The sequence below is a fragment of the Melanostigma gelatinosum genome (genome assembly GCF_949748355.1).
Source record: "Melanostigma gelatinosum genome assembly, chromosome: 8".
NCBI lineage: Eukaryota > Metazoa > Chordata > Actinopteri > Perciformes > Zoarcidae > Melanostigma > Melanostigma gelatinosum.
This window is the reverse complement of record NC_136641.1, coordinates 24544694-24614315: the sequence shown is the minus strand read 5'-3', so window position 1 is coordinate 24614315 and position 69622 is coordinate 24544694. Positions and strand designations below refer to the sequence as shown.

The 69622-nt window shown below is 44.4% G+C and overlaps 7 protein-coding genes across 10 annotated transcripts in view; 4 read left to right on the top strand and 3 right to left on the bottom strand.

Moving 5' to 3' along the window:
* Positions 1 to 14241: 14241 nt before the first annotated feature.
* On the top strand, positions 14242 to 24145 carry LOC306781264 (prickle-like protein 2; the record flags this gene model as incomplete). The annotated part of the gene is made up of 8 exons (XM_079274024.1): positions 14242 to 14373; positions 18238 to 18351; positions 18466 to 18603; positions 19507 to 19710; positions 20884 to 21070; positions 21710 to 21864; positions 21990 to 22803; positions 23184 to 24145. 8 exons carry the CDS (start codon positions 14242 to 14244, stop codon positions 24143 to 24145), a joined length of 2706 nt encoding a protein of 901 aa, XP_079130150.1.
* A 2041-nt stretch (positions 24146 to 26186) lies between these two features.
* LOC306781280 (uncharacterized protein) lies at positions 26187 to 37143 on the bottom strand. 3 transcript variants are annotated; one of them, XM_079274058.1, is made up of 8 exons: positions 36839 to 37143; positions 35682 to 35759; positions 35493 to 35596; positions 35163 to 35374; positions 33249 to 33307; positions 30593 to 30742; positions 29173 to 29394; positions 26187 to 29096 (listed from the first exon to the last, which is right to left on the bottom strand). In XM_079274058.1, exons 1-7 carry the CDS (start codon positions 36875 to 36877, stop codon positions 29212 to 29214), a joined length of 825 nt encoding a protein of 274 aa, XP_079130184.1. In that variant the 5' UTR covers positions 36878 to 37143; the 3' UTR covers positions 26187 to 29096; positions 29173 to 29211. The 3 variants fall into 3 exon arrangements, with proteins under 3 accessions (XP_079130184.1, XP_079130185.1, XP_079130183.1); XM_079274059.1 differs by having other exon boundaries at positions 26187 to 29062; XM_079274057.1 differs by having other exon boundaries at positions 26187 to 29394.
* Positions 37144 to 38727: 1584 nt separating this feature from the next.
* On the top strand, positions 38728 to 43925 carry LOC306781275 (receptor-type tyrosine-protein phosphatase V-like; the record flags this gene model as incomplete). The annotated part of the gene is made up of 11 exons (XM_079274040.1): positions 38728 to 38807; positions 39278 to 39328; positions 40230 to 40329; positions 40406 to 40496; positions 40583 to 40659; positions 40733 to 40867; positions 41540 to 41659; positions 41803 to 41963; positions 42062 to 42197; positions 43519 to 43580; positions 43712 to 43925. Exons 2-11 carry the CDS (start codon positions 39324 to 39326, stop codon positions 43923 to 43925), a joined length of 1101 nt encoding a protein of 366 aa, XP_079130166.1. The 5' UTR covers positions 38728 to 38807; positions 39278 to 39323.
* Positions 43926 to 45324: 1399 nt separating this feature from the next.
* On the bottom strand, positions 45325 to 51493 carry LOC306781267 (transcriptional regulator QRICH1-like). The gene is made up of 12 exons (XM_079274027.1): positions 51317 to 51493; positions 50386 to 50655; positions 50208 to 50291; positions 49976 to 50116; positions 49110 to 49889; positions 48827 to 49010; positions 48559 to 48713; positions 48332 to 48446; positions 47275 to 47383; positions 46283 to 46431; positions 46089 to 46179; positions 45325 to 45519 (listed from the first exon to the last, which is right to left on the bottom strand). The coding sequence occupies exons 2-12, from the start codon at positions 50632 to 50634 to the stop codon at positions 45333 to 45335; spliced, it is 2244 nt and encodes a 747-aa protein (XP_079130153.1). The 5' UTR covers positions 50635 to 50655; positions 51317 to 51493; the 3' UTR covers positions 45325 to 45332.
* Positions 51494 to 52496: 1003 nt separating this feature from the next.
* Positions 52497 to 60777, bottom strand: qars1 (glutaminyl-tRNA synthetase 1). Its single transcript, XM_079274026.1, has 23 exons — positions 60615 to 60777; positions 60062 to 60212; positions 59536 to 59645; positions 59381 to 59456; positions 58550 to 58614; positions 58406 to 58459; positions 57926 to 57989; positions 57764 to 57838; positions 57557 to 57642; positions 57388 to 57474; positions 56820 to 56919; positions 56654 to 56732; positions 56336 to 56575; positions 56149 to 56241; positions 55915 to 56052; positions 55087 to 55174; positions 54858 to 55004; positions 54658 to 54759; positions 54471 to 54563; positions 53423 to 53550; positions 53276 to 53342; positions 53067 to 53192; positions 52497 to 52944 (listed from the first exon to the last, which is right to left on the bottom strand). The coding sequence occupies exons 1-23, from the start codon at positions 60723 to 60725 to the stop codon at positions 52882 to 52884; spliced, it is 2343 nt and encodes a 780-aa protein (XP_079130152.1). The 5' UTR covers positions 60726 to 60777; the 3' UTR covers positions 52497 to 52881.
* Positions 60778 to 61242: 465 nt separating this feature from the next.
* ogg1 (8-oxoguanine DNA glycosylase) lies at positions 61243 to 65577 on the top strand. Of its 2 annotated transcripts, XM_079274037.1 has the most exons (8): positions 61243 to 61479; positions 61566 to 61936; positions 62017 to 62196; positions 63066 to 63244; positions 63319 to 63466; positions 63562 to 63611; positions 63704 to 63895; positions 64224 to 65577. In XM_079274037.1, exons 1-7 carry the CDS (start codon positions 61370 to 61372, stop codon positions 63872 to 63874), a joined length of 1209 nt encoding a protein of 402 aa, XP_079130163.1. In that variant the 5' UTR covers positions 61243 to 61369; the 3' UTR covers positions 63875 to 63895; positions 64224 to 65577. The 2 variants fall into 2 exon arrangements, with proteins under 2 accessions (XP_079130163.1, XP_079130162.1); XM_079274036.1 differs by having other exon boundaries at positions 63704 to 65577.
* A 3413-nt stretch (positions 65578 to 68990) lies between these two features.
* The window catches only part of LOC306781263 (uncharacterized protein), a 16020-nt gene continuing 15388 nt past the window's right edge, over positions 68991 to 69622 (top strand). The window contains exon 1 of the mRNA XM_079274023.1: positions 68991 to 69036. The gene's annotated coding sequence lies outside the window, so the exon portion shown is untranslated. The remainder of the gene's footprint in view (positions 69037 to 69622) is intronic.

Below are 69622 nucleotides of genomic sequence, written 5' to 3'. Positions count from 1 at the left end.
TTTGGCGCTTTGAGTGCCATTATAGATACATTATATTCAAGTGAAGCCAGAGTAGGCATAGTACATATTTGTTTCTAAAATAGGACAAGTCGGGTGTGCGAACGGGCGGCGCAGGCGGATTGACATCTCAAATTTGAAACCTTCAAGCGACTTCAAGGCTGATTTGTCTCCATTTTAGTTCAGTCATGAACCGACACTCCTCCCCGCGGAGGCCCTCGTCTTCTCAACCTCCATTGTTATCCTTTTTAATGCTGCTCCGCATAATCTCCATCTCAATGTCTGTCTTTCCTTTCACCAAATCTTACTCAGGTATCTACCCTCTATTAGGCTATATTTATTTCTCTTTACAGCTTGGAAGCGTCTCTTATCACAAAATGAGTGGGTATTATAATTGTTCCTCTAATCCCACCTCGGCTCAGCCCACTGCTCTCTCTCTCACACACACACACACACACACACACACGGAGTCCCCATTGCAGTGCCGTAACCCATTTAGGTGCGACATCTTGTCGTTGCCCTTCAGCTGCACCAGCTAATGGCTACCAGCTTTTTCTCATTCGTTAATTATGTTTTGTGATAAAATCTGCAGCTTTGAGCTGTGAGCTGAATGGCTTTTAGGCTAATGGTAACTGATCACCTCTGTACACAGACAAAAATTGGCCTTTTTAAAAAGAAAAAAAAGTTCCTTCATTCAGCCACACAGACCTGCTGGTGTTGGTGCTGGAGATCCTTCAGCAGTGTGACTGAGGTCAGAGGCCAGTGGAGGGGAAAAAAGACTCCATTAGAGATAATGGTGGCGCACACTGGTCTATATGTAATCACACTCTTGCCGGTAGGTGCCCAGTATCATTTTCCTCTCCACCTGTAATTCCAGTTTTCCGGTCACGGAGGTGTAAGTGATTCACAGATTCAGCGGCTTCAGACCGACACATACATCCGCAGATGTGTTCCTCTCCGAGTCCTTGTCTTGTCTTGACTTGATCCACTGATTTGTCACATCTCATTGTCTGCTCCTTTTGTTGTACCGTCACAGTCAATTTATACTTCTTTTGTTCGCTTTTGGAACGACTCCGGCGTGAGTCATTACATGTCCATTGTTGATTGCGTCGCTGCACAAAAAACACCGGTTTTCAAAATAAAGGGGCTACAACAATGATGGAGGATGTCAAATGAATGACGCCTTCTTTGGCTACTCTCTTCACTCTTCTGAATTTGGGTTGGTACCCAACTCTACATGGTCGGTATTGGATTCCCTTTTTCTTTGTTAAACCCAAGGCTTCTGTGCCAAACAGATGTTGTTACTGGTGGATTTTCCGCGAGAGAACTCTTGATTCCCATCCAAATGCTCCATTCTCCGGCGCACCGCTCGCATTTCATCACACCAGCTCGTCACGGCGCCACCGACAGAGCGGTCCAAGAGCAGGGAGACGGAGACAACTCATCTCCAGACTGAACACCAAAAGACGTCTCCTTGCGTATGCACAGCGCTTTACACACGCATGGAGAGCAGTTAATGCTTCCCATATGGCAGCATCCACACATTTGTCAGCCCTTCTGTGTTGGGCTAAAAAAGAAGAAGAAAAAACATTTGCGGCTAGTTTGCTGCCAGTAAAAGGAAGATTATGGAAATATATTGATATTTGGAACATTATTTCTGGAGAGAGTGCTGCTATTGTGAGATCCACACAGTGCTGTCACACCGGAGATGAGCTGTCGTCAGTCACAGACGTCAGAGAAGAAAAATACTTTCTCTACTTAGCCCTAAATAAATGAAGTTCATAATTTAGCAAATTACGAATTATGTGAATTATCAGTGTGCCATCGTCAGCACTGGACCCGTTCAGCTTGTTATAGGTTGCATAATGACTCATTATACTGACATAATACAAGTACTTTTCTTTTTTACAAATTAACTTTTGTTACCGTACATCAGCTTATTACACCAAGTTCCTCTCACGACCATGCGGTAGTTGTGCTGCAGTGTTATCGCATCGCAAAACAGAAAAGCTTTTTGGAAATGGCAAAATTGTATGAAATTTCCTCAATTGTGAAAAAGCTTTTTACACTTTGCTTTCAACTCACATGACCGATCAGCTGTTTCGGCATTCTTTCGGTTATTTCCATAATGAACGACTGCTTGTCTTCGGGCCAACGTGAAACATGACTAATACTAGCTGACATGAAAGAACCATTAAAACTTACCAATTAAGACCAATGATGTATTTAGTTGTTTAATTTGGGATACAAGTATCGAAGCATGAAAGCTAGAAGCATGAAAGCTAGAGAAGTGAAATGATGTTGTCGTCTCTTTGTGGAAACCCCCACACGCCACTTTATTTCCAGCAAGTGGGAGAACGGAGGATATCGTTTCAGTCAAATAGACACCTAGCTTTTTTAAACCATTACGTAACTTAAAAGTTACACAACAACGCATGTAGCATGACTCTTCACCACGGGTCGGACTGCGAGATAATGCTTTCCACTCAACCATAAAACACGGCACATCCTCTGGAAGCCACCGGGAGTAATGGAGCAATCTGGTGAACCGACAAGCAATCTAAAAGGGGGGTTCAAGCCCTTTTTCCACGCGGCACCAAGGCGTCTCGGTGACGTGCCCGACCTCTAACGCTACGCCGCGCCTTTCAGGGCTTTTACTGCTTAAAGTGTTGTTGCATCACAGGAAGAAAAAGGGCTCATCGGTCCGTGTTCTCCTCTCTGCCCGTGATGTTTCATGCGAAGAGAACCAGTGGGAGGACGTGTAAAAATGCATAGCAACAGACTCTCCTGCTCTCACACGGGGCACATTAACACACGCTCACGTGCACGGGCAAATAAACACACGCCTGTACGGATATAGCACACATGTTACCCACCCACCCCACTCAAACACAGGGCTCTGAGGAATAATAATGGCCCCACATTAAAGATTACACCCTCAGGCAAGTGATGTAAATGGCACCGCACAACAGGAATTAGCCTCAGTTTGTGAATCACCAGCAGCCCCGCTCTCCCTCCAGCTCGCACAGGTCATGGACTCTGGAAGCTGATCCCCTGTGTGTGTGTGTGTGTGTGTGCGTGCGTGCGTGCGTGCGTGTGTGTGTGTGTGTGTGTGTGTGTGTGTGTGTGTGTGTGTGTGTGTGTGTGTGTGTGTGTGTGTGTGTGTGTGTTAGGGATGGGTATTGTTAGGATTTTATCGAAACTACTCTCATTGATTCTGCTCATCGGTTTGGTTCGTTATCGGTTATTTTTGATTGTAGCTACTGTGAGGAAAAAAAAGAAAATGAATTCAGAAAAGAATCGACATTGATTTATTGTTCTTGTATGTAAACAAGTAGTCTTTCTTGAGCAGCAATACATTCTCAGATTAACAGTTAGGTAAGTGATTAGCTTTCATTTATTAGCCTGTTCTTATGATCAAACTCCGTCCGGCATCGCTAACGTTAGCTGCAGTGGACGAGGACGCGGCTGCTCGCCAAACGGTTGGAAACGGGGGATTTCTACAGATTTCTGTTCTGCTTGTTGGCTAGATGTTTTGATAAATTGCCGCCGTTACCTCCCTTACCCGTGAGGGTTTTATTGCATCTGTGACAACCAGAGTTCTCAGCACACAGCCCCACTTTTACCGTTAACTCCGGACCTTATCCGGGCTTTTACTTGAACCGGTTGCCGTTTAGAGCCGGGTTCGGGGGGGGGGGGGGGGGCCTAGTGTATGTTAGCACCTGAACACGCCCGTCTGTCACATCATTTGGTAACATTCCCACAAAGATAGGGGGGGGAGTGAACAGCGTCTCTTCTCCCTCGCTGAGACGCAGGCTGGTGCAGCGGCGCAAAATCCGCCTGTTGAAACCCTGCAATTCTATTTCAGGCCATCCCACACACAGTGGGAGAGGAGCAGAAATGTGTCACCCTTTAATTACAGCCTTTCAGGTCCTTGTGCAATTTTGTACATCTGTAGGTAAGAGAGTCCTACTTTGGATTTCAGGAACACACCTCCAGCAATTAGCGCAGGGACGTGAACCGTGTGTGAACCGTGTGTTTGATTCAAACATTTTGCTCTTATTTGTACCTTTGGGATCCACAGCTTCGAGCACATGATAAGTTCGTCTTTCCTCCGTCTATTGATGACAACGCCGCGTGAGTAATGCAGAGCTGGACAATCGGAGTGTGTGTTATGTTCCCAGTTATATCACCAGTGTTGTCACCCAATCAGAGCTCTGCTGCTCTGCCAGCCGAACCGCGCAGCTTTTCATTCCTATAGGGTCAACCCCCTTTTCAATTAATTTCTTGTTAGTCGTGATCCAAATAAGCTGCGGTAAGAATTTAATCCTCATAACTGGATTATGAGCTGATTGGCGCTGCCAGAGAGCTGGTTTTTTTCTCTTCTTGTTGAATTGCGGGGTGAAGTAATTCTGGGTTTGATGGCGCATTGACAGCCAATCAGAGCCGATCGCTTAACGAGTAGCTGCGTCGCTAAAATCGGAATCTTGTCTTCGCACAGAAGAGGATGATTTCTGGCTCCTATCAGGAGATCTAACAGCGTGTGTTGGCTGTTTTCACAGTGCCCTTGATAATGATTTTGTACTCAGACCTCAGAGAGTCATTTAACACACGTACACACACACACACACACACACACACACACACACACACACACACCACCCCGTCTGTGCGACATAAGAAACAAGATGGAGGAATGAAGGACACTGATCTTGCTTGAAAGATTGCATTTTAAAATGTTTCCACTCTGACGGAGACGTCTCTTATGCTCATTCGTCTCCAGACATGAACTACATCTCCATCTGTATTCCTGCGTTTAGAGAAAAGGGGAAAACATACCGAGCCTCTTGCATAAGCTGTTATTTCCTCTGTCATTACGTATCCGAGTTGAGCGAAGGCTCCTGTGTTTCCTCAACGAGCCCGACGGCATGGCGACCGACTCCTGTGTCATTAGCCTGCATATAAGACACTCGTTCCCTTTGCTTCGTGAGATAACTCTCGGAGGACGGGATCGAAAAAAGGCTGGAAGTTTGAGGACTGGAAGGTGTGGTTTTTTGTGTGTCTGTAGCACTGTATTATTAATCGGGGAGCGCTGCGAGTTCAGCAGGGGAGGACGGGGGAAAAGGCCAAGGGTTGACATTTGGGAGGCTGTTGTATGTCCAGCAGGGAGGTTCACACACACCTGGTGTTAGCGGAGCAGTAGGCTACTGGTTCAGTGCTGCCCACGGGGCTTTGTTGTGTCACTTTGAATCTGTGAAAAGGACACACTTTTTTTTTTTTTTGTGTGTGTTGTGTGTTATTGAACACACTCGGCCCAGAACGTCGATCCAAACTGTATCCCCCCGCTGAGCCATTTGAAAGCCATTTGCATCAGGACTCTGGCTGAGGTGGTGAAGAGGATGATACCAGATGCTGTCCATCTGCTGCCCTGCAGAATCGATTACATCAGTCGATTATGTAAGCGAGGAACGAGATGAGCCGACCAATTGGTTTCGTGGCGTCGCACTGGGAGCCAGCGCCGAGGATCCCACTATCAGTGGATGAAAGCAATATTAATAAACGGATATCAAAGCGTATCAGGTTAATCAACCCTTTTTTGTTTGTTTTGTAAAAGCAAAAACTACGATCTGATGAATATACAAATCCTCTTGTTCCACTTAAAAACTCCTCTGGGGGGTGGATGACGTGAGAGGCACTCGGGCAGAGAATTACCATGACAAGTGCTCCAAGAATGACTCTGCGGTCTTTGAAAGTTTCCTTCTTCGTGTGTGTTGAAAGAGTAGAAAGATGGACGCCGAAACCGGGAACAAAACTAAACACGTGTTGCAGAATATAAGCGGCCTTTACAGTATCTGTTGGATGAATGGGTACATAAATGGGGCCTAGAGATACATGTGGGACAAAACATCAAAAACATCCACTGTCTCAGCATGATTATGCCCCCCCCCCCCCCCCCAACAAATTAGCAATTCAAATATTTGAATGGCTGACCTTTATGTACTCTGTATTCATCGTACTCATATCATGTATTTTTCCTTCCACAATTCTCCCAGAGGCAGATTGTTGAAGTGTTTGATGTTTTACAGTTTTTGCTCCGGGGGACAAACTAAACCACTACCACTCCTTCAACATTCGGAGCATGTGTTTAACCACTACACACACACACACACACACACACACACACACACACACACACACACACACACACACACACACACACACACAGAAGCAGAGTGAGTGAGCAGAAAATGTACCCAGTAAAAATCCTCAAACCTCCCACTGTACTGTGCTTTAATATTTCATCGGATGTGCCGAGTCTTTGAGAATGCGATGCTGTTGAAAGCAGTGAAGTGCTGCCGTGACAAAGAGAGAGACAAGAGGAACATTTTGACTCGTTTCTATGTGACTTCCGTTGTTTCGTGCACATAGTAAATAGCTCGACAGCATTTCATGAATCCCCAACCGTTGTCTTTGCGACATCACTACCACAACAGGCAGAGGATGATTAATTACCATGTGCTGGAATAATAATTCCACACTGTGTTTTGTTTACAGTGAAATAATTGCCGACACACAGCAGTGAGATGAGCTGACAACCAAGAACCTGTTGAGACGATTAGCGTCCTCCTTTTGTTCGCTTTTTGCGTGATACACGGGGACGCCGGAGGGAAAACATTCAATTCGTCAGTTTATTTTTCAGATTGTTAACGTTTGATTGATTCATGTTGATTAGAAATATTCATAGCAATAAACAGTGTTTTAAAGGGGAAATTGTGAAAACATAGGAAACTAGGGAATTACCAACCAAAGGAATTTCTCAACACGTTCTGATTCCAACTTGTCACATGTGACACTTTGTTGGGACCTTTAGAGTCACTTCCTAACTCACCGGGTAGCCCAGTGCGTCAAACCATGACGCCACAATACGGTCGCAGTAAGCACGTGGTTAGTTAGGTTTAGGAAAAACGTCACGGTGGGCTTAAAATAAGTACATGAACAAAATAAACATAAACAACGTAACATAAGTAATAATTTAAAAATATCCCAACAACGATTTGGGACACAAACACCGGCCTCCTTGTTTTAAGTTTATGTTTGATCCATCCAACTCTCGTCCCTCCCACCCAGACGAGTGATGACAAAGCTGAAGTTCCTTAAACCTGCATTCTCTCTAATGTCCAGCAGGGGGCGACTCCTCTGTTTGTATAGAAGTCTATGAGAAAATGACTCTACTTCTCTCTTGATTTATTCCCTCAGTAAACATTGTAACCATGAGTTTATGTCTCAATCTCTAGTTTCAAGTCTTCTTCAATACAGCATGATGTTCATTTAGTACATTATGGTCCATTTAGAGTCAAACAGACCATAAAGCAGGGGATGCTTTAGGGGCGGGGCTACACAGTGATTGACAGGTTACTATCAGAGTCGTATACGGCGTCTCTACGTCACTCCTCCACAGTCCAAATATGGTCACTTCCTTTAATTGGTTGCAAAAAACCCAAGATGGTCAAAAAAGCCGAACACGAGGCTTCAAAGCTGCAGTCTTTCAACCAGTGAGTGACCTCACCACGAGAACATTCACGTCATCACACTCCTGGAGGACGTTCTCTGGGCGTCTGATAACGATCAGATGGGTTCGCTTTGTAGTTGCTTGAGAGCTCGATGCGTCTCATACAGATGCTAAAGACCTCCTTGTGCTTCCGTATCAGACGCCGAGCGGCGTGATGAAAAGCGTCGGTGTTTGAGATCGGGCTGAAACCCTAATGACTGCTAACATGCTGTGATGTGGGGACAAATAAGGAGATTAAAAGTCAGCTTTGCGTGATTCTCGCTGTCGTGAAGAGCCTATGCTTGATTTCGATGCGTTGCTCTCACTGCGAAGAGTTAATAGAGCCACGGTCAGGCTCTGTGCTTCAGCCGAGCACCTCCTCTCATGTCAGCTTTTACATAAATAAGAGCTTTTTCTCTCCATCACTCCCTCTCCTTCTCTTTCTCTCATGCACACCCACACAGAGCCTGTCAGAGGCACATGAGGATGGGAGGAGGAAGGAGGGAGGTGGGTGAAGCATGACACGTGAAAAAGGAGAAGCGTTGCTCTCAACGCTGCATCTACAGCCCTCTATCCATTGTTTCTCCCTGTTTGTTTCTAGCTCTGCCTCTGTTTCCAGTTACCGGACGAATCCAACACTATTTTCTCTCGCTGACATCGGAGCTGTTGTGAGTTTATACGCAGAGCCTCGTCTCTTTGTTCTGAAAATTACCCAATTATACCCGAAGATCTTCTCTCCTCTGGCACCGAGATGCTGATTAATCTCAGTTCATTTATGTGTAAATTAAGACACAGCTAATTGGATCCAACTGAAGGAGAGGCAAATTATGAAGAAGAAAAATAATATTGAATTCAGAGTCAGTCATGACTTATGATCTGTAAAGCATGCTTTGCCAACAGCAAATACATTATGCGTTATGTAACGCTGGTGTGACAAGAAAAGGGAGATTTAAAGACTCGTGCTTCCCAACAAAGACGGTGGTCGAATGAAAAAGGTCTCTCTCTCTCTCTCTCTGCTAGTATTTATATTGTTAAATAAATATAAATCATACATTTCTTCAGACTCCAGTAAATGGGTGTCGTTCGAGACTTTGCACACCAATCGGTTGCCACGGCAACTTGCAGCGTTTTTTTTTACTTCCAACCTGGCTGACTGCCGCCTCGCGGAGGATCGGTCCTCTACACGGTGCATGGTCCACTGCACCCGGCTAAAGATAGAAATCATCACTGATTAGTTACAATAAAACAAAGTCCATACTCCCAAGCTGAGCCCGTCGCTTCATTGTGATTATTTCAGAGGTGTCAAGTACAGCTTAATGAATTAAACTGACCTAAAAGCGAGGTATTCGTCACAAAAACGGTGACTAACAATCCATGTAGTGGCTATTTAAAGCTTAAGAAGTTGTCATCACGGTTAATATTAGTCTTCTCTCAAATGAATCACATTTTTGAGGCTTACGATGCTCAAAAAGTTGTGAAATGAGCCAAACGGCTCGAGAGCGCCCCCTGTACAGTCGCAGAAACTGGAGCCCCCTCATTGAGGTTTCATCCTCGTGTTTGAAATTTGGTCGGCAGATGTGGAGACGTACGAAAAAAGCATCTCAACAGGAAGTCCGACGTTTTTGAATTTGAATCTCCGATTTTTTAGCCCTGGACGTTAACGAACTCATCCAACAGATTTCATCAGATCGACTTTAAATTTGGTCAGGACCATGAATAGACCTTAATGATGAAGAGTTATCAAACATTTGTGTTTTCATGCAACATTGTTGCCGTTATGCAGCAGCAAAAAACCCATAAAACAGGAAGTTGTTGTAACTTTAGGGTGCTTTGTGAAATCTGCTTCCTATGTAGATCAGCTCGTTCTACGTTAACGAATACCGAACGATTCTCGGTTTCACGTGATTATACGCTGCTATATGCTGAGAGCGGGTCATCCTCAAATAACTGAGTGACCACGCAACGAGGAGACGAGTGACATCAATTCAGAGGACGAGCTCCAACGGCTCAGACTGCATTCAACCCCAAAACCAGGTGCCAGTCACTCTGTGGGAGAGGGACAAAGAGAAAGACACTCACTTTGACAAGAAAGGCCACATGGAGTCTTTATGAGACAATAAAACATCAGCGGTTATTATTATATAATGCGTAATACAAAAGCTGTGGCAGGAGGCATTATGTTTCTGAGCTGTCCGTCCTATTCTCGTGAACGTGATATCTCAGAAACACCTGGAGGGAATTTATTCAAATTTGGCACAAGTGTCCACTTGGACTGAACGGAGTAGAATGTGGTGCTCCAGGTCACCATATCCTCACTAAACACATTTTTGGCCAAAGGGTTTTATCCCAGCTGAAGACTCTGATAATTGACACTCTGAGATTTTTTTTTAATGAAAAGTGCTCTATAAATAAAATGCATTATTATTATTATTATTAAGACAGCAGGCTCTTTTCTGAAAGCACCCAGCTCGGAGCTCTTGAGAGCATTTTGGAGGCGCGGCGGGTATTTTTAGCTGAGACTTTTTGGTTGCGTCTGGTTTCTATGCTACGGGATGTATGAGGAGGTAAAAACAAGGTCGAGTACTCGCTCTGGATGAAGCACAAGGGAGAGAGGAGGGACCTCCTGGCCCATGTGGCTAATGAGATTTTGTGGGCGAGGAAAACTTTAGATCAACTTTATTGTCCAACACGGGTAACCCCAGAACGTAAACCGCAAGCCACGAAAATAATTATAGTTTTAAATATACAATAAAGAGAGAATATCAGTAAATCATGCTTAAAAAAACAAGATTTAGAGGAACGCCAAACATTTATTTTAGCTATTTAGTCTCAAAATGGCCAGACAATGGCTCTAATGTCATTGTGGTTTAAGGTGAAACATTGAAAACAATGGGGGGAAAGTTATGAGGGATTATTGTAATGATTGTAAACCACAAGTTCAGCAGAGGGCCATTTCCTCCCCCAGGCGATTTCTCTGATCAGTTCCTCCGATCTGGTTGAAAGTGTATTGATTGGTTGGAAATAGAAAACGAGGAAATCTCTTCAAAGGCCCATGTTTACTCATTTCTGCTGTAGACCTTTACTCAATGTTAATTACAAGAACCCGATCCTTTCAACTAAATCCCTCACTGAATTTACCTCACATTCTGCCTAAGAAATATATTTAATTCAGGGTATTAAATAAAATAACTCGGCATTCTTGGCAGTCTTCTCCATTGATGAATTGAATTATAGTGTGTATATATATATATATACATATACATATATAGATACACATATAACCATTTTAGGAATAGGAATATTTTAGAAATGTACTAAATAGAGATCACTGAAATATTTATTTTCTCCCCAAATATATTACCACTTCTCCTTTCTGAGGCATGGATTGCCCAAAAGTGTGCCGCCTCCAGGAAACAGAAGTTCACAACTTGTCTCTCCGCTCCGCCTGTGTTGCTGGGGAAGAACAGAGGAGTGTGTTATGACTAAGTGGTCGGCCTGGCGAGTGTGTATTACGTCAAAAAGTCACACACTCATCAGCAGCCTTCTGTACCAGCTGAATGTGCATTCGGTCAAAAGTTAGGGTGTAAAAGACGACTCATTGCATCGAAACTGTTTGACACTAAAGCTGTGTCTTTATTTAACGATGCACAGTAGAGTACATCTTAATAAGTGGGTGTGAAGGGACCATTAATCGAAGCACTGGTGCAAACAGTGATGCTGTCACTCCCCTCCATCTAATAATGTGAGTGCAAAATGAATTTCTTCGCACTGGTTTTACTAATAGAGACACAGAGGGGTAGCCTGCTTTACAACCAATTGGCTCCTTTATTGTTAGTATGATGTAATCCTCACATTTCATGTTTAAACTTGCTAGAAAAGTAGGTCGTGGACTTTGTTGACTTTTCTTCCAGGCAGACATTTTTATCATCAAAAACGTAGACAGTACAGTATATAACAAGTGGACGTGACATCACCTGTTGCTTTGTGGACTGTTTTGAAGCCTTGAGTTCAGCATGTTGGCCATCGACGTCTTGGTTTCTGGGCGTCACAGTTTTGTTTTTTTGCAGTCGCCATTTGCATTTCCATGCGTCGCAATCTTGGTTTTTTTTGGCTGTTGCCATCTTGGTTTTTGGCGGTCCCCATTTATGGTTTTCATCTATCGCCATCTAGGTTTTCGGCAGTCGCCATCTTAGTTTTTGGCCATTGCCATTTTGGTTTTCAACCGTCACCATCTTTTTTTTGCAACCTGAAGTGACTCAAGGGTGACACTAAGTATAACCGAAATGCTGAATTTGACATTTGTAGGCTATTTGACTCTAAATGGACCATAATTTATATGAACATCATGCTGTATTGAAGAAGTCTTGAAACTAGCATTTGAGACCATAAACTCATGTTTACAATGTTTACTGAGGTAGTAAATCAAGAGAGAAGTGAACTTCAGAACTGAAGGTTCCCACCTGAATAATACTCAGGTATAACTCATAAGATTAATTATGGCTCCATTCCTTTTTCATTTTCCCAGTAATCCATGTCACAGAGTCAGCATGCACAAGACCACGGCACCAGCTTTCATTGTTATCTGTTACACCTGTGGTTTTCCTGCTGACATGTCAAAATGTCTGCGTGAAAAAGGCTTATTTGAAAGGTTTTGGCCTTAAACCTTTATATGGCAAACTGCAATAATTTAAAGGAATAGTGTGACATTATGGGAAATACACTCTTTCTTACCTGTAGGTAGCGAATGACATCATCTCTTTGGTCAGAAGCAGCTCTGTGATGTGTTAAGCCTAGCTTAGCACAAACACTGGATGCAAACAACTCGCTTAACTCCATTAAAAGTGCCTTCCAAAGCTGTCATACAGTCTTTTGTGTATAAAAATAGAAAACAAGACATTGTTGGTTAACGAGCGGTTTGCTCATACAGGTCAGACCCATTTCTTAAAGATTCAATGTGCCATTGACAAGCAACTTGTAATTCTCGAACATATTTACCAAAATATTTGAATATTCGAATTTTAGCCCCTTAAAAGTTAAACAATTACAACAAATGCTACAGCTTCACTGTGACCAAGTTGTTGGGAAAGTAAAATATATTAACAAAATATAATAATATAATAAAACTTATTCTAAAATGTAGTTAAAACCTGAATTTCTTCATGTTGCAAACAAAAGTCAGATGTCTAACAGGCTGCAGGCTCCCCAGCAAGCTCACTCTCCCTCAGCCTCCGTGCACTAATGAATTACAGGCTCATGGTTACCTGTGATCACTCCCCACGAAGAAATCAGCAGCCCCCATCTTAGAGAGACAAACAGCACTCTGCTCTGCTCGGATGGAGGCTGACTCAGTCTGCGGTCCTTCTTGTGATTTCTAGTCGGTGGGAAATGCTGTCGCTCGTCTGAAACTGCGCGAAAAAGACCCGTCTTTGTGAAATCATGTTCACACGTTGTTTTTGTCAGGGAACAGCTCTCACCTTGACACATGGCCTGCAGGTAGAAAAGAAACATCTCCTCTGACGTCTCAGTTTTCTGTGCTGGCATGTCCACATTGCTCACCCTCTAATTATATTACAATAAACTATAAAACTGGGGTTATCAAATCTACATTAGGTTCTAACAACACCGTGTGTTCCCTTCCACTTTACACTAATTGACTTTAATATCTCCGTTCATCAGCTTTCAGAATAACGAGCCATGAGATGTAAACAGAACCCGTTGTTGCTCTCGTTGCTGGCTCACCGAGTTTGCTGGTTGCCTTTGAAAACGAGTTGCGTTTCATTTTCATTATTTTGGCGTTGGAGGCGATACCCTCTCCCGTTAATTATTCATGTGTCAATGTGTGCAGCTGTTCTCCAGTCAGACAGAAAGAAGAAGAAGGAGGAGAAGACTTGAGTTCATCTCTTATGTATTCATTCAAGTAAAGCAGTGAATGCAGATAGAGCCGCGTCTGCTGACATCAGTCTTGGAACTGCATTGTTCGTATAGATCTTTATTCTTTTCTTTTTAAATATAAAATGCTATGTTTTTACGTTCTGGACGAGTCATTTCTTCGTGGCTCCAGGAATCTGTCTGATATTGGATGGATTGTCATGAGATGTTCCCAGAGGATGAACCTCAATGACTTTGGTGATCTCCTCACTTTCCATCCACTACCATCATCAGGCCAGCATTAAAAAGTGTCCAATACTTCTTATGACTGAATACCTGCAAAACAAATGTTATTCCCACAAACCTCAGCTGGTGTTCAGTGCTAGTCAGCATGCTAGCACGTTAAATTAACATACATGTATGCTGACGTTAGCATTCAGCTCAAAACATCAAGTAAAACATCACAGAACCACTCGACACTTTGATATACCTTGAATGCATTTTACATGAAGATCTGGATCATTGATGTCTTTTTCCAGTGAATATGCAAGACAGAGAAGTATGATTCTTCTGTTTTTTCTAGCCCAGGTGCACCTGGTGTTTACCGTCGGTGCATCTAAATCTGCAGCTTCCACATATAGCCTGGAATACCAATAAGAAGAATAATAAGACTTCACTTTCTTTTCCGCCTCCCTTTGCTCACTCCGCGTACTCTCCCTTTTTTTAATTCGCATTTTCCTCTCTGACTCACTCTCTTGTCCGTTTCCTCAACAGGAAAAGCTGTGTCCACTGAAGCGGTTTGTGTAGAGGAGCATGTTGTGACAGCCATGTCTCTGGAGATGGAGAAGACCATCACCAAGCTGATGTACGACTTCCAGAGGAACTCCACCTCTGATGATGACTCTGGATGTGCACTGGAGGAGTACGCCTGGGTTCCCCCCGGCCTTAGTGCTGAGCAGGTACACGAGCCCCACCATCGTACCGCACCAGAGGTGGAGAGAGTAACAGAATATTGCACACGAGCTCACATGCACTCTCACATGTACTACAACATTCACTAAAAGGCAGCTGCACGGCTGCGTCAACAAAGCACAGAGAAGCTTACAACACACACACACACACACACACACACACACACACACACACACACACACACACACACACACACACACACACACACACACACACACACACACACACACACACACACACACACACACACACACACACACACACACACACACACACACAGCCGGGGAGAAGAATATCTTACAGAGAATACATGAAAGGAGTCTGTGCATACAACTGATTATCAATAATGAATATATATTATTTCTCAGTGTCTCCTTCACAAGAATCAACCAGAAAAGAGACAAAACTCAGACGGTTAAACAGAAATGATTGACAGTAAAACAAGCTCTGGACAGCACTGCTCATGAAACGTCTTTTAGAATCAACAGCAGAATAAATCATCACCATAATAGACAACTCCAGAGCGTTTGCAGCCAAACATACACACACACACACATATATTACAGCAAAGTAAAGACTGCGCAGTTCCTCGCACACGCCACTATGTCGCTAGGCAACAGAGATTGGTATTGCGTTGTTCGAGGCTACTCACCTGTCTGATGTGGTCTGAGCGGCACTCTGTGGAGCACCGCGGAGTCCTCCACAATCCGCTTCTTTGTCGTCTCCACAGGCTCATTCTCAAAGCACGGTGTAACCAGTCCACGTGGCCTCTCTGTCCCAGTTAAAACCGGTCCAGTCGGTCCCACTGCGCTCTTCCAAATTCACCCTTAATTCACCCTCTGAAGTGACCCCGGCTCGTGAACTCGGCGGCCCCTGAACCCAATTTCTTCACAGCGCATCGTTTCCAGAGTGTCACCTGTCTGAACGTGGAGCTCCGCCCTCGTGCGTCCGCAGAAACACCTGCAAGTTTATTTCTCACACAGTTTATGAAGGCTTTTTTTTATGTGACTGGAAATGTAATGAATACGCCTGCTATAGACTATTTGTGAAAAAGCTAAATTACTTTTGAAAATATTAAAACACACTCCACAAAACTTTGTTGCAGTCATGCATTTGGTTACCTCTACCTCTGGTTGACACACCCTTCCCTTCGCTCTTAAGTGCTTCATTAGCTCATGCTTATTGTCCTTATCTGGCATAGCCAGACCGAATCAAATTGAACCGAATCGGTCAGAAGAATTCAATTATTTGGACGATTAAGTATCCGTGGCATTCGCCTATAATCCTGAGATGGGAAATCCACTGATCTGAAAACAAGACAATGTATCATTATTGTTTTTTAAAGTCCCCTTCATGGTGTTTTAGTCTATCGGAGTTGACGGGAGCGGGAGGAGGGAAGGGCAGGGGTTGGCATACAAATCACTGAGACTGTCAGGCGTTTCTTGGAAGAATAACTGTAAGGACATTTTTCAGCTGTCAGTGTTAAAGCTGACAGTGTGTAGGAAGCAAGTTCACAGTCAGACAGAATGACAACCGTAGCCAGCATCATGAAAAGGAACCACAGACAGATCTGATCTGACAGGCTGATCTGGAGAACAGATTGAATCAAATGTTGTCTCAGATTCTCTGTTATCAAAATATGCAATTACGTATTAATAAACCTTTTACTCATTCAAACATGTATGTGGACTCCCATTTCACATAAAGCAATACGCAATCTCCCCGATCACCATCAAGCAGACGAATACAACATTTCTCTGTAAATATGAGAGAAAAATGTCACTTTTATAACTGTTAGCGTACCGTTATTTTTTCGTTTAATGAATTTGGTGCGCTGAGCCTCAAATTAGTCCTGGTCGTCTATCCTGGCAAATTCAAACCCAGAGGAATGGAAGTAATTTGAGTCGGTGAATGTTTGGATGAATCTAATTGGAAATGTGTGGCAATGTGTTTATGCATCCAGGTTTCACAATTCCCTGTCAGGACTCATTTGCAGTTTAAATGCCTTTTAATTGCGTGCGTGACCAAGCTAGTGTAATCAGTTTGTGCACATCCAGAGGAAGATATTTGAAGTTTTTGTCCGTTGTTTTTGTCAGTTCTGCACACAGCTCTGTGCAGCTGTATTGTGTTGGAACACTCCTGTCTTTATTTAGTAAGGGCCGCACTCCGAGGGCTCTGTTAACAGATGATGGGCTGAGCTGATAACAGTCATTTTCTCCAGTCAGCCATCTTGACAGGATGCTGAAAGAGGCTGCATTCTCTCTCATCCTACCATAGTGCAGGCAATATGTAGCTGCCCGTTGCTTTTTCCTTCTTTAATGCACTTTAATGTGATGGTCTTTAAGCCTGTCACTTCAGGTTTCTCTCTGCACAATGGCATTAATGTGACCCGCATTTAAAAAAAGAAAAAACATTTCGGTAGAGTTCATGGAGCTGTCACAACTCAAACTACATTCTACAGTTCACTGCTGACCATCTCGGAAACAATTTCTAACTGTATGAAAAAAAAGTATGTATATCATATTGTATTCTTCATTTAAAAAAAAAAACTGGATTAAGTTATTTTAAGAGCTTGAGAATACAGTATTTGGAGAAATAGAGCTTCTCATAATCTGCAACTGAACTCAATTAATCAACTCGTCAATCAACATTAAATTAAACGGCAACAATTTTCCATTATCAATTCATCTTTTTTTAATTCTTTCTCTCAAAAAAAAATAGCAAGAAATGAACTGCACATTAAGTTGGAAAAAAAATCATCATTATGAAGATGCCAACTTGAACTTTGGGAAATTGCAATGGGCATTTTTCACCGGACAAAAACAATCAATGAATTAATCGATAAAGAAAACAATCATGAGTTCCAGGTACATGGAGTTTCTGTTCTTCCCGTCTGTATTCAAGAGCCTGTTCTTTGAATTTGAGCGCATTACTATTGATTTCACTTCCCTCAAACTCCTCCTCAGAAATCTCCTGCTTGCACTTAGATTTGCAGCGTCTCTGCTCAAACCGAATGCTTGCACTCAGATATATTACTGCTTGCACAGATTTAGCCCGCTTCAGCCCTTTTTCCTCAAACTCGGGCTTCTTCTTTGTGCTCGTGGGAAAAAAAAAGAAATCTGCTCTCGGTTTTCTGCTCTGCCACGATAACGATGCATTTACATTTTTGAGCTCAAAACACAGGAAGTCAAAGTGTTTTTCTGCAGCCTGCTCGACAGCAAAGGAGAATGCGGCATGATAGTGAATATTCAGTGATATATTTGGACTTGTCCTTTAATGTTTACCTGCTCCTTTCATTCTAAGCTCTCCTCTCTTGAAGAGGCAGATTCTGGAGAAAATCCCAGCGACCCCGAGTTGCACACCTGGCATAAGGCTCGGTGTCACCCTCCACAGCGTAGAACAAGTGTGTGGGTTATAATGAATCTAAGGGGCAGCGCGCACAGACGCACTTCCTTTACACCCCACTGGTTATGTAAATTGGATCACAACAACCTCAGCAAAATAGATCTTTACACTGCACTGAACAGCAGACCACTTTGTGTCAATTGCTGTTTTGCAGAAAATCACAGACAAGTGACGAGATTGCTTTTCCCTTCTTTGAGTGTTTACTTCTCAAACACCAATCAAGGTTTTCTCTGTTTCACCCGCTTGCATGCAAATACAAAAAGAGGTTGATGGTTGGAAGGGCTGGGATGATGGAGGGCAAAGCAAAAACAAGTTTTATTGACACGAAAACCATGATGAACTCATCTGAAAGTCATTTCAGATCCAATTAGTTGGGTTAGTTAGCATACATTTATGAAATGATGGAGATTATGTAAACTAGCCCATGCTGATGCTTTGTGTTTCAGGTGCATCAGTATTATAACTCCTTACCAGAAGAGAAGGTCCCTTATATAAACAGCCCTGGAGAGAAACACCGCATCAAACAACTCCTTCACCAGCTGCCACCGCATGACAATGAGGTAAAAACAGCACGGACAACTTCTCATTTTCACACGTTTCTCTCTTTGTGACGACTTTCAGAAGCATTGTGTGTTTGTTTACGACGACGCCTGATGATGAGCCGTGTTGTTCAGGTGCGTTATTGTAACGGGTTGGATGAGGAGGAGAAACGAGAGCTCAAGCTCTTCAGCAACCAGCGGAAGAAGGACAACTTGGGCAGAGGCAACATCCGTCCTTTCCCCCTCACCGTGAACGGAGCCATCTGTGACAAGGTACACATCAACAACCGGCCTTCGTTCCGCTCTACCTCCATTTCACCCATTGAAGATATGAATGGACAACAAAACAGCATTTACGGGTTCTCTCTGTCTGAAGATATTGCATCTTCTATTCTATCTGTAAAATTCAGCCCATTTGTCATATTGCACTCTCGGTTATTGTTTGCCGAGGCTTCCGTTTGAAGTCTCCTCAGATAGATGGAAAAGATATAAAGTAGAACACATTCAAATCGTGAAGCGATCATGTTATTTCAAACACCATCTCCTCACCCTCCCTCTCCACATCTTAGTTTGTGTTCTACTTTTTCTCTGCCTCTTCTGCCAACCCTACTTTATCACCTTCCTTTCTTTACTTCTGTCTCACCTTTCCTTTCCTATTGTTTCCCCTCATCTGCTTTCTTTTTTCCATCTCTTTTCCTCTTTTCTCTTCTCCTCTAATGTTCTTTCATTCCCTCGTCTTCTCTCCTCTCCTTCCTTTACCTCTTTTCTGTCTGTCCTTTCCTTCCCATTTCTTTCTTCTCATCTCCTTTCCTCTCCTCTTATCGTTTCCCTGTCATCTCCTTTCCTTTTCCTCTCTTCTAATTCCCTCTCTTTCCCTCTCATTTCCTTTCTTTTTCTATTCTTCTCTTTTCCTCTAATCTCCTTTCCTGTCATTACTTCACGTCTTATCTCCTTCTTTACCTTTCCTCTCATCTCTCCTTTCATTTCCTCTCCTCTTATTGTTTCCACTGCTCTAATCTCCTTTCCCTCTTATCCTCTCATCTAATTTCCTTTCATTCCCTCTTGTCTTATCTCTTCTCCTTCCCATCCTTTTCCTATCATTTACTTTCCTCTCACCTAATATCCTTTCCTTCCCTCTCTCCTCTCCTTCCGTTCTTTGCCTCTCCTCTCCTACAGTGCGGTGGTCAAATAAACGGAGGCGACATTGTGGTTTTTGCGGCGAGGGCGGGACATGGAAAATGCTGGCACCCTCATTGCTTTGTCTGCAGCATGTGTGAGGAGCTGTTGGTGGATCTCATCTACTTCTACCAGGATGGCAAGATCCTCTGTGGCCGGCACCATGCCGAGAGGCAGAAGCCCCGCTGCTGTGCCTGTGATGAGGTGCGCCTGTCTGGGCCTCGAGCCCTTCAGGGTTGGAAGTGGCTGAATGGTTCATAGCTCAGAGACTTGGATGTGGTTGAAACTGGTCTGGAGAGAAAAGATGTCTCTGTATTCTTGCCATGTCTCAGACAGTCTGCTTGTTTTCGAACCGTGATGTGAGGCAAGCTGGCCTGAGATGATAGTAAACAATAATAATAATAACTCTGGCCACAGTGCTCTGCACTAATTCCAGTCTGCCAAGGTTTGTTTACTTAAATTATAAGGTGTGTGTGTGTGTGGGGGGGGGGGGGGGGGGGTGTATTTGCCACAAATCATTAGATTTCCCTGCCAGCTGTTGATATTGGTGAGAATTGTTTAACAATAATTTTGGATTCATTTGAAGCTTCAAAATTAGCAGTTCTGATGGCATGGAGATCCTCAGTGTTATTAGATTAATAGGAAACCCAATGTTATTTTTGGGGATTTCTCATATTATTATCGAATCTCTAAAACGATCTGAATAAAACAATCTGAGAGGAGACAAATGATTTGGTGGAATAGCAGACGAGCCACCGACATACGTATCATGTGACCAGACAGCCCGCTTTCATTCCCAGGGCGTGAAAAAGAACAAGGCTTTGTCACGGCCCATCGGTGTCCGATACCGACGCACAAAGCACCTCTAGCTATATGAGTTACACCGTAGCTTTCAAGTAACTACAATGTAAAGCCATCTGCGTCAATATTAGACACTCAAAGAAAATGTTCTGGCAGTTTGATGACATAATATAAAGACTGAAAAAGGTGGGAGGGTCAAACAAACACAATAGCTTCAACCGGGAGACTGGTGTTCGGGTCCCAAAGTGTTGAGTTATTTTGAAGTTATGTAGTTTCTATGTTGTGTTGTTTACATTTTAAAGGATCATAGTTTGACTCGCTCGGTGACCAAGAAGGTTAGAAAAGTGACACCAATGGTCCTGGTTAGGAAACACTTTTGTTGTACAGGGGAAACACATAAGATATTATGAAAATAATAACGGGCCAAGCATGGAGCCCTGAGGTACCCCAAACACCATCCCCGCCCAATGTGATTTTGCTTCTTCAGCAGCATTAAAGCTGATATTCGTAATAAGTCTACAGCTAATCTCTGTGTTGAATATCCTCGCTGATGAATGTAATGTCTTGGTCATGCAGATAATCTTTGCTGACGAATGCACTGAGGCAGAGGGCAGACACTGGCACATGAAGCACTTCTGCTGCTACGAGTGCCAGACCACCCTCGGTGGCCAGCGCTACATCATGAAGGACGGACAGCCTCACTGCTGCAACTGCTTCGAGTCCCTTTATGCAGAGTACTGCGACGCGTGTGGAGAACACATAGGTACTGCACTTCTTTAATTACATGTATGAACTGTTACCAAAACACATGGATATATTTTTCTTCCACTAACGCCATAGAAAACCTCTATCAGCCATTTATTGCCATTTATCAGTTCTGTGAGCCACAGCTGTGGAGAGGCGGAGCCAGTGCAGTGAGATGTGGATGGTTATTATCATCCCAAGCTCCAGTAACAGTGAAAGTGTTACAGAGGATGCTCCCATGTTGAATCCAGATGGGAGCTGTGAAAGATGATTGCTTCCCCTAGCTGGGGAGCAGAGCTGGTGAAATGTATTCGGTCTATCTTAGCGATCGTGTATGGGCAAAGAAGCACAAATGGTTGCTTTGGGCACAAAAAAGCTCCGTGAATGGATTTTTGCTTTTACTCTATTACAGCACAAAATGATATGTCTGAGCTTAACCTACTGGCTAATGGCTGAAATCAGACTGTGGACTGTGTTCATTAGCTGCACAGACTTTGTAGAGTAACATTTTTACAGTAGTATTAGAGATAACGGCCATCACATTACCATCTTTAAGCAGTTAATGCTAGACTGCTGCTTGTGCATTTGCTGATAAACTCGCTTCTGGTATTGCAATGGTGTAAAATAATGGTTGTTTTCCCGCCCCATCTCACAAAAGGCATTGACCAAGGACAGATGACGTATGATGGGCAGCACTGGCACGCAACCGAGGAGTGTTTCTGCTGTGCCCGGTGCAAGCGCTCTCTGTTGGGCCGCCCCTTCCTGCCAAAACAGGGGCAGATCTTCTGCTCACGGTCCTGCAGTGCTGGACAGGTGTGTAACCCAAAATATCATTATGATATTGAACCGTCATATATTTTAAAAAGGGTTTTCATACATACTTCACACTGTATTCTTTACATGTTAGCAGTTTAATAATTGTACTTATCTCTTTTCAGGATCCAGACGAGTCGGACTCCTCAGACTCGGCCTTCCAAAGCGCCCGTTCCCGTGAGTCCCGCCACAGCACAAAGATTGGCAAGAAGGAGCACAGGAACGTCGAGCAGGAGCGGCGGAGTGCCGAGGCCCGCCAGTCGGCTCCTCCACCCATGCCCGACCGTCTGTCGGTTGAAGTTGATCCCCTCTCTGTTCAGATGGACCGCTTGAGCCTCTCGTCTAGCCAGACCCCGAGCAGGACGCCGAACCGCACGCCCAGCCGCACTCCGAGCCGCACTCCGAACCGTGCCCCGAGCCTTAACCAGGTGTGGATGAGCCGGGACGACCCCTACGTCCCCGCTGCCTATGAGGGCCCCCAGCGGGAACCCTCTCCCACACCAGCACCCGTACATCTGCTGGCTCAGTGTAACCCCAGGCAGGGCTACAATCCCAACGCAAACGCTCATCCTCCAGCTCAGACTGCTGCCAACCCGGGGAAGAGGCCCGACTCCTGGGGCAAGGAACAGGGCAACGCCAAGAGGACCCCCATGGCTGCTGTGAGGGGCCACTCCTTTAATGAGAACTGGACCCACCACAGCCAGGATGAGTTCAGGCCCAACAAGCTGCGCACCCAGATGAGCTTCAATGAGATGTCCAGCCAGAACCAGGGCTTCTCTGACAAGAGGAGCATCAGCCTGCATGGATTCCAGAGAGACGGCAGACCCCCGCTGACCAGGAGGAACCCCATCAATGCCATGAGCTTCAACGAGCCCCTCGCCCCTCTAGAACAGACTCCTCGTGGATCCACGGATTCCATCACTATGTCCAATGCTACAGGTACGGTGATGTAAATGACAGTATGGTACAGGGCCGTCCTCGACCAATGAAAATTGACTGACACACATGAGATTTTGTCGGCTAATTGATTCGTTTTTTAATCACCATATCTGTAAAACTGAGTTCCTACTCAAAGAATCACTCAAAAGCATCACTTCAAATCTTGTGTCTACCATATATGTGCACATACGTTTCTTGTATATAAGTAATTTAGCATGAAAATACATTAAAAAAGGACGAATCAACTAAAGAAATCTTAGTCGACTACGACAAAAACGACCAATATGTTGAAATCGACTAAGAGGGGGCAGCCCGGGTACGGTGCAATAAGATATAATGCCACATGGTATGAAAATGTGACATGTGATTTCTGATTCTAGCGGGCAACTCTCTGGACGGGGTCAGCAAGCGTCAGGAGCATCTGTCTCGGTTCTCCATGCCCGACCTGAGTAAAGACTCCGGTGTGAATGTGTCTGAAAAGAGCAACATGGGCACCTTCAGCTCCTCGGTCCATTTCCACAGCACAGAGTCGCTGTCCTCCTCTCGCCCCTACAACAACAACAACACGTACGCTCCGCTGGGAGTCGGCTACCCGCTGCAGTACTGGGACGGCCCGCAGCCGCTGGGCTTCGACGGCAAAGGTCGCGTCGGGGTGATGGGCAGCAGTGGAAACCTGCGCATGGCTCCCATGAGCGACAGGATGCCCCGCCGGCGCATCAACGGGCAGGAACCCGCGGCGTCGCAGCAACCGCAGCCGCAACCGAGACGCCGCAAACACCACCGTGGAAACCACGGCAATGGGCAGCACCGCAGCGGCCGCCACCACAAACGCTCTCGCCGCTCTCGCTCCGACAACGCCTTGCACCTGGTGGCGGACCGGCCCGCTCAGATGGTAGAGCCGCCCTACCGCCGCGTCCAGGAGGATTACGACCGCTTCCCCTCCGGCAACGCAGCTCGGGAGTTGTTTGGTCTCGACCCAGGCGGGTACAGGCAGCAGCCCCAACGACCCTGCCCCCGCACCACTTCTGATCTCACCCTGCACAACGCTGGCTGGCAACCTGTGGGGCTGGGTGGGCAATGCTGGGGCGACGGACACACGGAGGCCGCTGACCCCTGGTGCTCCAGCTGCTCCTCGTCCTCCGAGTCAGAGGCGGATGAGGGTTATTTCCTGGGTGAGCCAATCCCGCGGCCTGTGCAGCTTTGCTACATCAACAACGAGGAGCTGCGCCATCGCTACAGCCCCTCTGGGATAGCTGCCCACCACGGACCTCAGCCCGGACCGATTCATGGCCAGCTGCACAACCGCCAAAGGAGGAAGAGCAAAAACTGCATCATTTCTTAGATATAGAGCAAAAGGAAAGGGTGAGGGATGAGCAGGAGAGTGAAAGAGATGAGAGAGAGGCAAGGAGACGGTTAAAGCAACAAAGAGGTGGAACAGAGGGAGTGGGAAGGTGAGAGTGAGACAGTTGACAGCGAGAGGGAATAGTGTGTGTGTGTGTGTGTGTGTGGAAGAGAGAAAAGTCCTATCTTTTGTGTGCTTGTGAGCCTACACAACTCTACACCGGGTAGTGTTTGCGTACACCTACACAGAATGATCTAATCCTAAGAGGAAGCTCAGCTGGCTTACACAACAGAAATGTTTACAATGAAAGAGATCAACTCCTCTGATGGTACCAGGGCGCGCTGACGAATGTGACAACTGAATATACCGTGGTCAAGGTAAATTGACACCGTGTGTGTGTGTCTGTGTGTGCGTGAGTCCATGTTACGAGAGAACAACTCCTTTACAGTTTTGAAAAAAAAAAAAAAAAAAAGGGAGTAAAACCGGTCAAACTGCAACGATCTGACTGTTCACGCCGCGGCTCAGTGATCAAGCCCCCCCCCCCTTGCGGTGAAACATATTCTATGTGGACAAACCAGAAATTGTGTCGGGGTCGTGAAAGTTACGTGCTAGATTCCAAGCTGTGTCATTGTTTACCTCAGTGGAATCCAAATGCTGCTGGAATATAGTGTGGGCTCGCCGGCCCTGTTGTCGCCGTGTACAGATCGTCTGTTCGTGCTCTACATAGCCAGCTCGCCACGCTCCGCCGAGGGCAGAGCGCCGGACGGCCTCTGCTCCTCCACCATTCAGGCACAGTAACGTCAGGTACGGTCCCGTTTTCTCTTCTGCAACATGCTTTGTTTTTTCAGAGTTACCCTTAGATGATTAAGAATTATAATAATAATAATGCTAACAATAATAACAATGCAAATAATAATAATATTAAAGAATAATACCTGTTAAAATGTATATATGGTAATAAACTTATTAAAGTAATGGATGTAGTAATGTAAATGTTCTGTACATATGGTCTTAAATATTTATATATTTTGTAACTAAAGAAGCATTATTTGTATAACATGATGTAGAGATAGGGAGACTTGCATGTTGATTTGTTGTTGTCGTCTCATACAGAAAATAAAGTGTACTTCAATGAACAACCAGCAAGTTCAGACGTTGTTCTGATTGGTCGGCTCGAGTGACACTTGCCGTGTCCCAGATCCGTATACTGCATCCACACATCTGCTGTAAGCTGCAGACAGTCGGACCGGCCATGGCAGGAAAAGCACAGCAGGAACATTTCAGCGACACGACGGCTCAGTTCAGGATTTCATTTAAATAGCCGTTAACGTGTCAGAGTTCTGGCCGGATAGAACAACTACCAGACATGTTTTAAATAGACATTTAATAGCCAACATTTAAACAGCAGTAAAACACAAACAGACAAACAGTATGATCCAAGTTCCTGCAACAACAACAACAACAACATGAACTCTTAAGACATTCAAAACATTCTGCACAGTTGTTTCTTTGCATGTGTGCTCATTGTGTTTCCACATGGTTGCAGATAAAGATCAGGACTCAGTAATGTTACTAGGACAATAGTATTTGTGGATTTAGATTACAGTGGTGGCTGTGTACGATTGTCTCAGACTCGTGTGATCCAAACACGTCCAATGACTTCAGCGCGTTGGAAGAGATGGATGGAACCATTTCTAAAATTCACATGTTTTTTTTGTCTAACGAAACATTCCGCTTTAATCCATATTTGTTGGCGTTTAGTCTTTCGTAAACAACCGTTTGCTCTCCAGTCTGCCGCACACAAAGGCAGGCACCTAGCTGGTGAATTGTGCTGGCAATCTTTCCCAACTTTGCTCTGTCGGGATCAATTTCCCAAACATTCCCAAATGACTCTTTTACATGCCGTGATGAATTTTAACCCGCCATGCCCATGCTGTCGACACTGAATCTTGGCGAGCATCCAGTTTGTCTATTTTATATGCCATTAATTAAATCATTTATACATTTGGCATATTTCCCAACAGACACTTTGGTCATTGATAATTTAATGTGCCGGACAGCTACACATAATACGGCAAAAAGCCGGCTAACATGCCGGGTAACATAAGCAGCGTCTCAGTTCCAGCAAATGCTCCAGTGAGCCAGCATTCACAAAACCAGGCGCCTGAAACCGGCTCACCTAAATGAATGCAGTCAGAGCTGCTCCAGATGCAAACAAAGCACGAACCACAAAGTACAGATGAGTCTGATGGGAATGTCATTATTTATTTTAACATAGATTGGACAAATTAACATTTGGACCTTATGACAAAGCTAGAGGAACACGAACCAACGAGAGCAGGATTCGTCCTCTATGGATATCTGTACTACATGCATGGCAATCCAGCCAACAGTTGTTGTTTCAGTCTGGACTAAAGTGGGGGACCGACCGTGCCACTTTAGATTAGATTAGAAAACTTTATTAATCCCCAGTGGGGAAACTCATTTGTCACCCAAAACCTCATACAGACGACACAGTCCACAGTACACAACAGACAAAAACACATTAGAAAGGATAAATAACACCAGACAATGCCATATGAAACATGGTTGACATCAGAGAGCTAAAAACCTCTAAAAGGTGTTCATTAAAGATTCGGACTGCTGCTGGAACGAAGGACCTTCTTATTGGTTCAGTAGAACACTGAGGCATCCCGAGTCTCTCACTCAATGAGCTTCGGAGTCCATTGAAGACAAACAAGACAATTGTTTTTAACTTGGCCCTTGTTCGCTTTTCAACAGTGATTTCTAGTGAGTCTGGGGTTCGGCCAATCACTGAGCCAGACTTCCTGATCATCTTATTGATCCTGTTTTTATCATCCGCAGTGATGCCCCCCCCCAGCAGAGCACAGCATAAAAAAAGAACACAAGCCAAGATCCCCTGATATAAAACATGAAGAAGCTTCCTGCTGATGTCAAAGGATCTAAGCTTCCTCAGGAAGAAGAGTCTTGACTGAGCCTTTTTAAAAACAGCATCAGTGTTCTTCCAGTTTAATTTACTGTCCAGATAGACCCCGAGATATTTATACGACTGGACAATTTCTTTAGTGTGGCAACATAAATCCGTATTCAATCTTTGAAAATCAATATAATTGTCGGTGGCTTTTGACAGAAGCAATTCTATTTACGTACATCAGCAGCAGAAAGAAAATCTGTTAACACATCCTCCAGTATTTCTTTCGTAAGATAAACACATTTTTATCAGGATACCTAACAGTGTTAAAGTTGTTGTGTCCTACAATTCCTACAATGCACCTGGACAGCATCTTTCATTAGACCCGCCATGCTCGATGAACACGCGTCTTTCTCTCCACACCTCCAGTTTGTAATGCAGGCTTTCTGCAGCCCCCAAGCCTGAGCCGAAATAACCATGATGACATCACTGTGACATCATCAGGGTTGTATTTTCAGGCTTGACAAAACTCCTCCAGAGCCACAGAAGAAATCATGCGGCGGTTTTCAGGGCGAATATGACAGAGTAGAATATTTCATGACATATATACAAAGCACCTTTCGTTGCCTGTTTCACACTCACACACACACACACACACACACCTTTCTGTGCTGCAATTTCCTGTCATCGGCTGACATTTACGCGGATATCGATATTTCTATAATAAGCAAACATCGGCCACGCTGCTGTATCTGTCGGGCTTTAGGTCAAACATCAAAAGAACTTCTTCCTCATTCTGCAAACACTTAAACCGACAGGGCCGACTCACTGACTTATTCATGTATTCACGCTATGACTTGATTTTGTCTTGCCCATACAGCCATGAATAAATCACTGAAACTATTTTAACCACATGTTTAATATGCTGTAAACAAAATGAAATCATTGAAATACAAAATGATAAAAAAAAATAAGCATGTCAACATTCATTTGACTTTGTCATAAGCATTATTTAAGCAAAACAACCAGTGTATAATTTGATCAGAATCATCAAATCTCAAAATCACAGTCAAAGTTTACTTAAACATTTTTTTCACGAGTGACGCTCACCGTGAGGCCGAGCACAGAGGAGGAACTTTGCCCGGGCGGCAGAAAACAATGTACAAACGTATTACTTCTACAGGAAAAGACAAAGAACTATCTAGAAAGGTGCATTCAGTAGAGTGTTGATCTGTGTCTGCACCAACCAATGTCATGCTTGATTGAATGAATACAACCTACAATTGTCAGCTGTGTCGTTAGCGACAAAGATCGCCAGAATCCGAATCCGTGTGTGCGCATACTCATCCACCGGCCACCAATCCAAATGAATTATTTCCTCCGATTAAGAACGCCCCGCATGGACATTTCCCTGTAGGCCGTGTTGCTTTTTAAATGATGTAATGTGGGCTATTGGCGTAGGCCTACGAGTGTTTTCTTCAGCAATATACTAAAATGATTAGAGGCTGCTGTCAGTAATTGTAATAACGTGGGACATTTAAGTAGCTAAACTAAAGACTGTCGGCACAGCGTCTCTCTGCTGCCGAGTAGCAGCGGTCAGCGGCTCTATGTTCATATTTTGGAGAATGTAAGTAATAATTTCCTCATAAATGATTGTATTATTTTACCCACCTGCTATTAATCAGAATGTTAATTTTTATGACCCAACCTGGCCGATCCGCCGGCGGCGATGCACTCGGCTGTTTTATCACTTGCAGCTCCTTGTGGCCAGCAGTTGTTTAAGAGTAGCGCGTCAGGAGTCAGCAGTCACTCAACGGCTGTCAAACAGACGACGAAAGGCGCTTTGAGAAAGGCGCGAGTCACCGCAACCACGAGGGGTCCTTTGAGCATGCAGGCAAAAAAAAAAAACACCCCCCAAAAAATATGAGTTTGCTGCAGCAGAATGTGAGATGAGCCGCGGACAGACAGAGATGCACACTCAGTCACTGTTGCACAAACGAGAGCGATCACATGATTCCCCTGGCGGAGAGAACAAAAGCAGCGTTCAATCACGTGAAATAGTGTTAAAAAAATAATTTACCTTATAAAATATTACCAGTAGGATGAAAGCTAGGAAGACCGCGTGTGTGTCGGACTAGTGCGACGGCTCCGTGGAGTCATATTCCTCTATAAATTTCTCCATGCCCTCCACGCAGCGCTTGCCGATGTCCCTGAGGTTCTCCTGCAGCGCGGACTGGATGGGCCGCTCCAGGGTGGGATCCTTTGCTATCAGCATCTTTGCCACAAGGCCAAACATTTCACATTCCTGATAGTACACCTGCAAGACACACGTACATCGGGGATTTGAGGACAAATGGGACAAACAGAAGAGGAAGTGTTGGAGGGAGAGGGAGGGAGCAGAGTGAGAAGTCTTGTCATGCGTTTCCAATTACCACTGAATGGATTAACGTCGCTCACATGCAGACTGTTCACGAGTATCCAGAGTGCCTGCATTCTGAGTTCTGTGGAGATTTTTGCATTGGCTGCCTGCTGCCAGACTCTATTTTCTCACAATAGGATGAGATAAGATGTCCTTTTAATGTCCCCTTAGGAATAAAGATCTATTGTGGACTCCGTCCTGCAGATCCACAGTCGATGAAAAACACACAACGCAAAGCTTTCATGAAAAGGTTTCCACAGTCCGCTGACAATGGCGACATATTGCACAGCCCCCATGGTCTTCTACATCCTTGAGAATCTTCATGATCAGAGGCAGGAATGGATGTAAGGGTTCAGCTCTGGGGGACCCTGAATCTGAAGAGCTGGAACTCTGGGTAGGCATTGTGCGTTTGATGATGAGACTGCTCATATATTGTTTGGAAGGACGAGTACTTTTTTTGAACCCCTTATAATTGTGTTCAATTGTCACCACATCAGGCTGTTATCCCATATCTTATAATACTCTCTAAGAGTGCATGCATGGTAAAGTAATAACTTCTGCTCAACTCCATAAACCCAAAGTCTGTGTCAAAAATACATCTGCTGTTGCAATGCCTCTATAATCCTGCAACCATGGAGATATGTAAAGCAAGACGCCATCTTTTTCAGTCAAGTTGGAGGAAACACACACACACACACACACACACACACACACACACAGCTGAGCATCATGTGACGTCTGCAACACTGAGGACAGCATTGCAGCACGTGTGGGAGCCTCTTGTGAGACAGGTGAGCCGAGATAATCAACTTAATTTTGCTTTTTTTTTTACGTTGTTCAATCAATCACGTCAAACGTTGACTAAGACCGTCTTCGTCGGGGTTCGTAAAGTGAAGACAGTAATGACACTCGTGTTGCCTCAGGCTCAGCATTTCAAAATGTACGATTGGACTACAGAAAACAAATCTAGTCTCATGTCTCCCGGCACTTTCCAAGATCTTTTCCTCTGTCACTCTCTCTCTAATCCCAGCTTGTCTTATCTCTCCTCTTCCTCTTCTTAACTAACCCTTCTCCCAAGGTGTGTGTGTTGACGTACCTCATCTATCTCTTTCCTCTTCTGTTGGATGGCTCTGTCTCGCGTTGCCATCTGGCTCGCCGTTGAAGGAAGCTCCCGGTCTCTGCTTCGTTCTCTTTCTTTGCCGTTAGTCCCCGAGTGATCTCTCTCCCTGCTTTGGTTCCTGTCGTTCTGAAACAAAACAAAAAATGAAACCACAGCTGGAACTTAGCAGAGTTTGCCAAAACCGCCGATGAGTGACCTGCTTGAACAGAAGATGAGTAAAGAGAAGCTCCACATGTCGACTTGAAACACTGCTGCGAGTTATGAATTCAGAATGTGTCCTGACTGCATGCGTGTTCAATGGTAAAACATGTCAAATAAAAAGGGGTGTTAATAAATGAAAACCGGTACCACTTCCTAATACGTCATAGTTTACAATGATTGTATAAATGGCGACAATTGACCCTTTGCTAAGCCCCGCCCCCCGCCGCTACTCCGTCAAGCTGTCAGAGCTACCATGGAGCCCACACTGTCACTAACTACGCTCCCTACGGAAATATCTGTTTATATTACAGAACAATAAAGTGTTTTCAGAGAGAAGCAGCCTGAAGGGTCCATACTATGTGTTTAAGGTAAATATCCAGGATGTCAAACTGATTGAGCAGTGAAAACAGGTTATAAAGATAGAAGCTAAAGCTACGGATTACAGTGTAACAGTGAACCAACATCATCTGGAGATCCAGACAGAAGGCAATGAAATTAAGGAAAACACTGTTCCTCTTTATTCACCGTTACAATCAATAAAAAGCAAAAGCTGCATGTGTAAACATGCAGTATACCTTCAGTACCGGTAGCTAGCGTAGCATTGAAGTGCTAACGCTGGTTAATGAAGCGCTAACGCTGGTTAATGAAGTGCTAACGTACTCTCCAAATGTTAGCTCCACAGGTTTTTTAATTGAAACCTCTCCTTCAGACCTCTCCGGGTAACAAGCGTCACTGTTACACAGCATTTAACCACGACGAGCTCCAACTCCACTGGACCAGCCTGACGATGAACGAAATGTGGAACCATTAATGAGAGTCTATGGAGGAGAGCCAGACAGTTGTCGGAGCTGGCCGACGCTACGCTATGATTGGCCAGTCTGCATTCCAGGGAGGAGGCTTAGCAAAGGGTCAATTGCCTTTATTAACGCTTTTTAAATCCCTTGTTCATAATTTAGAGGCCTGGGTATGAAAAACTGAACTGCTTAGGTTCCCTCTCGCCAATTTAATCAGTTTCATTTCCAAATGCAACTGCTGCTCTCAACCAGCTGCTGGTCATAGTGGAGCATTTAGCAGCCAACGTGCCAGATTTCTCCCTCTGGAGTTGGTGGAGACCAAAATCAGGCGGGCATAAATACGACTCTAAATGAATGCTAATGTTGCTCTGTGTCTGCCGCATGTGTAAATAGGAAACCGTTAGCTAACACGATAACAATCTCAGCTTAAACGTGGAATCGCGTGTCGTTTCTGCCAATTGAATGACACATTTCGCATCTTACCTTCCAACAAGCATCAAGTCTGCCGTTATTAAATCATTGATAAAAAGGGTAAATGTACTAACTGCCTGACTAGCCATCAAAGGGAACACAAGTTCTAAGTACCAATAATCTAAAAAGCATACATAGAGTTTATTAGAAAGTAGCACCATAAAAGAGAAATGCTGCAAATGAAAAGATGAAAACAAGTCTGTATCATCGTAATTGTGGCAGTACTTTGACAGAGACAACAAATCACACGAGACTATATTGCAGTGGCGTTAACAGACATTAGTGACGTGCAGCATCCGGAAACATGAATGACGAATGCTTTGCTCTGTCGTTAGTCATCCTGTCAAAAGACATAACAACACCACGTCATCGTACCTCAGATTTATTAACACCGATGAAAATAATGAAACTCAGAGACGAGCTAATCGTTCTTGGATTCCTCTCCTCACTTTAACTTCACTGCAGCAGTGGCCGGCGGTGATTCATCATGTGCTGCTCTGCTCCTCGCCGTGATGAGGTGAGCCAAGAAATGTACGCGATCATTCTGATCTCAGCCCTGTTCCTGCAGCACCTGGGCTGTTTGCATAACAGTCAAGTCATTCTCTGCTGTGAGCTCACGTCTAATCAACAAAGAGAAGCACACATCTACCTTACCGTGTAATATATACACAATATAACATTACTAGAACAATTAGGGGATGAATCAATGAGCCAATAAATAATAATCTGCTACTATCTTGATGATTGATTCGTTGATTTTTCAAACAATAACTCTCTGGTTTCAGAACGTGCGTTCTGCTTTTCTTGGTTTCTTGTCATTGAATCTTTGTGTCGGTTGAACGAAACAAGACATGTGACGATGTCAGCACTTCTCCTAAGGAAGGCTAGCCTTGAATAAATTGGCAGAAAATAATCCTTAATTACAGCCCTTTTTTTAAACCATGTTTTATCGGGCCGGAAAATTGCATTTTCGTCCAAATCGCTTTCAAATGTTTTTATTTGGTTTTAACTGTCAGTCCCTTGAAATCGCATCACAATAAGAACATTCAGACTTCACATGGACATTTAGGAAGAGACGACAGCATATACGGTCAAGGATCGGTGGACCACTTTTAACAAAATGGAAAAGCAGAAGCAGGAAGCAGTCTTTCTGCTTGTAAACTTACGATGAACTGCATGTCCTTGTCTCTGCTGGAAGAGGATCTGGGTACGAAAGGTCTGGTAGCTGGAAAACAGAAACACACACACACAGTCAACCCAAGAGAAAGAAGAGATGGCCTTGTGTTTCTATATACACACACCATGCCTGTAAGTACATACAGCACCTAGAGGTGCATCTTTAGACCACCATTGATGGTTAAAGCCCTCTTATCACTCGCTTCCTTTATCTTCAGTCGCTCTCTCTCTCTCTCTCTCTCTCATACACACAAACCGGCGATGAGTCACCATCATCGCACCATCACTCAGGCACACAAAAAAAACCTGTTCCACACTCACACGTACACAAACACACACCTCCACAGTGCTGCAGTGTGCGCACAGATACAGTGCCATGGTGCAAGAGAGAGAAGATAAAAACACACAGTACCAACAGCTCAGTCTGTTCAGAACAACACATCAGACCACTTCATCCCGGGAAAATATCAACAAAAACAGTCACAGTTTGTGTTAAAACAAAGGACACGCGACGGCAACAACGAAGCCTTCCTGTTTACGTCCAGACTCCCACTGACGAATGATGAGGTAATGCTCACGTAATGAGTCTGAGGTTGGGCACATAATGTACAGTGCTTGTACTGTACTGCATCACATCATGATCCATCTGTTGAGTCCAGGATAGGCTTCTGAGAGGTCGGCATTACGTAACGCTGGTTTTGTTGCATCCAGAGTGCGACTACCTACCAACCACCAGATACCGCGGCCAGCGAATGCCCCCCAAATATCCCCAATGCAAAGTGTGCACGCGTGTGCCTCTGCTTGCCTACACTGCCACCCGATGGTCATGTGATGAAGTGCACGATGACGCCGTGGAGCTTGTAGAGTGCAATATTTATTATTATGAAGTATGTATGCACAGGAGGTGGCAACAACAACAATAACATGAACATTGATTATGTTTTATGTTGGGAGTGTGTCAGGGGGTTGTATGTTTATGTGAATCAATGATAATTGTTCTGTTTGTGTTTTATTTAACTGTACCATATATTCATGCGTGTGCTTTTATTATTGAGTATAGCCACTGCACACGTGTGTGTGTGTGTGTGTGTGTGTGTGTGTGTGTGTGTGTGTGTGTGTGTAAGTACATTCAGGATGTATTCAGTGCTTTGTATGGTAAAGCTGAAAATAAACTCCTTGCCACTCATAGATTCATACACCATGTGGACAAAAGCATGTTTACACCACAGAAATAAAACACAAGAACATGGGCACTAAAGGAATAGTTTGACATTTACTCTCTTGATGAGAAGATTGATACCACTCTCTTATGCTACTGTCAATATGAATGTTAGCTTAGCTTAAAGACTGGCCTGGTTTTGTCAAAAGAAAGAGAAAAATCTGCCGACCAGCATCTTTATAGCTCAATCATTAACACGCTATGGCTCGTTTTCATGGCCGTATGAAGGGGCCGGACTATTTCTTGGCCCGGGTCTAATCACTTCCTGGAGTCTCTGGTGGTTTTATGGCTCCTCCACTCTTCTGGGAAGGCTTTCCACAAGAGATCTGGAGGCTGGCTGCAGGGATTTGCTCCCATCCCGCCACAAGAGCAGCGGTGGAACAATAGGGAGACCTTATGGCCGCCGGTAAAGTCTGCTTAACGAACAGTTGCACCAAAGCAACTCTTATCTATCATTGCTTCCAAGCTGCGTGTGTTGATATGCTGTATGTAGGTGGTAAACTATTTTAACAGTGGGAAATGCATCACTTTGATCGTCATGAACCAAAGTTTTGGTGAAATAAAATGAATATTTTTCCAGCAATAAGTCTTTTCCACAGACACATTTATGAATAACATTAATGGAATTCAGCCATCATTAACTTCATTATTGTTGCTTTCACTTTTGCAGCGGACTTGAACTCACTGTTGTTCTGCTTTGAAGGTGAACCTCCGTCGGCGCTCTCTCTCTGCTCGTACCGCTCCTTGCTCACCCGTTCCCTCTCGCCCTGCGCGATGTGGTGAAGTTTGGGCTGGAAATGATCTCCTCTCCGGTGGAAGTATCCCCGATGGTTGAAGTGGTGGTACCTCTGGTTGGTGAAGCCGGGTTTGTAGAACGAGTGGTCCTCCCGTGGAAATCTGCAGCATTGGAGAGGGGAGAGGAAAAAAAAAAAGCTTTCAGGATCACCTGGTCATCAATATTTTGCAGGTACCGGTTGAGAGGAAGTGCTGCCGGTTCGCGAGCCGTCGGTCTTACTGAGGTCTGTGGAACCGCCCTCCAAACTTGGGCTTGTAAGAATTGGACAGCCAGGCCCTCGGTCTGGATGGACTCCGCACTCTTCTGATCAGCCTCTTCGAGTCCTGTATCGACACGGGGAAACGGTTCTCACAACAGTCGCACCGTCCGACTAAAGAAGTTAATTTTGAGAACAGGAAGTGCACCTACAGTGGGAGGCGTCGAGCTGTCGGTGGGCCGCTTGTCGGCAGGCTCGTCACCGTGTTCCCTGTGCCGCAACATGGAGCCCTGAGGGAATAAAGCACCTCGTTAATCACAGTTATTAAGGTGCTGCAGTACAGGGAGTGTGTGATTGTAGAGAGGGCTGAAGCAGGGGATTAGAAAACTGCTTGGCAGCTATTTAGATCGATAATTCGTCCGTTAATCGTTAATGTGATTATTTGTGTTTTGTAAAGATATAGAGAAGTTTGTTTAGAACAAGACTGGACTTTCTATAACAATTACTTTAAAGACATTATCAATACATTTGGATGTAATGTGTATGTTCATTTTTTCATTTCATTTAATGCATTTACTTTTTAGGTTTCAGTTGAATCGTGTAAAATTTGGGACTTTTTGTTGACACTTTAATTTTAAAAAAAATAACAAAAATATGATGAAGTGAGATTTAACTGTTAGCCAGAAGAAAGTCGTCGCCGTGGACTCAGACTGTGATTTCATAGACAAGTTACAAAAATAACAGCGCGATGAACTCCATAAGGAAAGAAAGCGCTTGTTGCGATCAACACAAATATTGTAACATTGAATAAAATGTAGCGCAACCAGAGATCTGCAGGACAAAGTTGACCAAAATATTCTGGACACAGCAAATAAACATGTTGCAACTTTATGAAGTTTGGTGGAGCAACACAAACAAAAACCAAACTAATGCAGAGACGTCGTTGTTGCAGATGTTTTAGTGTTTGTTTCTAAAGTGCAAAGGATCTTTTTAAACTGTATATTGGAGCCTCAGTCGGATATGTAAAACCCGGGAACTCTAATTTGCATAGTTGCTGTAACTTCTGAGTATCAGGAGCTTCATTTATTCTCAGAGAGGAGAGTCATGCATGTCCCCCCCAAAAACATAGCCAACCTCACATTACTGTCATGATGGAGTGTCTTCTGGGTGAAATCTTAATAAAATAAAAAGTATTGTTGTTACTATTACTCAGTGGTGCCCTCGTGCGTCTCTGATGCCACTTTATAATCTCCGGTGGTGCTTTAAAAGTATCTATGTGGTCAAAGTGCAACATGACGCCCTCCAGACGTAAACGGTCAGTTTTGCGTCGCTGTTCACTCGAAATGTTTGTTTTTCTTTTTTCTTTTACCTTGCTTTGCTGCGTGTCCTGCGGTCGCGTGTGATCCATCTCAGTCAGTTTGAGCAGTGTTTTTATGTCACGCGGACTTTACTTTCTCTCTGCAGATCGAACGAGGCCAGAAACCAGGAAGCGCGTGAGACTCTCACGTTAAACGTCTTCGTTACAACCGGGGAGTGAAATATTCACATGTCCTGTGCCGCCTCGAGGTTGATTGTCTCACCTTTAAAAGGAATATCTCACGTTGTCGACACAACGAGCTGCTCTTTCTCTGGTTTCCTGCCGGAAGATAAGCAACATGTTGTTGCTTTCGTTTACTTCCCTTTTCTGCAGCCACCCAATCAGGACTGCGGCCATAAAGGCTTATCAAACCGAAAACAGAAGCGAGCTCTTTTCTTGTTCCGCTGACGACACGCAAGCGCAGTCCGCCTTATTTGTTTCCGTCACACCTGTTTACACCTGTCTACACACACAGGCTGCGCGTGACAGGCAGCTGTAGCCTACGTAAAGGTGGTTTTACATGCAGTTTACTTTCAGTTGAGAGTATATTCCTCTTTTTTCAGTTTAAACTGTTTACTGGAAACAAAAAAATAAGCGTTTCACCCCTCACCAATGATTGTTACCCCACAAATAAATATATATATATATATATATGTATATATATATATATATAAATTACTTTAATAATGCCTTCTCCTGTGAGTGAAACTAAATAAAAGTAAATATTGTTTCTGAGTTTCTTCAAGGATATCCTGAATGACTTAAGATGGCCCCCAGACCACAGAACCCAATATAATATGACAAATTGCCCATAAATGATCACCTAATGAGCAATAACACCAGCCAGTTCTCATTACCTGGGAACCAAACGCCTCTGTGTTTTATACCCACACACAAGGCTCCCTTTAGAGATTAAACAATAAACTCCTGAAACATGCTGACATTTTCAGCTTTGTGCCATTTTAACATATTTTTGTATAGGACAACAAACTGATGCAACACGTCAGCAGTATGTTTCAAAGACATAACTTAGATATGTCATATGTGTTAAAATAGGGCCGGGCAATATGGCCACAATATAGATCATTTAATATGTCGAAAAATATAAATATATATATATGTATCCCGATATGTGTTCTATAGTTCAATAAATAAAGCTTGTTTTTCTATACACCTCAGTGAATTAAATACTTGACAAGTACAGAGTATTTTCTCATTATATGAAGACATTTTGTGCAAAATGAACAGAACAGAGAAATCCAGCTGTACTCTGACTGTGTTTACATGCATGCACACGAATACAGAGTAATCAGATTACAGAGAATAGTTTGATTGAACTGAGTTTGATCAGATCATTTCATCAATTTAAATGAGCATGCGCCTAGATGACGTAATTGTGTATCGTGATAACTTGATATATGATGTCATCGCGATACGATTCCACTGACGGGACCGGTATTACCGGACATCACGTCATTTTGAAATTACAACCCACGTCTGTGTTTCATGTGTTGCATTCACACGGGATAAATCTGTATTTTACTCAAATTTACTGACATTATCCCTCAGACATGTTGTCAAGGCTCTACGTAGCATCCACTTACATTAAAAAAAGAATACACTGTATAATATTATAATAATTACAAACTTCCAGAGTCCCCCAGGTAACACACACAAATGTCCAATGTTGGTCAAATCAACTCATAAATATGACAAACAAATAGAGAAAACATGACCTCCAGTCTCACTTGACTTCAGTAACTTCACCTTTTGACACGGTGAGTTTAAAGAACACGCAGACATCCCTCACAGAGGTTTAGTGTTCCTCTCTCCACCCACTGTCTCCACCCATCTCGCTTCCTCCTCCCCTGAAAGAGAGAGACTTATTCAAACCAGACTACCTTTACATGACTTGGAGCAGTGCGGTCCTGTTCTCTGTGTCTTCAGGCTGAAAGCTTTCATCAGAGGCTCGTTTGGAAAGGTAATCCTGTCACTTTCACGCTGAAGCTGTTTGTTCTGTCCTCCTGCTTTCGGTTGAGCAGGTTTTTCTTTCTTGTCGGGTCGGTTTTATGAACTGTGCCGTGTGAATGTTGGGCCAGGCTGGTGTGTGTCTTTCTACTCTATCATAGAGAAGCATGGTTAGATTGGTTTGATGGTGTATTGGAGAAGACACTCGGCTACCTCGGGGCATAAGTAAATGAGAAGCACATTGGTGAACGCAGCTTTCTTCTTTACATGTTGTGTCATGCACGATACAGCGGCTCTCATCCGCACAAAAGTGTTTTTTCTCTGGTGTCACATACTTGTGTTCAGGAGGAACATAATGTAACAGAGAGGGGGAGGGGGAAACAGTTCGGTTTTTAGTTTGCTTTATCAATTTCTCATTGATTTATTGATTTAAATGTATAAAAGTTGACTTTATGAGACGTGATACGGTGTCTTTTTTCACAGCGCCAACGCTTGAATCAACCTGGCATCGTCGAGTACGAGCGAAAACATGAGGTAAGGACAAAGGTCAAAGCACCCGGAAAATATGCTGAACGGATCAACAAATCTCACGAAAAAAAGACCAAAACCAACAATGTGTCAGCTCGTCTCCCTCTAACCTGCCTGCCCTGTCTGTGGCACTCATCCCTTCACTCATCCCTGGAGATGTCTTTAAAAAAAGAGGTCACAAATAGACATTTGCTTTCCAGTTGATCAGGTACACCAATTAGCTCAAAGTAAGAAATCGTCCTTCATCAAAGTTATAATGTTCAGGTATTGTTGACACTGTTAGTAGAGAAGTGTTGGTTCGACTTCACGATTATTTTGATGTTGAAATGTAATGTCATGCATTATGCTGACAGGCGTTTCCACAGAATTCATACCAACAAGTTAAGACCAGAAACAACTCTCTGTTGCAATAAAGTTCAACAGCACCAGATGAAATCACTGTGAAGGCAGGATAATTGCAGGCCTGTTGCATTCGACTACATTAGTTTGAGCCAGGTGTGCCAAATAAACTGGCAACTCAAGGGTTACTTCCATCTATTTAGGAGGATAAGTAATAATAAAACAGCTGGGCACTGTGGAACTTCAAAAGAATGTTCAGTGCGATTCTTTTGGAGACTATTTTCAGCAGCAAATGTGGTGCACTTGTGTCTTCTGACAGCAGGCTGACGGATGTCGGATAAACTCAAATAAATACAGCGCTCTTGTTCATTGTGATGGAGGAACGTGTCAGCCGGTGAAAAGAAATAAGCTGAGTCCAGCTTTGACCACATGGTGAATACTTGTTGGTTTTGGTCTTTTCATTTGTGGACAATAAGAAAAACACAGAATAACTCCAGACTTAAACTGTGCTGTCTGAGCGCATCCGGCCTCTTAAAACGGTTTATTGTAACATAATCGTGTCACGCAGGGTGCAAACCTTCTCGAGAGCACAAATTCTGCAGGATTTTCGTGTGCGATGTCAGGCGCTCGCAGCCAACGACAACAGAGGCCTCAAACAGGAGTTTGAGGTACGTTTTTTTTTAACTTAAACTTAAATCAGATGTCTGATTTGTGATGCTAATATATATCTTTGGCTCTGTGAAGGAGCTGGATGAAGTTGGCAAAGACCTCCCCACCAAAGTGGGGGACTCGGTGGCCAACAGAGAGAAGAACAGATACCCCTACATATTGCCATGTAAGTGCAACTCCACATCAAAACGAGAGCAGATTACAGAAAGTATGTGTACGAGACTTATTCGTTTGCTCTCCGTCTGGCTGCAGATGACCACTGTCGCGTGAGGCTGTCAGTTCAAAACTCCCAACCACACACAGACTACATCAACGCAAATTTCGTGCCCGTAAGAGCTCGTTTCACCTCCTCTGTCATTCCCATCAGTCCGTCCGGCTCCATCTGTTCATGTCTGTGTTCAGGGTGGAGGATCAGAGAGAGACTTCATCTGCACACAGGGCCCTCTGCACAACACCGTGGCCGACTTCTGGAGGATGGTGTGGGAGCAGAACGTCAGGATAATTGTCATGGTCACGGCGCTGAGACACAAGGGCCAGGTCTGACATTAAACCTTTTCCCCCACCTTGTCACTGTCACTAAACATCTCTATTATTTCACTCCTGAAATCTATGTGGAACGCTTTAGGAGTGTAACCAAAGTCAGTGGTAGCAGACAGCAGAAATATGGATCATATCATGCAACGGTTATCCCCGAATGTTTTTAAAAATAATATATTTAAAATGTTAGAGACACAAATCAACCTTTACATTTACCCTGCATTTGTCAGGTGCTAATATGATTCTCTGCTCAAGAACAAAGTGAGAGAGACGCACTCAGTGTGTGTGTCTGCTTGTTACATGCTCATCTTACTCTAATAACAGACTTTTTTGGGGAAAAGATTGACACCACTCTCTCACTCTCTGTACACTAAATACAAAGCTACAGCCAGAAGTTGTGTTAGCTTAGCATAATGACTGAAAATAGTAGGAAACAGCTAGCCTTTTTAAGCCTTTGATTCCTTTTTAAAATCTTGAAACAGAGGCAGGCTAGTTGTTTCCCCCCATTTCCAGTCTTTGTGCTAAGCTAAGCTAACCGGCTGCTGCCTGTAGCATCATACTCGCCCTACAGACATTAAAGTGGAATCAATCTTCTCAGCTAACTCTTGGAAAGAAAGTGAATGAGAGTAAATGTCAAAGTCTTCCTTTAATATACATTCTACCCGTGTACAGGTGATGTGTGATAAGTATTGGCCTCAGCGAGGGGCAGTTCATCATGGACTGATCCAAGTGACGACAGTGACCCGCAAACAAGGTCCAGATTATTTTATCACCACCATTAACCTCAGACAGGTGAGCAAAAGAAAGGTCCCTCAGCCCCTTTAAACTGCTGCTGTAGACGTCTGTGTGCACTGAGCGCACCAGTAATCAATCAGAGAAGAAGAAGAAGAAGAAGCCCTTGTGGCCGGATTGAAGGAAAGTGTTTTGTGTTTCAGAGAGATTGTCCAACAGACAGGTTAATCACACACTACTACTACCCTGCCTGGCCGGACCAGGGCGTCCCTAAAGACTTATCCTCACTCGTTGCCTTCACTGAGCATGTGCGGCAGGAACTGGAAGCGGCTCCAAGCCTCGGGCCGGCCGTGGTGCACTGCAGGTGTGACCTCTGACCTCTCACACTGTGGAGGTTTTTCAACACATCAGGTGGTGCATGAGACGGTGTTTAAAGTCAATCCTTGCGTTTGTGCGCTTCAGTGCAGGTGTTGGGCGCTCGGGGACATTTGTGACGACGCTGTGGCTGATGCAGCTGTGTGCGAGGGGCATCCCGGCGGATATCCGGGCTGCTGTGCAGGATCTACGGCTACATCGGATGTGGATGGTCCAGAATCTGGTCAGTCCAGTAGTGAGACTCACTTGCAGTGGTGGAAGAAGTATGGAGATCTTTTAAACAGCAATGAGAAAGTGTTTTAAAAAGTACTCCCTCACCAGCGAACGTCCTGGGTTCAAAGCATTAGCAGCTAAATTCAATTAAGGTGTCAAAAGTACTCACGATGCAGATTGTATGTACTTCTGAGTAGTTTACGTGCAATTATCTCAAATTTGAAGTTGAGTAGAGTAAGCTACTTGCATCAAAAGCAAAAGTCCTCATTATGGAGGCCATCTTAACTTCGCGAGATGCTAAGCTAAACCGCTGAAAGTAGCTGCATATTTCACAAACAAATATTGAGAGTGGCATCGATCTTCTTATGCTGGCAACAAAGCTATAAACATAATCCACAAAATGTCTATTTCATTCATGTACTATGTGTAACAATGCATAAAATGTGCTCGTAAGAAAATTGTAGTCGTGTTTATGTATAAAGTAGCAGAAAATGTAAAAGGGAGTAGTAGTACAGTACCTCAGAATTATGTTTAAATCAATGTATTTTCCATTGCTTAGTAAATTATCTATTTATCTATTTAAATATATATATATATATACACATATATATACACACACACACATTTGTTCCAAACATAAAATGCACTTAATATTGAGATAAATGGACTGTTCAGAGAGATGCAGGAATGAGTCCTAAAACCCGGAAGTGTTTTTGCACTTCCAGTTCCCTCGTCTCAGTCGATGGGTTTTTTGAATGTCTTCATGATCAGATACCTGACATAAGGTCTGTGGTTAACACAAGCTTAAGAGTTTTAAATATGTTATTCTCTGATATAAAATACGTCAGGAAAAACTCTTCTCGTGAATGTTGGAGCATCAACGTGTGTTAAAAGAGGCGGCTGCTAACAAGACGCTAAACGAGACGACAAAGCGTCATCATGGTACTTCTCACTGCTGCCGATAACGTTCACGCGTCAGCAATCATAAACGTGGTGTTCATTTGTGAAGATTATCTTTCTGAACAAAACCTGTAACTATCATAAACACTTGTTTCCAACAGAGCTTATTTTCTGAAATAATCCAAAATCCAATGAAATACCTCATCGGCTTATTGTCGAGGGAACCGGTGATGCTAACTTCCTGGTCTGGCCAACAAAAACAAAAACACACCTCTGCAACTCTCTATTCCCGTTTAGCCTGCAGTATTACGTGTACTTTCATGCACACCATAACTCTGTCATCTCCACTCATTAATACTGTGCGCTCTACTGTTTCGTCACCATCAGGAGATCCTCATTACCTGCTCACTGGTTCCTTTGTGTGTTCTCAGGAGCAGTACCTGTTAGTTCATCAGTGTCTGCTACACTGGCTCAGTGGAGGAACCTCAGCACGGTGACAACACAGAAATAAGCTCCCAGAGAGCCCCAACACACTTCAAATTCAGCCTCAGCACAGGCAGCGTATAATTGGTCATTGTAAGGAAATATGATATCTTAATTTTGGTGTGCTCTCTCCTCCAGCAGGCCACAAACTCAGGGAGCCAGTTCAAATATTAACAACCACATTCAAGATCAACCGCACGGCTCCTCGGGCCGGAGGAGGAGACACCAGCATCCTCGACAGACGGCTGCAGGAGACCGACAGCAGAACCCGATGCAGCAGGTTTTCCACCCCGGGCAGCTACTGAGGAGGTTGCTGCCTTCCTCGTCGTGGTTTAACCCCGGCTCACACTCCTGAACCCACGAACTGTAAAGCAACAAACCAAAACGAGCAAAGCTCCGGGTTACAGAAAAAACCCCAGTAAGCGTGCCCTCATACAGAGACCCTGCTGTGTGCGCTGTAGGACGACATGTCCTGCAGGTGGAAAACTGGACGAGCAAACAAATCCTGGTAGGAAACTGCCGATGCTGCAGTTTGTATTGCAGAAGGAAAAAAAGTGGAAGTAACCAGCCAGTCAGGTCGAACCGGCTCCTCCACTAGGAATTACTCGCCGTGACATCAACAATGCTCTCTGTGCACGCAGTGAAATACAGACGGTGTGATCGTTTGCCTCCACTATGGATGAAGTGATGCTGCGAGATGACTTTTTTTTATTTCGGTTGTTTTTAAATCTTTGTGCAGTATTTTATAACCGCACTTTAGTTTGGTAAAAAAACAAAGTGCTATTAAAAAGGCAGACACACGGTGTAGTGGCTGTACAAAAAAGGTCATGTTTCAAAAACACACAGGCACTGCCAGTCTCCTCAGATGACTGGAACCCATTACAGTACATGAATGAGCTATGAGTATTTTACATTATAGAACATGAAAGGGATAGCCCACTTCTTAAGAGTCTTTCATCTGTCGTGTAATAAACATGTATGATACAAGAGACAAGTCATCCGGGTGAGTTTTGGGGGGAAATAAAGGAGGAGGCAGCAGCGCTCCCCCTGCGTCTCCACCGTGTGGTAAGTGCTCGTCGCTGCAGGGAGAGCAGCAACGCTGTATTGCAATAAAGTCCGTGTGTCCTGGTGTGATTTGATGCTGCTGAGCGGGTCCAACAGCAAGCAGGCGGAAATCACTCACAAGTGAATCGTCTCCGGAGAACTCGAGCTCACGACTAAGACGAGCGGAGTACAAAGAAAAATGAGCTTTTAACCTACGTTGGGCTAATTAATGCGGTGTTTAATACCGGGGAGGTGTTTCACTGTGACACTCCACAGTGACCAAGGTGGACGAGAGAGGAAGTAGGGCAACAAAAGGATTTCTATGAAGAGCAGCATAGTGAAAATATATATGAACTATATTACACATTAAAACTGAACAGGGAATGAAAAAAGTCCAGACTATTGGTAAAAAGGAGAACCAACAGTTAAAATAACATTTAAATTTGAGTTCAGGTCCATTATAAAGGTTAGACAGCCTTTGGCCAAACAAAAAGAACACAAGAGTTGAGAGATCGCCTCAATAAGACGGATTCTTAGCTGTATGTACAGTCTGTGAATGTAAGATGCGCTGACACATGATGAATATAAACATATACATTCCCCCCTCAGAGACCACCAGAGGGTGTGAGAGGATAGAAAACTACCGACAATGAGCAATCAAAGGCTGGGTGAAGAGAAAAGAGGTGGAGTCCATTCTACGGTTCTCCTTCCAGTCCCACTAGTGCACGCTCTCCGACAGGTTTATAGCTTCCTGGATTTCGCGGATGACGAGGATGCGGGCGAGCATCTGCTCCAGCTGTTCTTTCGGGATGGGTTGAGTGGAGTACCAGATGGGGCTGTTGGGAGCCACCACGGGCTCAGGAGTCAGGTAGAAGGTGTCGTTGCGACCTTTAGCGCTCTGCGGACTGACGGAGAACACAGATGTCAAAGTTACAGTTTTAGCTCCGTCTCTGCCAACGTTACAATCTCATCAAAGAGTCTGCAAATGGGAGAGAGGGTCAGTGGAAACATGTGCCGTCATGTTACATTTCCAGTCATTTAATTCCAGTGAAGGATAAGTCAGTGTTTTTACAATCTGGCTCTTACTCTTGAGGTGTCGGCCACCGCTCCCTTTGTCATCGGGGCTGCGACTAACAATTACTTTCACTCAGGATCTGGTGATTATAGTCTCCATGTATTGTGTGCGATGTGTGAATGATTACATTTTCGCAGAGCCGAAGACGACGTCTTCAATCACATGTTCTCTCTGATCATCAGGAAAGACTCACAAATATTTGCTGGAAAAATTACTGAAACAGTGAATCGACTGATTGATTTATCATTTCCCCCGATTCCCAAATTGAGAAATAATTTATTTTCATTTATTCCTCTATTATAAAGCATCCAGGTGTGTTGAAATATTGGATTCATGTTTCAATAAATCAAATAAAGCGTTTGAAAGTTAAGTTTCCTGATGAAAAATGTAAATATTTACCATTTGAAGAGGTAGAAATCGTAGAGCTTGATGGGACATCGCAGCGGGTTCTCCGGGTCCTCCAGCTGCTCCGAGTACATGTCGTCTGTGACTGAACAAAGACACAAACATTATCGAACTGGTTGTTTATCCTAAATACAGGGTTCCTTGTCAGACACCACAGCACAGAGATGAAAGGCCCTGTGCGCTCTCACCTTTCTGTCCTATGAACCTCTCGGTTGACTTCAGGTATCTGATGCTGGTGCTCTTGTCTTTGGGGTTGTTGGGACTCTTCCTGGTGTGTCTCAGCACCTTAGAAAAGGCCACTTTAAGATGCTGATCCACTGTCTTCAGGTGGAAATACCTGTTGAAAGATATACGGGATACATTCACTGATTTGTGTGTTATGGGAGCAGAGGGGAGACATGGAACAACAGCAGGCGTCTTGTGTAGATTTATATTTGGCTGATATGTGATGATGATATTGCTCTTAAGGATTATTGCAACACTCTTCTTTCTGGTCTACCGAAGAATACAATAAGCCAGCTACGAATAATTCTAAATCCTGCTGCCGAGTATTACGTAAAACAGACAGGAGAACACACATTACGTCCATTTATAAATCATTTCCTGGTTACCAGATTTGACAGTTCTTTTATTTACTACGTGGCCTTGCATCAGACTGCCTCTGGTTTCTCTTTCAGCTGCTCCACAAAACACAACAAGCCGAAGCTGCTTTCAGACATTATGCTCCAAGAAGCTGAAATATGAATATTAACTACAAACCCAACTATTCAGTCTAGCTTTTTTTCTGAATGTTTTATAATTTCATGTTTTTATTATTATTGTTTTATATTACATCTGATTTTATACAGCGTCTTATGTGGTTTGTTTGCTATAGTTTTAGTATTTATAAATATTTAAATTCTTATTTTACTCAAATTTTTACTTTTTTTTTATCATGAACATTTTATTCAGCGTTGTAATTAATTTCTTTCTTTAGGTGCGCATCAGTCTCTTCACCTCTGTTTTCTTTTTGTTTTCATCTTGTCAATCCTTTGTAAAGCACGTTGGATGGCATTTGATTTGTTTATAAGGTGCTATAGATATGAAACTTTATTGATTGATTACAACGGCCAATATTACTGCATGTCTATTAAACAGGATGGAGAGCGAGAGACTCATGTGATGACTGAAGTCAACTCACTTGGTGTTGAAGAACATTAGAGTTGTGAGCAGTGTGGAGGGAGAATGAGCTCCAAGCTGTTTACATTCCCACAGCATCTCCTCCGTCACATGACTGGGGATGATATAACCTGGTAGTGGAGGTAAAGAGAGGATTATGAGACTAGAGATGATATAACCTGGTAGTGGAGGTAAAGAGAGGATTATGAAGACCTGGCTGTTCATCAACTTCAAGCTCTGTAGTCCTAGAGGAGATCAGCTCTTTGGTTGGTTGAGTTAGTGCTATCACCTGTGCTAGTCCTGTATCAATATACGGTTGGGCCTTTAACGGGGCCACCCTCGACCAAAGAAATTCTTAGTCACAAACCACTCGTACGATTTTGTCGACAAAATGATTTGTTGATTTAATCAACAGATCTGTAAAACTCAAGTTTCTCCACAAATAATTACACAAAATGCCCACTTTCAATCCTGTGTTTACTGTTTACCAGAGAAGTTGTCTGGAAAAAAAAGCTTCAAAATGACTAATCTCCAGTCGACTAAAATGGTCAATTAGTTGACTAAGAGGGGGCAGCACAACCTTTGATGAATCAGCAACAGGTCTGTTACTCTAAGTGATTGCACATTTAGCTTACAACACAACCACGGAGTTCTGCAAACAAATAAACGCCGGGGGCTTCAACTAATATCCGCAGCGTCAATATGGCAGAAAGTTAAATGAGCATCGTATCGAGAGAGGCGGTGCAAATCCTGGACCATGTTTGAGGCAAAAGACTTCAAAGACTGACACTCAGCTCCTAATGGACATCACAGAAAACATCTGGGATACCAAACAAACCAAAACCACAACAGGCAATATGTTCTTAATGTGAAGCTATCTACCTACAGTGATTTTAATATTAGCCTGTTCGGGGCTACACCTGCAAAGCTGTATTATTTAGGAAAACATAAACGCCAGATGGGATTATGAAGAGGCACAAACTGTGATTGGCGACATCCTTAATATCTGAAATAATATTAGTTGACAGAGGAGCGTGCAACACCACACAGAATTTGGAAAACAGCTTTTGTCCACACACCGAGCGGATGAATAGACGATCTCCAAGGATCCAGGATCTGGTGCAGGCTGTGAGCGAAGCGAGTGTAGTACTGGTCCGAGAAAACGTCGTCCACGCGGCCGTTATCAAACAGATACTGAAGCGGACAATCAGACAGCGAAAGACGCGGTCAGACAGTGTTCCCACGTCAACACTCAGTACCAACAGGGATGAATAGATGTGTGCGTTTGTGTGCATGATACACTTACTTTTTGTATGCACAGAAATACATAGTAGAGAACATCAGCCTCATAAGACTCCTCTTCCAACCCCCGAGCGTTTGTCGTCATCAAAGAGAGACCCATGCAGAGCTCGGCTACCGCACACGACACCAAGTCCTCCTGGAAACGCAGAGCCTGGCGTCCTAAAACACACACACAAGTCAGTGATTGGGTCGACAGAGAAGAGACTACGGTAATACACACATGTGCATCAACGACAAAGTGTCGTCTTAAAACATTCTTCACATGCACTTACGGCCAATCGGGGCTAGTTTATTTGAGTCCGATTTTTCCAACTCGGCATTTTTCCGTTGAGCCCAAAGCCGCCACACTTCCAGCCCCTCCTCTGGCTTCAGAGTAGCAGGCAGCAGCAGCTCCTGCACTAGCTCCTGCACTTGCACCTGTTGCTGGCCATCTATCTCTGCTACCACTGTGTGCCCCTGCACAGACACACCAACACCGTTACCTCATGCAATTAAGAAATACGTGCGAATATGTGTATCTGGCTAAAATAAAAGAAAGACGTAGCAATATCACACCTGTGTTAGCACCTGCAGATGCTGTGTGTCCTGCCCCGACAGTCCTTGTGTGTGCAGCACCTGCTGCTGTGGATCCCAGATAAGGGACTGTGTAGTGTTGGAGTAGCCCTGTACTGACACTGGGATGTGGATGTTCCCATTCATCAGCTGGGCAGGGAACAGCGCGTTTGCAGAAAGTGTGTGCACCACTTCTTCCTGGCCTCCCATTCCCCCGCAGCTTGTGATGCTGGAAACGGCCTGCGCCGTCTGACTCTGACTTTTCAGCTTGTCATTTTCGATGGTAACCTGCGTCGGCATTGTGGTCATTGTTGTAGTGTTTGGCCCCGCAAGCTGCATTGTTCCGTAGGCTTCCTGGGGGATGGCAATGTGTGTGACCTGCTCACGGCCTCCGGAGCCGGCAGGAGCAGAATAAACAGGGATTGTCCAGGTCTCCCCTGTGGGACTGGTGATAGTGCCTGTAGCACTGTAGAGGTGGGAGCTGTCCACAGTTAGGAGGTCCGGCCGCAGGGACACGTAACTTTGCTGCTGGCCCTGTCCCTGGGGGATAGCCAGGACCGTGGCTACTTGCTGACCAGGCAGGGCATAGGACACAGTGATGGGCATATCAACCTTACGCTTTTTGGCTGGCTGGAGGACACCTGCTCCCTGGGATGTGGAAACGGTGGTCCCCAGTACTCTCCTCTCAATATTGTCCTGCTGCTGGGTGGGAGACAGGGCCCCCACTGTTTGGATTTGGATCTGTTGTCCTCCTGCAACGGCTGCCACCAACTGGGCTTGCAGCTAAAACACACATGGGAGGGATATTATTACTGGTAACTCAAATAAAACTCTGGTAAATGACAAAATGTGCGTGTGCTTATGAGTACCTGTTGATGCTGCTCCTCAGTGAGTTCCCCAGGCTGAATCAGCTGTGCAGTAGTCACACCTTGGAGCTGTTGATGGGAGCCAGAGGCCACTTGGAAGACCTGCCCCAGCATTTGACCTTGCTGCTGGCCCTGAATCTGCACCTGAAAAATGGAGATAATAGGTAAAGTTGTGTGGACTAAATGGAGCAGAGTGAAGAGATAAACACAAAGACATCATAAAAAAGGTACCAACCTGAATTCTCTGGTGCTCTTGATTCTGCTGCTGAGACTCCTGGGTCTGTATCTGTTGCTGCTGCGGCTGGACCTGCACCTGAACCTGCATCAGAAGACAGTGTCCGTCAGAGAGCTTCTTTTCAAGCACGGAGCTCTTTAACAGATTGATTTAGTGACCAATCAGTGCACTGATTTACCGGACAAGCCAGCTCCAACAACGACCCTGCCACCTCTGTACTGTCTGTGTAGATGCAGTTAGCCTCTTGCTGGTAGACCATAGTGGTGGTCGTAGTATCTCCGCCTTGCTGGCTGAACTCCTGCAGGGCATCTGGGCCCTTGCTGGCCAAGGACTCCAGGAACTCCTTCATGCGATGCTGAGGGATGCTCCGAGCTTTCTGCCTCACAAGCTCCTCGTAGGAGCCTGATCCATCCAGGGAGTTATTCATCGCTGCTGGCAGTGTCCTTTTCTATGAGAGGAAGTAATTTAGTGTTGTTTTTAAAGTAGCTGCAAACTTTGGTATTTACAATGTCAGAATCAACAAATAATAACTATTAATCACCGTTCAACAACTGTCAAACGCAATCAACAAATAAAAAGACAGCGACATGTTTATTGTTGCAAAAATAAAATACGGGACAGAAAACGCTGCACGTTTTATCGTGTTTACAAGCGGACCGATAGATCACTAACCAGTGGCACCACAGACAGATGATAATACGAAAGGGTTAAATCTATCCCACTGTGTACGCGCAAGGACAAAAAGCGCGGCCACTTTACAAATCCGCCGCAGAATGACAACATGCACGTTTTGCACTGCGATTAAACTAACGATTGTGTGCACGGTGCAATAGCTCGATAACAGCTAACTAAATGAACAGCTGATTACACAACAAGCTAGGTTAGCCAGGTATACAGGCTAACTAGCAGTGTGTTTTGCAAATAATATCCAGCGTTTAGCAACTTGCAACGCGACCATAGGCACGAACAACAACATATATACGTTTACATAAACAGAAAGCATCGGAAACGGTGAGAACTCATGTCGGGGGCGTTACGGCGACTACATTTTTTTTCCTGTTACCTCCGAAGCTAGCAGGCTACCGTTAGCAGGCGCGTTAGCTAGTTACCTCTCTTCCCCAAACCGCCGACAAGAAGCTTCTCTGCCCTCGAAACGACGCTCTACTTCCAACGAACGGTGACGCAAAGTGCTATCAACGTTTCCCCCGTGGCTGCTTTATTCTTTAATGTTCTTTATTTTTCGTTAGATGGTTAACTGTAGTTTTTTCTTTTTCTTAGCTACTCATATTTCGCCAGGGCGCCATCTTAGAACAGTACCCGCTGACCAATAGGAGAGCGATTTGTAACTATCTCGTAATATCGCGGTATTTGCGCACCGTGATATCGCGATACCTGACGCTCGCGGGATGGACCGTTAAAGGCGACACACACGGGGCAAAGTATCTGTTAAGATCAGTTAGATGTCAGTCCACCTTAAAACCCTGTTATGCCAGACAGCCGCTCCTAGTGGTTCACTGGCTTCTGGATCTTTTAAGGTGGTCCCGAAGAGATGCGCTGAATAAATGGGTGGTGCTCAGGAAGCTCTGGGCAGTTGAGGGTTAATTCCCACACATTGCAGTTCAGCGTGGGTCTACATTTCTCACATTGCTTTCTGTTTGGACCAAATATCTGATTTAGTATTTATTTTAACTTTCTATTAAGAAAGAAAGAGTTTCTCAATTTTTTCCCTCTTTTCACATATTAATATCCTTAGTTTTTACTACTATAATGAAACTCATGTATTATATTTACTTTTCCTTTACAAAACTTCTGGTTTATGTACAAATACCCCATTCTATTTGATTGATATCAGTATTGGCTCAATATTATTTTTCTCTGTCAATACATTATATGTCAGGATTATAGCACAACTGTCACATAAATAAATGCTGTACACAATATATTAATATCATGATTATTGGCCTTGGATTGTGTTTTCTTTTCATAACATTACAGCCGACATCTTGTGTTCTTGGTCTTAAAGGTTAAGTTACAGTTGAGTCTTAAGTTTCCTAAACTTAAGACATTTCTTACTGAAATAAACATATACACATTTATTATTACTGTCACCCACCCTTAGATTGAATATTAAGTGAAGGAACCAATGATCATAGCCAAAATATGCTAACAAATCAAGTCAAACATTTTGATTCTCACACCAAAATATCATAGGTAGGAGAATATTAATATCAGCTTCATGAACTATAAACAGAGACATTGCATGTTTTTTCATGATTTATTCTCGTCTCCTGTCAAAAGGACAAAGGTCTTTAAAAATATGCACATGACGGTTTGGCAGTGATCTCCCACCTTTTTAAAAAAAGTAATGAAAGCAGTATTTGAAAGCATCTCCTCTGTGCAATATTAAATAAATATACACAAGGTCCTTAATGATCTCATACAGTCAACAAAGAAGAAACACTGCATGTGAATCTTATTGCGATAGAGAACAACTTCAGAGAGACAGATCCATGAAAGGGAACCGCATTCTAGAAATACGGGGGATGTAAATATAACAGCACCACATTTGATTCAGCCTGAGCAGTCTGTGCCCTCGTTAAAATTACACATTAAGTGATGCAAACTATTTGGACACGTGTCTGTGGGCTCATGGGGAGCAGGAAGTGCGGCTTGATCAATCAGCGGATCGGATCTTCCCGGGGTCTTCTTTGAGGGTGACTGTTCTGTTGAAGACGAGCTGCAGGGAGAGAAAAGATTTCACTTAAACTTCACACTCATTACGTAGGAGCCAAAATGTTTCTTAGTAACTACTACATGTTGATGAGTAATGTGAAACACAACCGTTTCATCCTGCTGTACCTTGTCTGCGGTGCTGTCGGGGTCCAGGGAGAAGTAGCCAACTCTCTCAAACTGGAATTTGTCTAAAACCGTTGCTCCCTTCACGGAGGTATCCACTAAGGCACCGCTGATCACATGCAGGGAACTCTGAAGAACAAAAAGGAGGAAACACGTCAAACAATCACGGCGCCGGGAGATGTAGACAGTCGCGGACGCGCCGAGGTACTCACGGGGTTGATGTCAGTCAGGAAGCCGTTGGGAACAACAGACTGATCCTCTGGATTTTTGTGCACGAACCTACGAGGACAGAGAGACGTTTTGTTGAAGTGAGTTTTCGGGAATGACAGCGAGTGTGCGTTTCTTTCTTTGTGACTTACAGTCTCTCATAAAGGCGCACTTCACACATCAACGGCTGGCTGACCCAGTGGATGAAGGCCTTTGGTTTCTCTGCGCTGTCAGATCTGCTACAGGTCACCTCCAGCTCGACCACTTTACCCCGAGCGTCCTGAGAAACAAACAAAAGGGTCGTCAGCAGGACGCGTTGGGAGGACGTGGACCAGGAGGCAAAGACGTCCACAGAGGGAAGCAGACATGAGATCAGAAGGAGTTCTACCGAAATCAGACATCTAGCTGACACCACAGGTAAACTCTGTAGACTGTATATAAGAAGTAGTCTACGTGACTTCACCCACTGGTTCTTGAACTACAGTTTCGAGGCCTCGAGTTTGACATTCTGGCCGTCGCCATCTTGTTTTTCGGCAACAGAAATGTTACAAATAACTTTCATGAAGTGAAAACACAGTGTGAAAGGGTTAAAGTTGTAAGTTGAGAACACGGACAATGCCCAGACCTGTTGTAGCAACCTGTCAATCACCGTGTAGCCCCGCCCTAAAGCATCCCCTGCTTTATGGTCTGTTTGACTCTAAATGGAGCATAATGTACTAAATGAACATCACGCTGTATTGAAGAAGACTTGAAACTAGAGATTGAGACCATAAACTCATGTTTACTGAGGGAATAAATCAAGAGAGAAGTAGAGTCATTTTCTCATAGACTGCTATACAACCAGAGGAGTCGCCCGCTATACTTGGCATGTCATCCCCCCCTCTCTCTACCACTTTCAGATTTAACCTGTACTCAAATGAAGGCAAAAAAGCCCCAAAAGTAACATTAAAAAAAAGACGGCAAGTTTAAGGCCCTTCCGCATTGGCTTCACCTTTCAGACCCGGAGGTTGACGCCTGGTTAGATCACATCAAACAAACCGCATATCAATAATATTCTCTCACACACACAGCGAGTTACCTTAGCGTCTGATGAGAAGCTGTTTCAACTGCTCTTCCCACGCCATTTCCTGTCTCGCCTCTCAAGTAAATTACGCACCGCAAAACTGGTTTGACCGCACCCCGAGAGATGGTGAGTCTTACCTTGATGAACTTCTGGAAGGAGATGACATACCCAGCATGCCTCAGACCTACAGGCTGGTCTGGAGTCAAACGCTTGTAGCCCTTCTCCATCACCTGCAAGAAGCAAAGCAGTCAGCAATCCAAACAAGTTAAATAGCACAAAGAGTCTGCTACTTGTACTGTGAGGGTATTTCCCCCCCTCTCTGACCTCTCTGAAGTCACTCTGTTCAATGAAGATTGTGCGAGTGAACGGGACGGTGTGGCTGCCTTTGGCCTCGTTGGCTGGAAAGTCCGGCACGCGTACATCTAACTGAGACACAAGAGGACGACAGCGGGAATATTCAGCGCCCGAGATTTCAGATATCACGCAGACAGACGGGACATACGGGGTATTACGAGTCCACGGACCTTTGAGTTCTCAGGGAGGTTGGTGATGGTGACTTTGAGGGGGTCCAGCACGGCCATGGCTCTTGGCGCCGTGTCGTTCAGAACGTCCCTCACACACGCCTCCAGGAGGTGGGGCTCTGTCGTTGTCTGAGAAACCGTGACTCCGACCTGCCAACAGATTTAAGGCGTCGTCACATTACAGTCCTCGTGCATTTCATTGCCAGTTCCTCCTCCCGTCCATGCTGCGTACCCGTGCACAGAAGTTGTTAATGGCCTCTGGTGGGAAACCTCTTCTCTTCAGCGCGGTCAGAGTGAAGAGTCGGGGATCGTCCCAGTCTCTGTAATCAGAAGAGAAACCTTCTACAGTCACCAAACAGCTTCCAGTAGCAGGAAGACAGCTGCTGTTACAGTGAGAAGTCTACATGGTTTGAATTCACTCATGGTTGTAGCTTTTAATACACATCAGCCCTTTTCAGACATGGAATTCATAACATTGCTGTTAAAGTGTCTTTTTATCACTCATACACACTTTTACCAACGTTGTGGCGCTTGAGATCGGTGGTGGTGTTGAGACCACTTTTAGAAGGTCTCGCCTCGGTATCGATCACATTTTTACTCGGCCTTGTTCGTTCTCTCGATGGCTTTGCAGCGTCTGATCTTTGTTTTGTTAACGTCATTTACATAAATATAAAGCAGGGGAAGAAGAAGGGATGCAGGGACCCGACTTTTTCCTCAGCTCAGGACATCTGCCATTATCGATTTGTAGGGCTGTCTTTTCCCCAAATTTAAAATGTGTATACCACACTGCATGGAACTCATTGGGATCATTATTTAAGGAAACACGAGAACAGGACGCATACCACGTTATAAAAATGGCATCGACAAATGTGGATGTGAAGTCTGGTTTGACACCTATTCCACTTAACACGGTCAGTATCGATATAGTGCAGTATACGATAGTATCGTAAAGTATATTGTAATACTTTCATCCATTTAGAATGTTTACAGACAATCATTCATCACAAGACATACTGTTCTGCAATATAACACAAATAGTTTAAATGAATAACTTTTCTACCGGACGACGCCAGCCTCCACCAGTCTGATGATTTTCCTCTTCGACACGACGGTGTAGGTGAGGTTCAAGCGGCCGTATTCCCACTGAACAGGACAGTACAAGTCCAGAGCGTTGCACAGCCAGAAATACGACGAACGCCTGTGACGAACACAAAGGGGACCAACAGAGACGTGAACTCGACGAATGCATTCATGTGTTAAAACTACGACAGCTGGCCGAAGAGTTGACGCGTACCTGGCCTGAAACTCTTTGGTGCAGAGTGAGTGCGTGATGTTTTCAATGGAGTCACACAGACAGTGGGTGTAGTCATAAGTGGGGTAGATGCACCTGCAGAGAGAGATGTAAATAAAACACAGCCCGCAGTGAGAAAGGATGTATTCAAATGAAACCATCTGGGTGAAAAAGTAGAACAGTTTCGTACCATTCGTCTCCCGTCCGATGATGCGCCGTGTATTTGATCCTGTACGCCACGGGGTCCAGCTTCCCGTCCTCCATGACGATCTTCATCCTGAGCGTGGCCTCTCCCTCAGCAAACAGCCCCTTCTTCATCCGATCAAACAGCACCAGCGACTCCTCGATGGGTCGGTCTCTCCACGGCGATGGAGGAGAGTTGTGGCCCTTTAGCTCCTCCCCTTTCTGGTGGCACACGTACGCGTGACCCCTGAACCGAAAACAATTCGAACATCATCCACCGGCTTATTCACATTCACCTACATGAACACACGGTTCCTACACTCACCTGCGGACGAGATCCAGAGCGAGGTCGTAGAGTTCCTGAAAGTTGTCGGATGCGTGCGTGACAGCATGAGGCTCGTAGCCTGTGTATTAAGAGTTACGTTGATAAGAGTGCACCTGAAGCTGTCATCAGATCATCATCAGGTGGAAATCAACAGAGTCAGACTCACCAAGCCACTCCACCATGTCCTTGATAGCAGTGAAGTATTTCTCCTCCTCCTTCTCTGGATTTGTGTCGTCATACCTCAAGAAGCAAATTCCGTTGTTTGCCTACAAGAAGACACGTTTTAAAGAGAACTGCTGCACCAGAGAGGATTAAACAGTCGGTAATTTTCCAACTTTTCCTTCAACGAAGTAACCAAACCAAAATATCTTCAACCAAGTATCCCCTTAACAGCCAACATTTTATTTTGGTAGAAAAACAAATGTGTTGACAGTTGACATTTAACGATTGCATGTAAAATAGGAATATTGAACATTTTTATGTTTTATCTAACTTACATTTACATTTTTTATTGAACTAGTATAACTGTTTTAAGAATTATGCATTCCAGATATCTTTTACATTGATGTTTAAAAAGGTGGGGTTGGTAAACATTTCATCATATGCCCTGACAACAATGTCGTCAACACGGGGCTGGGTTATCCGGTTGCATGATTTCTTAAGTTTACCGTACTCTTGCTACAGATTACCAACCCTGCCTTTCAAATGATGACGGAGAAAAGAAAGACACAAACCTTTGCATAACCAAAATTGAAGTTGATGGCTTTAGCGTGTCCAATGTGAAGGATCCCGTTGGGCTCAGGAGGAAAACGAGTACGGATCTAAAGGAAATCGTTTACGGAAAAATCAATATTCATAATAATTTTCAAGTTGATGCGTTTCCTCTTCATATAGAGTTCGTACCTGTCCACCAGTGAGCTCCATGTGCTTTTTAAGCAAGTCCATTGTGTTTGCTGTGATCACGTAGCCCTCGGATTTATAGTTCTCTCCTGTATGACGGAGGGTTAAGGATGAAAGATCGACATAAGTAAGCAAAGAAAGTGTGAAGACTAAAAGAGCAACAAGCTGATGTGAAACTGCTTCTAATCGTTCAGGTGGTTTTCTTCTCACCTGGTTTATGGAACTTCAGCGACTCTCCTCTGAGCTGCTCCATCAGAGACTTTCCCTCCCCAGTCATCCCCTCATCTGAACAACCAACGAGTAAAATACACTCGACTAAAACACAACGCTGAATTTGCTGTCAATGTGCCGTCCACTCTGCCTGCTGCTTACCAGCCACTGCCACCTCCTCCTTCTTCACCTTGACCTCACCGCCTGCCACTCTGGCTTTCTGGGGCTGCAAAACAATTCAATATAAACCACAGGTGAAATCAGAAGATTGTGATTAGAGGAATAGTTGTAAACATGTTAGAAAATAAAATGACTTGCGTTTGTGCAGAGAGTTAAATGAGAAGATCATATTTGTATGTTAAATATGAAACTACAACTAGCAGCCAGTTAGCTTAGCATAAAGACTGGAAACAAGGGGAAACAGCTTGCCCTGGTTCTACCCAAAAGCAACAAAATCGGCCTACCAGCCCCGATAAAGCTGGCGAATTAATCTAGTTTGTTTAATCAGCACAAAAGAGGACAAGTTGTGACTCAACAGGTAGGTTTTGAGCCGGATTGATTGTTGTCTGGACACAGGAATCGAATAAGCATATTATGCAAAACGTCGAGCTAGTCAGTCCTTTAAATAACTTGACGCGCTACCTTCAGTTTCTTCTCCAGGTCAGCTTCTGTCTTGGGACCTAAGAGGTGCAGCACCTTTAAGAACAAAGTCAGAGATAGTTACGGTACGCAGTGAGTACAACCCAACAACAATCACAATCACCATATTCTCTTTTCAACACACACCTGCATGTCCACCTCATTCTTGATGACCTTCCCATCAGCCCACTTCAGAGCAGAGCGAGCTTCTCCTGCAACCGAGACGAAAGCTTAGCGAGACATTCTGTGCGTCGGTCAGGCTCTAAAGCAAAGGTTTGCAATCTTCTTCCAAAAAACATTGTTTTGTTATAATTGTGGACATTTTCAGCAAACAATAAATCGAATACTCTGACGATTAAACACCAGGAGTGAATACAGTATCTGTGGCGGACGTAGCACTGTAATAAGCATCAGTTTCGGAACATATTTTTCAGCCAGCTAACGTTTTCGGTTTGTTGCAACAGTTGACCATTTATGATGAGTTAACGATTGCATTAAAAATATAAAACATGAACATAAAATGTGGTTTATCAAACTTGCAATTACATTTCTTAATGAACTAGTAAAGTATAATTATTTTAAGAATTATGCATGACTGATATTTTATTAATTAACATATAAAAGCAGAAACATTTTTGATATTTTTGCACCTATTCTGCGTGTGCACTCATTCTTCATCACAGCTGTGAGCCTGTGTTCTTTGTTTACGGTCATAATAATCATTTTGGGAAAGTAGCTTCTTTAAAAGGGAGGCCTGAAGGGACGGAGCACCAGTGTTGTTGACTTTCTTGCTAGATTTCGTGACTTTTGGAGCTCGTGCTGTTAGCTACTTTCACTGGAAAATAAAAAACACTGGGCCGGGTTTTTTCTGTTGGATACTTTCTAAAAAGTCTGCAAACTCTTCCTAGTTTCTCAAGATGACCAACCCTGCCTTCAATGGTTGCAAAGATATTTAACCAAATAAGTATGACATCATACCCATTAGCAGTCCCATGTTGAAGTGGTACCTCTCCTTCAACAGCGGTTCCTTGTGCTTCTTGATCACTGACTCCACCTGCACGATATTCAACAGTCAGTGAAGCTGACAGACATATGACACAGACGTACTTCTGGGAAATTGTAAGCTCACTTACGGCTTCTTCAATCTGCTCCGGTGTAATGACAACGCCCACTCCACATGCCTCTTCAAACTCCCTCTGGTTGATGGGGTCCTGAGGATGAGTCTTCACAAATTCCAGTGCAGCTGATAAAGAAAAGGGGGGGGAGTCACTTATCTCTCGTCGTTCATGTCGACACACCTTTCTCATTCAGTAAAAGAGTCCATACAATCATTCATTCTGCGTTCTCTCAATACTTCCCCAGCCTCCTTCAGAATGTGCACTAGGTTTGGTGTCAGAACATTTTTTACTGCATTTTGTTTGAAATAAATGGAGTGTATTCCAGACACCAAATGCATATCATGTTGAATCTTGACTGAATTGAGGTTTGCACACACTATATTTTGTGTGAGCAGTGGTGGGTGAATGGATGCAATATACTTCTAAAAATAGCTTCAGCCTGGAAAATCACCTGTTGCAAAAGATTCATGTTAAAAATAAGTCCATGTTTACATTTTCACGAGCAGTCATGTTGCAACATGTCAAAGATGTCAGAAAGTACCTGCCAGCTGGAGCTCTGTGCATATTTTGCACTGAACTATGCTGTCTGACAGGAACGCCAGGCGTTTGGGGTTTTTAAGGCGAGAGGCCATACTGTACAGCAAAGTACCGACGGCTTTGTCCACTCCTGACGGTCCACGGACACGCTGAGCCTGTTGAAAAACAATGAGGACAAGACCAGAATTCATTCATTCATTTGTCCTTCAAAATGCATGCATGTCAATAGCTAATAGACGGTGTCACAGTCCAACAGGGAAGTGTTATAATTTATCTTATCTTAATCTGGGAGGATCGTCAACAAACGTGTCAATTTGAAAGTGAAAGAATGGAGACCCTCCCACAACAGCCGAGTTACTCTGAAGTTATGAGAAACGTATCTGAAGAGTAGGTTCCTCTTTAAAAGTGAAGAGGAACTGAGGGTGTATACAAATAATAACAATAATAATATAAATAATATGTATTTTGATACAACTAGGGAGCTAAAAAGGACACTTAACGTCAGTCACATTCCACAGCTGTCGAGCCAGAGTTCCCCCAATAACGGTGGGTCGTACCTGTACAATAGCGTCTTTCAGGGCGCCACTCAGCGCCTCATTTTTCAGCGTTTCTTTCGCTTTCTGCTCACTGAGTCCAATGGACGTGAACAGTGTCAATATATCCGCCATTTTTCCACCGTATTCACCGGCTAAATCCGAGCCTCCTCTGACACACGTCACCCTCCTCACACGACTTTTCAGAAGAGAGAGCGGGGGGACGACCTCCTGTAACGTCAAAGAGGAACAAAAATATTAGCCAATAGGACATCGCAGGCACGGATGGCATTGACCAATCGTGTATGAGCTTGGTTAAAATTACCGCCCACCTTATGTGCGAGAGCCAATCAGCAGTTGTGTTGACATCAGTAGGGAGGGGTTACCGGAACCTGTGTAATGTTGCATCAGATGGTCATTTAAACTATTCCTGAATATTATTAACATTAAGTTAGGAGCATGGAAACGTATTTGTTTTTGTTTTAGGTAACATTTATTATTAAGTATTATATTAGCATAAGCATCTAACGTGAAATATTTTCTTCTAAAATACGTCCAGCTTTGCTACAGTGTTAGGTCTTTGTTGTCCATCATTATCGCCGCTAGCTAAAAACAACTCCGCGAAAGTTATTTACACTGTTGTAACGTAACGTACACTGATGTTGTGTTTCCCGTTTCCTAATTTACACTGGCGAGTTTGTATAATGCCGGAAACACTGTGGTAGGTCAGCCTCTGCTTGTTTTTAACTTATAAACAGACAGCGGGGTAACTGTTAGCAATGGCCAAACATGCGGTGCTGTCATCGGGGGCAAAAATGTGGAGATCTCTGGCCTGTGCCAAGTCCGAGCTGCGTCTGGATCTCACTCTCGCCGGCGGACAATCTTTCCGGTAAGGGTTAGGGTCTAACTCGTTATTCTGCCATCATCAGTCCTAATACAGTTGACATCCTCGTATGACACATGTTCAACCCACAGCTGGAGAGAAACTGCAGAGGGCCACTGGACCGGAGTGATGGGAGGACGAGTTTGGACTCTGACTCAGACAGATGCGACTCTCTGGTACCACGTTTACACGAGCTCAGACAGGCAGGGACAGGCAGGGGTAGGGGACAGGAAGAGGAGAGCTGGTGTTTCTCTCCAAAACAAGTCAGAGATGAGATTCAAAGGAGCTCTGAAGAAGGAGGAGGAGGAGGAGGAGCCGGTGGCTGTGACTCCAGTGCAGGACACAGAGGAGGAAGAGGAGATGCTGAGAGAATACTTCCAGCTGAATGTGAAGCTGGGGGATCTGTACAAGGGATGGGGAGCAGCAGACCCACACTTCCAGCGCATTGCAGACATCTTCACAGGCCAGTTTTGTATTACACTGAAAGTAATGACAAGAAATATGTTTTAAATATACATATTTTGGTCTCTCCCTCTCCCCCAGGTGTGCGACTGCTTCGCCAGGACCCCACTGAATGTCTTTTTTCCTTTATCTGCACCTCCAACAACCACATCTCTCGTATCCATGGCATGGTGGAGAGGTTGTGCCAGGCTCTGGGCGCCCCGCTGTGCCAGCTGGATGAAACCTCTTACTACGACTTTCCTTCCCTGTCTGCACTTGCCGGTACTGAATTCTCTCTCCACAGGCCAACAGACCGACACCCTGTTTATAATCTCTCTCAGTATCAGTGGTGCAGGGTTCACAGCTGCGTCAGGTCTCTCGGGTCCCCAATGATGTTATTCGCCTCCACTTTTGCTGTAGTGTGAGCGGTGCAATGGTAGAGAATTTTTGAGCCTTTATGGTTTTACGGGATCTTTATTTTCGTTGCGTCACTTATTAACATACCTTTTTTTTGTTTAAGAGCCATTATTTTTCCATTTTTGGGTTATTACTATTATATATTATTTCGTTGATATTGTAAATTGATTGAATTTTGGATGAATGATATTTTCGACAATACAAACGCCCGATCCCCTGGATAAATTAAGTATTTATGTATCTTATCTATCTGACCACCACTATCCAGCCTCTGTTATAAGAAAGTAGAATAAGAAGCGCTTTGGTTGTTAGCTGAGTGGTACATACATCTCACTGCGGGTTCTACGACAAATATGTTACTACTGTCTCTTTTTGTTTGTGTTTATTTCTTATTTTTTCTTTGGGGGCGACCGTGGCTTACTGGGTAGAGCGGGTTGTCCGCCAACCGAAAGGTCACCGGTTCGATCCTCGGCTGCACCGTGTCCTGTGTCGAAGTGTCCCTGAGCAAGACACTGTACCCCTAACTGCTCCCCGGGCGCCTGTAATTGGCAGCCCACTGCTCCCTACATATACAGGGATGGGTCAAATGCAGAGAATAATTTCCCCACTGTGGGACTAATAAAGGAATGTTTCTTCTTCTTAAATATTGACTCTTAGCAGCTGTAAACCTGCTAAGAGTCACGTTCACTAGCCATCGACATCAAAAAATGTGTTTTCTGCGTTTCATTTGGCAGGCAACGGCGTAGAGGCCCGTCTCAGGGATCTGGGTTTTGGATACAGGGCTCGGTTCCTTCAGCAGAGCGCGGCTCAGATTCTGGACACCCATGATCTCCAGTGGCTCGACGGCCTCCGCAGCACCTCGTATCTGCTGGCCCGCGATGCTCTGCGTACTCTCCCCGGCGTTGGCACCAAGGTAGAGTAGCCTCTTACATGTTCGGTGAACTTGTAACAGTGACGCGTAATCGAGGCTCTGCGTCTCCCTGTAAGGTGGCGGACTGTGTATGTCTGATGTCTCTGGATAAGGCGGAGGCCGTGCCCGTAGACACACACGTGTGGCAGATCGCTAAACGAGACTACAGCTTCGCTCCTGGCAGCGGACAAAAGAGCATCACAGATAAACTTCACCGAGATCTCGGTCAGTAGTCACATGCACCTCATCAGTAGTGTGTTCGCTCTGAATAGTGGTTCTCTTTAATCGGTAACACAGTCAAATGTAATATTTCTGCACAGGAGATTTTTTCAGAAAACTGTGGGGTCCTTATGCCGGTTGGGCTCAGTCGGTGAGTGTTACCAGCCGCTGTCTGTGAGTTCCTGTCGTGTGTCTCGCTGTCTGTCTGCTACAACACACAGTGTGTCTTTATATCTGTTTTAGGTGCTGTTCTGTGCCGACCTCAAGAAGTTCCAAAAGCTGAAAGGAAAGGCACCCCTGAAGCGGCCGAAGGAAGAGGAAGAGGAAAAAGTGACGGTAGCTTGCAAGAGCATCAAAATTGAGAACACGGAAACCAAGTCGGCACGTCACAAGAAAGCAAAGACGTCCGTCTAGAATGAGAGAGAGTGATGTGAGGTAAACACGCTTCTTACATCAGGACTGCAGGACATTACATATGGAACGAAATATACAAACAGTATATTCATCATGGTAGGAAACCAATTATTGTAAGAAGATTCCCAGGGTTTTTGTGTACATGAGTTTACGTTGTTTACTGTGACCTCGTCTATGTCTACTTTACTATGAGTTCACTACTACAGTCATAGTTAGGGTTGGGTATCGTTGGGTATCGTACACACACTACAGCTTCAAACTTCAGCAATTATTTTGCAGAAATATGAGCATATTTGCCTTCTCTTGCAAAATAAGACCTCTCCTGACTTATTGTATTTTACTTAACCAGTTGGTGGGGCTAATGCGCCGTTTGCCAACCGCCACTACACCTCAAAGAAGAAGAAAGTGTCGCGTGCCTGTGTTGTTGTGCTGATGAGCGGCAGCGCTAAGTACCCGGATCTCGATGGAGGAAGTCAGTAGCCTGCCAGCCGTATGACAGATCTCGTTCTTTGTTTTTTTTCAATAAATCATGGCCGAAGCTTCGTCAGAATGATGGAGGGGTTTGTTTCTAAGCGCGCACGGCTCGTCCGGTTGTAATAATACGATGAGTGAGGAGCAGAGGACCGAAATGCAACGCAGATTTCGGTGCATTTCGGTCCGGTAGATACCGGTCGTACAGGAACCGGTACCATACCGGCACCGGTTTTCGGTACCCAACCCTAGTCATAACACAGCACACTTTTTTATAATAAAGACAAAATAACTTATTGGATATTTTGTGTGTGTATGCATTGTGAGAGAAAATGTCATCAAGCCCGCTGAAAGCATCAGCGTCACATTGTCCCTCACTCCTGCTAAATGTTGCCAGAAGAGGCCCCTAGGTGGCAGTATGCATTGGAAGATAAACGATACAAAATAATATGACCTAAAGTGGGTCATTTGCTTTATTTTATTTTTATATCAGAACAACAAATTGAAAGGGTGAACGCTCTGCCATGCCCCCTGGTTCCCGTTACACAGCGCACCAAACACGTCACGGCATCCGCTTGCATGTCTGAAAAGGTCACAGGACACCAAAATGTGTGTGTTGTGTTTCTTCGGTGCATTCCCTGCGTCACAATAGTGCGTCCGTCGGATCGTACAAAGCTGCCATCGTGTCTGTATGTTTATCGGCATTAATTGACTGTGTCAGCTGATCTTTTCATAGCAGGGATTGCGGTTATTTGCTGTCACTGCTTGGGGCTTGTGTGACTGTCTCTGGTGACAACACGAACATGTCTCTAGGGGTGTTTGACCTATTACTGTCCCCGAACGGCAGTGACCCAGCAATATTTTTAGTTTGTTTGAAATTCATGCGAAGAAACCGTTCTATAATGTGGAGAAAGCATTGCAAATATATCGAAACATCTTTCTTGCGCTGGTTTAAAAGGAGTATTTTCGGACACGTTGGCGTAAGTGAGCAGGTGCATCGTGCGTGTAGCTGCTGCATCTGTGTGTATGTGTGTGTGTGCGCGCGTGTGTCCGACCGTGCATTGTCTTGCATCCATAGATTTATTCGTGGAAGTTTGTGCAGCCGTGCGTGTTGATGAATATGTGAGTCAGCTTTCATCCCCACTGTCAGTCGAGCCGGACAGAAGCTGGGCCCAGCTTGAGGGCAGAGCCACAGCCAAGAAGAGAAGCAGGGTAAAAATAGAGCTGAGACAAGAGGAATACTATTTTTCCTTCGCCTTTTTGTTTTTAAGACAGGGGGGGGGGGGGGGGGGGAAGTGTGCCGGAGGTGGGGACATGAATTTTAAAGAAGAAAAAAAAAGTGGTCTGCGCATGCAAGTTGACATGCAGAGACTCAAACAACACAACAGTGGCCTGCGCGTTATGTAAGACATGGCTCTCAGCTTGTGTCACGGCCTCGGGAGTTATTCAGTTGAAAGGACATCTCTCCTCCTATCTCCTTCATCTCAGAGGGCTTCGTTACTCCCCGAGGGCACCAGGGGGCGACACTTTTTGGAGCGCCGAACAAAAGAAAAGGGAAAGGCCTCTTCTCTGTTTCCAGATGTGCAGCAGCAAGATCGAATTTGTTTCTCTCTGAGTGACAGAACGTGAGAGGTGCTTCTGTCGTAGCTGAGTTAGAGAGGTGTAGGGGACCCAATTGTCAAGTCATGTGTGAATGTGTGTGTGTGTGTGTGTGTGTGTGTGTGTGTGTGTGTGTGTGTGTGTGTGTGTGTGTGTGTGTGTGTGTGTGTGTGTGTGTGTGTGTAAAATCAAGAGCTCAAGGAGAGAGTGATATGCATAAAATCCCTTATACCCCTATGTTCCTTCGATATGTTTATATTATGATATTGTAACATTTTTGGAAAGTCGTGAGGAAAACTGTATATGGATTAAACAACCAGATGATTCTTTCTGTTTTGGGCTAATCCAGTAAATGAAATGCCTGAAAAAAAATGCACAAATCCAGCATTTCCATAAAACAGTCCTGTAATTTGCAACATCACCTGTAATGGCCAACATAACGGGAGATAATAATGAGATACAGATGGGGGGATAAATAATAAATACATTTTGATATATGTTTATTATTGAGGTCATATTGAAAGGTGGTGTTGTACTGGACTAGATAACGTTTTAGATTTTTATTTTTGCTCACTATTTAAATATATAAGGAGTATTATAAACTCAATATCATGCAGTCCAGTACAACACCACTGCTAACCACTGAAACATAGAAGGCTTATACATCATGTGTCCTTTTGACAGAACATAAATGGCAACATGATTTTCAACATAGTTTTGAAAGATAATATTCTATATTTGTTATCATCCATTTATTAAAAAGAATTTGATCCCGTTTTTCATATCCAGTCTGAACCCCAAAATGGTCTCCAAACACATCCACACGCTGCCTGCTACTTAAAATGATGGATGTTATTATTCCTGAATAGTAACAGATGTATTGTATAACAGTATCAGACACAATACCTAAGATGGATCAAATTGAAAGAGAGTTGTGTTGATTCATCTTGGATGTGGTGAAATCCAATGCTGCTGGAGGGGCGGCAGCCTTGAGGGTGGGGGGGGGGGGTCTGTCTTTGGGGAGATTATTTCTTTGGTGTCTAGACGCCCATAGGGTGAGGGGAAAGCCACATATAGAGAGAGAGACTGAGCGCACAGAGCTATTTCATCTGCCTCGTGTCTGTGCGGAGGGTTGTGAATGAAAGAGGCTTATACTGAGGAGAAGATGAAGGCCTTCTACCATCCGATGGGATCCACACTCGGCTGGCTGTGATCAAGGTTTCGATGCCTTACGGATCGGGAGGAAGAAACAGTTCCGTCTGATCCGGAGTTACATTTCAGAGCCCCCCCCCCCCCCCCCCCCCCCCCCCCCACTGGGATCAATTCAAATGACTAAGTGGAATGTCTTCACCACATTCATGGACAAAGATGGTATAGAAACACGATCCACAGAGGAGTGTCAGTGCAACTCCTTCCTTTTTAAGAGTTTGTTGATTTAGCAAGCTTTAAATACTGCTCCCCTCTCGCTTTATTTAAAGCACGCTCAAAATTCCAGCATGTGATTCAAGAGCTGTCGATAAAAGGCAATACGAGTAATTAAGGTGTACACGCCAGGCTTAGTAACTACAATGTAAACCCATCCGTGTCATTATTAGATGCTCAGAGAAAAGGCTACGTCAGCGAGACAACGCAGTATAAACGTAGACAATACCCTCGCAAACACAATGAAACAAACAGCAGGACTTTCAACGAGGAAACCGGTATTCAAGACCGATGCATTGCTTGAATTAAAGTTACGTGAGTCATGTTTGTGACATGTATTCCGTACTTCTGTTTTAATGTTTACGTATTATTTTAAGACTAAATATGATGTTTTTTTCCGAAACCAAAGCAAGTGTTTTTGTTTGAATTCACCACTTGAACCACGTGGTCACTAGGACCGTGTTCTGGGCTTCCCAGTGCGTTAGAAAGTGACGCCAAGCGGTCCGACAGAGCGTCAGCAGGCTATGTGGCGAGTTGGGATGAGAATGTGTGGTTGGACACCACTGAGCTCTCCCTTCATTTAAAGGTGCAGGTTTTAGGTCATAAAGAGACATCAGTGCTTAACGGAGACTGTTTCATAACCAGTTTAAAGTTCCGCAGGGTAACTTTAAAACGATAGAAGGCGCCTACATGTGCACGACGAAAGACTCACCAGTGTCTGTTTCGTTTGAAGATGTTATGAATCAGATCCCCCTCTGGTCTACCAGCTTACAGTCCTCTCATTAGCATCACATAACTGGATAACAACCCATTCATATGATAATATGATAAACACTGCACAGCAGATAACAAGTGCATGTGGTGATAATCTAAATTACATAATATCTCTTCCAAAAACATTATCTAAACATCCATTCTTCTCTATTTGGGGTGTATAAATATGTAGGGTTTGATCACGTTTATTCCCTGTAGAATTTCAATCCATATGCAATAACGGGATGACCGTCGTGAAGTGTCCCCGCTCCTCCTCTCGCAACCTTCCAGTGTCTCCTGCTGGCAGTAACGTAATGGCATTAGGACAATCCTCTGAGCTGCACAGGTTATTTCAGGACTGTGCAGTGGAGACAATCTAATGAGAGTGACAAGAGAAAGGAGAAATAACGACACAGGGTGAGGTAGTTGCTGCTGATGAGTGTTCTGTTACAGAGTTCATGTCCTGCATTGGGCTCAATCGAGTCACAGCTGCAGTCCCAACAGCATGTCCACACTAGTGTTGTGTTTGTGTAAGAGACAGATAAAGAAGAGGAGGCACTGAGCCAAGGTGCCGCATGAGAAAACAGTCATCTTGGCTCGGGGCTGGCTTGCTCCCCCTCCACAGACCCTGGTTGGAGGGCAGGGGGAGAGGCGGGGGAGGTAGAGTTTCGTCCACGGCTCTGTTTCCCAGCTCATTGTCCATGCTGCTGCTGCTGCACCTGTCTCCCCCACGTCACACTCCTTTCACGCCACTTTTACAACCCCAGGTGTGCAACTTCATTTTGCAGCTATTTATATCTGAGAAAAGGGGGGAAAAACAGAAGCTGGATGGTGGCACCGCAGGCTGCGTGATGATGTCAGTGCCAGTGTCGTCATATTTCCACTGGGCACAAAAAAAAAAGAACAAAAATAAATAGGTAGGCCTCTATTAAGGGTGCTGCTCAGTCTCAACCTGCGTCCCGGACTGCTGTTGCGTAACAGAAGTATCCAGGCGGTAGGTTGGAAGGTAAATCGTGTTTACTTGTGAGGGAGGAAGGGAGGGAATGAGAGAGAGAGGGAGCGGTGTGGAGAGATGGAGCGGTCGGAGGGGGCGTTCATCTGCTCAGTAGCTCGTGGATTCAGAGCTGGCAGCGGTCCAAGGCTGCTGAAGCTCTCCGTGCGTTGACAGAGGACCGTTTTCGGTTGAACGTACCTAAACGGTCAACCTGGACTAACGCGACACGTTTACCCGGTCCTAGTCCCACCCGGTATCTGCCGCAGAGGACTCCAATCGGAGCGGACCCCGCAGGTATGGTTGCTGGTAAATGGATGATAACAGCGGCTGCTATGCGGCGGTACTTTGCGCAGTGATCCACGCGTGGGGACGTTTGTCGCTGGACCTGTGCCGTCGGTTTCCAGGGTTCACAGGGCTACATTCGCGTCAATTCAACAATCGTTTACCGTGATCGTTTTACTTTGTGTGTGCGTGACCATGAACAGCTTACCGTCCCGACCCGTCTCGTG

What these genes read in the sequence shown, in the direction of transcription:
- LOC306781280 (XM_079274057.1), bottom strand. Translation starts at nt 36,877, where the DNA reads ATGGATCACACGCGACCGCAGGACACGCAGCAAAGCAAG. An exon ending in ACAGCTCGACGCCTCCCACT is followed by an intron (nt 35,597 to 35,681) that starts GTAGGTGCACTT and finishes GTGTCGATACAG; the next exon opens with GACTCGAAGAGGCTGATCAG. An exon ending in GGGCGGTTCCACAGACCTCA is followed by an intron (nt 35,375 to 35,492) that starts GTAAGACCGACG and finishes CCAATGCTGCAG; the next exon opens with ATTTCCACGGGAGGACCACT.
- LOC306781267 (XM_079274027.1), bottom strand. Translation starts at nt 50,634, where the DNA reads ATGAATAACTCCCTGGATGGATCAGGCTCCTACGAGGAGCTTGTGAGG. An exon ending in TAAACTAGCCCCGATTGGCC is followed by an intron (nt 48,714 to 48,826) that starts GTAAGTGCATGT and finishes TGTGTGTTTTAG; the next exon opens with GACGCCAGGCTCTGCGTTTC. An exon ending in GAGGTTCATAGGACAGAAAG is followed by an intron (nt 46,180 to 46,282) that starts GTGAGAGCGCAC and finishes GTCTTTGTTCAG; the next exon opens with TCACAGACGACATGTACTCG.
- qars1 (XM_079274026.1), bottom strand. Translation starts at nt 60,725, where the DNA reads ATGGCGGATATATTGACACTGTTCACGTCCATTGGACTCAGTGAGCAG. An exon ending in CACAGAGCTCCAGCTGGCAG is followed by an intron (nt 59,646 to 60,061) that starts GTACTTTCTGAC and finishes TTTCTTTATCAG; the next exon opens with CTGCACTGGAATTTGTGAAG. An exon ending in CCGACAGCACCGCAGACAAG is followed by an intron (nt 52,945 to 53,066) that starts GTACAGCAGGAT and finishes CTCTCCCTGCAG; the next exon opens with CTCGTCTTCAACAGAACAGT.
- ogg1 (XM_079274037.1), top strand. Translation starts at nt 61,370, where the DNA reads ATGGCCAAACATGCGGTGCTGTCATCGGGGGCAAAAATGTGGAGATCT. An exon ending in TTCCCTGTCTGCACTTGCCG is followed by an intron (nt 62,197 to 63,065) that starts GTACTGAATTCT and finishes TTCATTTGGCAG; the next exon opens with GCAACGGCGTAGAGGCCCGT. An exon ending in ATGCCGGTTGGGCTCAGTCG is followed by an intron (nt 63,612 to 63,703) that starts GTGAGTGTTACC and finishes TATCTGTTTTAG; the next exon opens with GTGCTGTTCTGTGCCGACCT.